The 60,948-nt window shown below is 38.0% G+C and overlaps 4 protein-coding genes across 5 annotated transcripts; 2 read left to right on the plus strand and 2 right to left on the minus strand.

Moving 5' to 3' along the window:
- Window positions 1–21,798: 21,798 nt before the first annotated feature.
- LOC112194878 (protein LITTLE ZIPPER 4) lies at window positions 21,799–23,594 on the plus strand. Of its 2 annotated transcripts, none has more exons than XM_024335129.2 (2): window positions 21,799–22,139; window positions 23,010–23,594. In XM_024335129.2, the coding sequence occupies exon 2, from the start codon at window positions 23,038–23,040 to the stop codon at window positions 23,281–23,283; it is 246 nt and encodes an 81-aa protein (XP_024190897.1). In that variant the 5' UTR covers window positions 21,799–22,139; window positions 23,010–23,037; the 3' UTR covers window positions 23,284–23,594. The 2 variants fall into 2 exon arrangements, with proteins under 2 accessions (XP_024190897.1, XP_024190898.1); XM_024335130.2 differs by lacking the exon at window positions 21,799–22,139 and adding an exon at window positions 22,323–22,828.
- Window positions 23,595–27,187: 3,593 nt separating this feature from the next.
- LOC112193269 (CAAX prenyl protease 2) lies at window positions 27,188–30,795 on the minus strand. The gene is made up of 8 exons (XM_024333344.2): window positions 30,484–30,795; window positions 30,156–30,215; window positions 29,774–29,986; window positions 29,463–29,574; window positions 28,805–28,876; window positions 28,612–28,674; window positions 28,346–28,423; window positions 27,188–27,540 (listed from the first exon to the last, which is right to left on the minus strand). Exons 1-8 carry the CDS (start codon window positions 30,685–30,687, stop codon window positions 27,407–27,409), a joined length of 936 nt encoding a protein of 311 aa, XP_024189112.1. The 5' UTR covers window positions 30,688–30,795; the 3' UTR covers window positions 27,188–27,406.
- A 787-nt stretch (window positions 30,796–31,582) lies between these two features.
- Window positions 31,583–32,658, plus strand: LOC112195077 (protein YIPF5 homolog). Its single transcript, XM_024335427.2, has one exon. It carries the CDS (start codon window positions 31,663–31,665, stop codon window positions 32,425–32,427), a length of 765 nt encoding a protein of 254 aa, XP_024191195.1. The 5' UTR covers window positions 31,583–31,662; the 3' UTR covers window positions 32,428–32,658.
- Window positions 32,659–47,526: 14,868 nt separating this feature from the next.
- LOC112191698 (CEN-like protein 2) lies at window positions 47,527–57,530 on the minus strand. The gene is made up of 4 exons (XM_024331101.2): window positions 57,333–57,530; window positions 57,162–57,223; window positions 47,855–47,895; window positions 47,527–47,744 (listed from the first exon to the last, which is right to left on the minus strand). Exons 1-4 carry the CDS (start codon window positions 57,528–57,530, stop codon window positions 47,527–47,529), a joined length of 519 nt encoding a protein of 172 aa, XP_024186869.1.
- Window positions 57,531–60,948: the final 3,418 nt, after the last annotated feature.

A 60,948-nucleotide genomic window follows, 5' to 3' on the forward strand; every position in this document is an offset into this window, starting at 1 on the left:
TGTAAGTACACAGGATCTTTGTCAGAAAGCGCAATAAGAAGAATGATGTCTGAGGTACAAGGCTCGCCTTATGGCGCAAGGTTTCTCACAATGCCCTAGAATTGACTACGAGGAGACATACTCTCCCGTAATAGATGTTATAACGTTTCGCTACTTAGTTAACTTAGTAGTTTCCGCAGGACTGGAAATGCAGCTCATGGATGTGGTTATTGCATATCTCTATAGGGATCTTGATTCAGAGATATATATGAAAGTGTCTGATGGCCTTACATTACCCAAATCAAGTGACTCTAAACCACGAAGTGCATTTACAATTAGGTTGAAACGCTCACTTTACGGATTGAAACAATCCGAGCGGATGTGGTATACCCGTCTAAGTGACTACTTGATTGGGAAATGATATAAGAACGATGAATTATGCCCCTGCGTATTCATTAAGAAAACAAGTTCCAGATTTGCAATTGTAGCCATATATGTCGATGATATGAACATAATAGGTACTCTTGACGAAATAAGAGAAACTGCGAGCTAGTTGAAATCTGAATTTGAGATGAAGGATCTTGAGAAAAGTCGATTCTGTCTAGGCCTTGAACTAGAACACTGAGTTTGTGGAATACTAATCCACCAGTCTGGGTATGTCCAAAAGATGCTCAGGCGATTTAACATGGACATAGCTCATCCTGCAACCACTCCCATGATCAGTCGAAGTTTGGATGCAAAGAAAGATCCATTTCGTCCAAAGAAAGATGACAAAGAGGTGTTGGGAGCTGAAATTCTCTATCTAAGTGCAATAGGTGCATTATTGTACTTAGCCCAATGCACTCGACCAAACATTGCATTCTCAGTGAACTTGTTAGCTAGATTTAGCTCAGCCCCAACGTAACGTCACTGGAATGGTATCAAGAACATTTTCCGATACCTAAAAGAAATCATTGACTTGGGACTGTTCTTTCCCTATAGAGGGACCGCAAATGGAACTGCAATCCCTAAAGGAAATGTTGATAGCGAAAGCGCCACTCACTACAAACCCCAAATGATGTTTTGGTTGGTTTTGTTGATGCTGGGTACCTCTCTAACCCACATAAATGTCGTTCTCAAACTGGTTATGTATTTACCATTGGGAACACAGCAATATCTTAGAGATCAACCAAGCAAATCCTTGTGGCTATCTCCTCGAACCACTCAGAGATCATTGCTCTACATGAGGTGGTTCGTGAGTGTATATAGTTAAGAGCTATCATTACACATATTCGAGGGACTAGTGGTTTGAGTTCTACCACTGAAGGGCATACTTGCATTTGTGAAGATAATGCAGTTTGCATCGAACATATGAAGCTAGGTTATATAAAGGGTGATAATATGAAACACATATCGCCAAAGTTTTTCTACAATCAGCAATAACAGACTCTCCTCAAGATTCAAGTTAATCAAGTAAAGTCTGAGGAGAATGTGGCAGATTTGTTCACCAAATCATTGCCTAAGGCCATATTTGAGAAACATATGTAAAACATAGGAATGCAAAGACTTTCCAAGCTCCTTTGATTAATGTAAGGATTAGGGGGGAGATGTAGACATCAGGGGGAGTCTAACACACAGATGTCATCCTGAAATGTAATAGGTGCGTTGTGCTCTTTTCCTTCAACCAAGATGTATTTTTTTGTCCCACGGAGTTTTTATTATTACTTAGCAAGGTTTTTAGTGAGGCAACAATTCATGCACCATTTTGTCTTTGACTTGGCATAAAGGGAAGTGTTAAAGGAAAAATACATTATGTGTCTTCGTCAAAGTAATTGATGAAAAAGAAATTGAGGAATTAGTGATTACAATTCAATCAGCATTTATCGTCATTATTGTAATCAATATTTCCGTTGTAATTCTATCACTATATAAAAAGATTAAAAAATGAAATGAGTAGACCAATTCTCATTTATTTTTACATCTCTCTCTCTCAAGGTAGGTTATGAAAAATGTTGTCAGAAAACTTTCAATTTGGACGTTACGTTCGGGCCAATTTTGGACGAGATTTCTTTGGACGGGCAAGTCAAGTTTTGGGCTTTGAGGACAGTTTGACACCTATCAAAGTTAGCCCAATAACTCCAAAATGAAGGTTGTTTTGATCCCACCAAAATTTGATCAAGGTAGCCCAATAACTCCAAAATGAAGGTTGTTTTAATCCCACCAAAATTTGATCAAGGGCGACCTTCCAACTGGGGCCAACTGGTTACGTACTCCAATTATCATCCAGCAAAATTTCAACTAAGAAGTAAGAACATTCACCCATCCACAGCCGAAATGATGCTACTCCCTTTAGAAAGATTGTTTACAACTCGTTCTGTATGTTGTCCTATCAGTCGCTCGTTCGCAATAATACTGGTGTGGGTAATCGAGGACTACCATATTTCCATGCCTCCTAAAATTTGAGCACCATCCCTTTATATTCATAACGATGTTTTTAAAAAGTCAAATCTGGTTATAATTTTTTGATGTTCAATAATGAAACTGTAGTCCTGATGTGAACTTATACTTTCCTCCACCATACTGAATAATAGTTTGTGTTAATATTGTTCCATAAAACATCATTTCTGCAACACAATTACACTTAGCATGGACCCTATTGGATTATTGATAAAGAGGTCAATTATATGGTAAAGTGAAACACTTGCGTGTGCTTGATGGGATGTACAATGTACTGATTGCTCTAATTAAGCCTCTAAACAAAATATGACCCTTTATGACACGGACAGTCTAGTCTACTCGTATATATCATATATGATCAACTTACTTTGGCATTTTTGCTCTAATCGATTACCATTTACCCCTAAGATTTAGTCTAAGTACTATAAATAATAGTACGTATTACTACTATTCTTTCTTTGGTTAATTCTGTTTGGTTAGGTGTTTCTTCATAAATAGTCTTGTACTAGTCTACCTCATCAATGAGTTACTTTGGGTCCATTTGAAAAATGGGGGAGGATTCAGTGCACCGACATAAATGAATGGTTAGATTATATTAAATACACTCTTAGGTTATTAATAAAAATATTAATTATAAATATCAAAGGTTGAGATCATCTTATAAGTGTTTGATCATTTACACCGTCGATACATAGAATAATTTCCATTGAAAAATACTATCAAAGGGGCTTTGTATTTGTCACAAAATGACATAAAATTGGTAAAGTCTAGCGCCTAAGTGGATTTAATGTTACAAATTCTATTTGAATTTCATTCTATAAATGAGTTAAGAGAAAGAAAAAAAAAAGATATCATGTGGAATATATCAAGCCTTGTATCATTTATCAAGCCTTGTATCATTTACATATGTGAGGGGAATTTGATTTTTTTTTTTTTTTTGAGAAAAGAAAAAAACCACTTAATCAACAAAGCTTACATTGGGAGGGGACATGAACCAAAACCCCAAGAAACCGCGGTTACAGATACCATCAGGCCAAATGGCCCAAACTCTAACCACCAAACGCCTAATTCCAAGGCTACTTTGAACATATAAACCCGAAAATTCCAGTAAAACCTTGTAATCAACTGCGAAGAAGATAGCGTCCTCTTCAACACCGTGTCCGAAGGTGCTAGACCACGTGTAAAGGATCGCTTATCAGCAAATTGATAACAAAAGTAAACCAGAGTTGAACAACATCGTCCTCGTCCTCGGGAATGATACCATTTACATGGCATAACACCTAAACCAATTCCTAGCCCAAAAGAGTAGGAAACCAACCCTAGCTCCGAAGGGTAGGGACTTATTAAACTTGAACTAACCAAACGAAAAATCCTAATTAAAACCAAACAAAAAACCCTAATTAAACCCAAACGACAACAAGGCCCAAAGACAGGGGCCCGGCCCATACACCACTTCCCCCACCAACAATCAAGCACTGCAGACACCCATTCCCGACGCCGGCAAACACCATCGTCATCCCCCCACTGCCTCGCCGCTTCCTGACACCGCCGCACCACCTTGCCAAGTTGCAAACAGGATCTACATCCTGCTGACAACCACAACCAGATCCCAACGCACGACAGAAACAGATCCCTACGGGGATCCCCTCTGCCACGATCTACCCGCCTCCGCCACAATCCATCCCGCATATTCGATGACGCCATGTCCCACCGCCGGAAAGAAACAAGCCACCGCAATACCTTTGCCGTGGTTGCCCCTAAACCCAAAAGGACAGATCGAGAACGATCTGCCCAACCCGATGTCAAGAGCCCACCCTCCTCCCCTGGACCGCATCTCTGCACTGAGGGCCTGCCACTAATCAGCAACAACATCCCCTCCCGGGCCGGAACGCGGTGGCGGAAGTGCCGGCATCATTCGGTCAGGAGAGAACAAACCTTCGGGCTTTTTCCTTTTTCTCCGCGCATGGGGTGCGTTCCAAACCTCTTAGAATATTAGATGATTAGAATGCAGGGGAATTTGATTGTGGAAGCAAATTTTGTGAATTGATCATTAGATGTTATTCATGTATGCAAATTGGTTAAAACAACTATCCATATCAAAAAAATGCATTATTCACATTCTTGACACTAAAATTTAAAATCTGCCAAATTTAAGAGATAAATCCAAATGATTGATTTGAGTTATATTTATATCCGTAATATATGTATCATTCTTATTAAGTTCGAACACCAATTACCAAGCTTATTTTTGGAGCAAACTATCGGATGAAAATGGTAATTTAGCCTTATGAAGATACCTATAATGGTACATTACCATGCTCCTTTTCGAGCACAAAAGCTTTGCTTTTTAAGAAAAGGATCATCCCATCCAATTAGAACTAAGAATGAGATGGGTACAAAATCTATATTTTCCAATTTGCTATTCACCCCGAAGCCGACCTAGTAGAACGCTATAACCGTGTGAACTCATTGGGGGATTCAATTAGTGATCTTTAGATTCAGACCAGAAGCCAGAAGAAAAGGGTTCTTGATGATATCTTTTCTTACACGTGTGGTCCCCGAAAGAAAATTACCACCCTAAAAGTTAAAATTATTATGAAACCCTAAGGCTCACGTGTAGCGTTCAATGCACTTACTAACCGTAATAATGTAAAAATTCATCATTAGCCATGCAGCAGTTGGAATTATGCGAAATCATTAAAAACGACCTCAGAAAATTAAAGCAGTCTTCGAAGCCCTTCAATGGCGATGAGGTCATTCGTGCCCTAAAGGAAACGAATAGCCCGTGGCCTCTTTAATTACCTGCGGGTCACTGTAGGAACAGAAACCTTCCCATCATTAACGTTAAATCGTGGAAATCTTAAGCCATCACGTGTTGCCATCCAATCAAATTGCAGGGAGTCAACTCTCTCTGTTACCCAGAGGGTGATGCAATCATCTTCTTCACTTTCCCTCCAATTTATTTTTTTTGGGTAAATAAGAGATGAGAGGTCATAATTGTAATTATAGGCAATGGTACATGATGATGGGTGTTCATGAATGCCTCTGGTAATCTGTGACCATGCAAAGATCTCCAGCTCACTGGCATAAGGCATTTATGAAATCAAACAACCCTAAGCTGTAAAACCCAGCCCCCTTTGGAATCATGAAACCCCGTTCTTTCTGTTTTCTTTTATACTTTTTGGCACTGATCTTTAATAAAAGGGTGCCGGCTCAAATTTGCTGCAGAAAGCAAAATGGGGTTATTTAAGATGGTGGTGTTCGAAGGAAGGAACGGATTATTACTTAGGGGAAGAGAAACTATTATTATGGGGGCTTCGCCATCATTGGTTGGTTCAGAGAACAGGTTTATAATTGCTGCTTTAGATTTCATCTACACAGAGTACATAATGGTCTATTAATTTAGTCCTCTCTATCTCTAGCTCCTGCAGATGCGTAAAGAGCTAAGCACCCTTTTGTCCCCATGGTTTGGTTGACTGGGATCATCGTTTGAATGACGGATGGATTGACCTAGCACATGTAGAACCACTATGAATACAATCTCGGTCAATGAAAATTTTTCTATGCACTGATGGTATAAATAATTCGGCATTTATTAAGTGATTTTTTTTATTTAAATTAAAAAAGAAAATGATATAGATATTCAGTGTTTAAATTAGAGTCATGTCGCAGCTTTATTAAGAATTAAGATTTTGGGGCTTTGATGTGAATCGTGTGATGCGATATGATATGATGTGATCATTTTTTTTTTGGAGGATATGATATGATGTGAATTGATATTATATGTTAAAAAACATCCATACACATCCATCTGATCACTAAAGTAAAATCCTTATAAATGAATAATATTAGGACTACAAAAATTTTTACTTGAAGTTATTATATAATAATCGATAAATAAATAATTTATTCATTTATTGAAAACTGAATATTTAATAGTTTTGAGAGAGATGATTAAGATCCAGATGACAGTTGCACTCTACCAGATGTTTCTTCAAAAGAGACATTTCACGCAGTGGTAATGTTTTTTTTTTTAGGGAAGCGGAATCAAGTTCTATTAAATATATCAACGACCTCACTCGGTCAAGTTAGAGGATTCGAAAATCCCACATAATACAACTCAACGCCCAAAGTAGACTACACAAATTAAGCAGAAATGCCAAAAAAAAAAAAAAAAAACTAACTAAACAAAACTTAAAAATCTCCTACCTCCATCCTACCCGAAATCATTGCCACTGAATTGACAAGCTTCAATGCATAAAGACCTCATTGGTGTACATCTCTACCCATTAACCGGCGTATAGCTACAACTCAAGGCAATAGAAGTTAGGAGTAAAGCGAAGCTCAATTATTCAAATAGAAATAAAAAAAACAACTAAAAAATACTAATACCTGCACCACCCTGAATAAAGCAGCTAACATGGAGGCATTGATGCCAACGACCCATTGGTGTACATCTCTGCAACCACCCTAGCATGCACTTTAACACAAGGAAGTGTAGGGCCTCAACACCTAATCCTCCTGGAAGGGGACCTATGATCCATCCCCTTCACTGCTAGTCTTCCATCATCTGTTGCTGCAAGCTTAGGTTTGTTCAGCAGACCACATGGTCTTCCCTTCTTCTTCGAGACTTTCTCAATAAAGGCAACCGGTACATCCACTAACGCTTCCGGCTGCACCTCCACAGGGACAATTGCTTTCAGATGCTTCCCATCCAGAACATGATCATCCTCCCGCTGCTTTCAAAGGCCCAACACACTAGCATGCTCCCTAAAAGAAGTAGACCCAATTAATCTCCTCGGCCCAGTTAAAGCCTCAAGGTCCAGCAGCTCCTTTGGCCCACTGCCACAAGTCACAGCAGGAGACCCTAATTCAAAATTATGGTTTCCCGCCTAGAAAATCACAACAGCCCCATACCCAGGTCGTGCCTCCTCCGTTTCCCGACCTGCAGCAAACAACGACACCAGTCAGCCATCTCCGACGAACCTCCAACCTTCCCAGCCACCGTCGAAGACCCTCCTGTCAAACTTGGATCAAGTGTTGTCACATACGGCGAAACTAGCTCCAGACCCAAGCCAGTCCCGATCTCAGATTCCATCAACAACCCCAGCGCCATCATAGCCTCTGTCAGCCCTATGTCACAGCCTCCCTCAGCATGACCAAAGTAGCCACAACCCGTGCAAATGTCGTGACATTTCTTATACCTGAGATCGAGGTCCACCGATACCTTCTGTGAGAAATAGAAGGTGCGCTTAGCCTAAATTCGACGACCAATGTCGTGGAGCATTCTAATCCTCTAAATGGCTTCTTTCTTTTGCAGAGCAGCATGATCATAGCGAACAAACCTCCCCAAAGCATTCCCGATTAGGGTTAGGGCTTTAGCATTGTGTATGGCTACACGCAAGCCTTTGACCTCCACACACACCTCGAGACGATGCAGCGGCGTGTCTTCAAGGCCTCCGATACCATCATAGTCCGCTAACAGCAGCATGGAATTGCAAAAGTACCAAGGTCCATTATTAAGCACTCGATCCTTCTCCTCCTAATCCTTGAATTGGAAGACAAGAATTCCTGCCTCCTCTTGTCAAATCAAAACTCTCTCCTTCAATCCCCAGATACTGGAGAGTCGCCGCCGAAAGCGACGGGATCACCACCAATTTCTTGGCTAAGAACCGGCCACACAGATAGAAGAATGGGTCTCAGATTGCATCACCACCCCCAACTAGGCTCATAATGGCCTCTTCCGATATTGTAAGAGTAGCCGTCGCTGCCTCCGCCATCGCTTCAAATGACTCGATCAGTTTGTCGACTAGAAAAGACCCTAGTAGAGCAAAAGTCGACTTTTTTTCTATTGTCACTGTTAATTTCACGCAATGGTAACTTTGAATAACTACTTGTTAAAAAATGAAGAAGAAAATTACCAAATTTAGTGCATACATTGCATAAAATTAAGGATGAAATTAGATTCGGTTTAGGTACACGTAAAAAGCAAAGAAGATTTAATTTTTCTGCTTTTATCTATTAATGCCTATTTACTATGTTACGTCATGGCTAGAATAGGCTTACTTTAATAAGTAAGCATGATTTGTCGTATAAATGGTCCCAGCCTATGTATCACCGTGGTGTTTCTGCATCACAACTTCTTACCTATCTGTAGATGGTAACGAAATGATATATAATGATCATTCTTGCCTTACCTTTATTATTAATGAAAAATCCTTATGATGCTTTATTTCATAAAAAAACAAAGGACTATATAAGAATATTTTGAGAGATAGTTAAACTGAGAAAGTAGAAATTGTTAAAAGTTTCTTTATATGTATTATGAATTTTTATAAACTATGTCTTTTATGTATTTCATCAATATTAATATTTTTGTGATATTTTTTTATGTATCTTTTCTTTGAAAGAAATATAGATTTTTTTAATGCATGCCAAGATGACCATTACACATATTTTTGCTGCCTTCAACTAGACAGATCAAGAAGTTGTAGTAAGAGAACTACTATGATACATAGAAACAGACCATCTATATTCGAACTAACCGCTCACTTATTTAAAAGCGAGCCTATAAACTATGGAGAATAGTATGACATAGTAAATAGGCCCCTACAACACCTATCTATATTTTTTTCCTTGCCCTTCAAATTAGGGTTGGGGCTTACTTGAGTACAGAATCGTTAAGACCTTATCAACAGAGACTTTCTTTGACTTAAGAGTTTTGTTTTTGGAGCCTAAAGGCTTGCCTCTTTTCTTCTTTGCACTTGGCAGCTCCATTAATGGCTTTGGCATCATGACTACAGCGGGCACCAACATGCCTCCTGGAGTTTCAACAAGGCCTAAAGACTTGGCACTGAATTTAGAAGGGAATTCAGGTATCTTTACCTTTTTTGCGGGGGCAACCGGGCTTGTCTTCCCTTCAAGCAAAAATTAGATATTATGAACTTCAATTTTTTCTAGGGAGGGAAATGATCTCTCCTGCCTAGCTTGACTGTCAACCTCGACCGGTACAAGAGCAAGGGAGTCATCATCATTGACCGTCCTCACTTCTGCACTTCTAATGACCCACCGACCATTGTGGTTTGCTTGATTCAGCTCCACTGAATAGTGTACTACCCACTGGTGGCAGAATGGGAGTGGTGATGCCATGGAACCTAAATGTTCCCTCCTTGAATTGATGCCAATTCAATTCCAAATTCTGGCTCATAAGGTCTAGTTTGCGAGCCACAAGTTTATATGTGCCCTTCACAGCAAATGGTGCAGTAGCTAAGGTGCAGGCACCATTTTCATGGAAAACTCAATCACACGTACTACATTTGCCCACCAAGTTTTCGAATAGGAAATGGACTTCCTGCTCAACACCCTTAGCAAAAATTTATTTATTTCCCAGAAAAAGTGGTTTCGAGATTGAATGAGAAACTCGAACCCTAATCTCCCCTGTAGCATCAAACAACTTCCGATCGATATCCAAGTATTTTTCGGCCACCGAAACGACATCAACAACAATTTTTTTTCCTGTTCATACATAGGTGGCATGTTGGTTATCCAGACCCAGAAGAACAGATCTTGCATTGGTACTAACTGCAGAGGTGCGATCCCGTCATAAAGTTGCAACACCATTAGAGCCCAGTTAAAAATCCAAGGCCTGCCTATCAAAACCTTTCTGCAGTCACTCTGGGCATCAAAGGAGAACATAAAGCGGTCAGGAGTCTGCTGCTAGACATTGAAGCTTTGATTCAAAACCCAAACTCAACGGAAGTGGCACCTCAAATCCATTGCCGTGCCGTAGTCAACTTCGTGATTAGTGGTCATGTAAGGAGGTATGATTGGGGATTTCTCTGTGCACCTCCCTCAAACATACGAGAGATGTCGACAACCTCATTACTAGCAATTGCAAGTGAGTTAGCAAAGCTTTTGGTGATAGAATCGATGTTAGACATGGTTGACGAAGGAACAGGGTGTAGTCTTAGCAATCTGGTAGCAGAAATGATTGACACGGAGGCTGGATTTGGATTCTAGGGTTTTCTAGGTTTGGTGCTGCCAGAGAGCCTTTAGAAATAATTCCAATAAGTTAGTAATTTTTTTTTTATGTATCTTATCAATTATTACTATATATATTCGCTGGATCTTAAAGGATGTCTAGAAAAATTATTTTCTTATGCACTAGAGAGGATATTACTAGAGTACACTAGTTCTGAGTTGACACAAGATAAATTTCTTATTTAATCGAGGTTATTAATTTATCGAACATTCATTTATCGATACTTTATTGTAGATGATCAAGGAAAATCCAATACTAGGTTTGAATATAATTTATAATTTATAATTTTAAGAAAACATTTAACACACAGTTATAACAAACTGAGAGCTCCAAAAATATCGGAGGGGAAAAACCTAGACGGCGTTGAGAGCGATGCTCCGTCCGACGGCGCGCCCTAGCGGCGTCGTCATCGGACGGGCCCAAGGGGACCTAGTGTCTGGTGGTGAGTTGCCTACTCGGAGTGAAGGCTGTTGGGGGTTGGCGGCATTGTCTCGACCGGCTGGAGGTTCTGATGGTGGAGGATTGCGGTGGTTTGATGCAGGATCGATGTTGTCGAGAGTGAAGCGCAAACGTTTGACGCCGGCCTAATCTGAGTTGGTGTTGCGAGATTGTCGATCACCGGGAGGTGACGATTGGGAGGCAGCAGCGCTGGGATCGGCGTTGAGATCGGATCAATCGGATCCGATTTGGTTTCAACAGTTTGTGATCGATCTTGGGTGCATCGTTTCCTCTAGCCGGCGTAATGGGGGACTGAGACGGGTTGCGATCTCTCGACGACAAGCTGGTAGCGGTGGCGATGCTGTCGGTGGTCGGAAGGTGAGGTTGCCGGCGAGATTCTGGCGTTTTGCATCCTACAGCTTTGGGCTTTGGCATGGGCATGATGGTAATTAGGCCTGGGCTTCTGCTCTAGGCCCATATTATTATGTTTCTTTTTCTATTTGTTGTTTTTTACAATTAGTAAGACGCGGCTTTATGCCAGCAATAAGACCCTATCATTTTTCGGTAGGGCGACGTGGGCTTTGTCCAGGTATGCACACTCAATGTGCCTTATCTGGCCTAGTGAGGCTGCGAGCTATTTGTTTGATCAAATGGACGCAACCTCCTAGTGGCAGGATGAAATTAAGTGTCGCCGGATTTGTTTCCGTGCGGCAACATAGTGAGAAAGCTTTGTTATTTGCAAGATGCTTATTCGTTATAGAGTTATCTTTTCGGTATGTCACTGCTATCTCAAAGCAAATAGAGTAGCCATTCGTGCACTCTTTGCTAATTGGTGCTTGTCAGAGTACATAGATTTTGTGGAGAGTCTTGGTATTATTTCAGGATGTTCTCTTTATGCTTATTGTAATCTGGGGTTCAGGCTCTACGTCCCCCCCCCCCCCTTGTATTCTGCAATTTCATTAATCAAGACTTGAGGGCAACCGCACTAGCCCCATTTCAAAACTATATATCAAGCATAAATAAGGTACACATTAGCACCAGATTATTCACCTGGGATCACACCCAAGTGTTCCAGGGCAAAACCTCAGACCATGGCTACCATATTTAAGATGATACCTCACCCGGGAATCATCCAAGGGGCAGCCCTACTTTTAATGCTACTCCTACCTAATACAACACACTCGGGACGAGGCATCCACTCCCACATCGAAGTTCAAACATCAGTCAGCTCTCATTCACCCTATTTAAGGGATCATTAATCACCATTAATGATAACCGTTAACTCTTCACATACCATTACTCTATCAATATTAATACAAGGTACCTAACTTAGGCATAATAGGAAGTGCAGTCAGCATGTCCGGTCTACATCCTGATGCCATGTGTAATACTCTTAACAAATAGTAGAACTTTACAAGCAACACTGCCCCAGGACTCATCCGTGCTTCTATTACCCTGTGCTGGACTGTTATGGAAACACATAAGAGTTTGTATCCAATTAGTACAATATATTCAACTATTTTCCTTTTATTGATAAAAATAATAATAAAAAAAATCTTCTTTTTATGAATGCATTGAAGTTTGAGGAGACTACACAATTTATTTATTTTTGGGGAAATGATCATTTACCCAATTTTAACTTAAAATTTGCCCACTTGCTCCACTAACTGTTTTTTAACCCCATTTACCCAAAACATTCTAAGAGATTATTTCCCCTTTACCCAATTAATTCTTTTTTTATTCTTTTTATTTATTTTTGGGACTTTTTTGCCCTCTCCTTCTTTCTCACTTAGAGGGAGAAGTCATCCTCCACCTTGCCGGACTTCGGTGACCAGTGGGCTGCCGCCAACTCCGGTGACCGGAATCCGGCGACCGGAATCATGAATCCGGCTACCGAATTGGTGACCAGATTCCGGAGTCTGAATTTATTGCCTCCTAATAATACCCAGTAACCATATTATTGCCCCCCAGTAATCATATTATTGTCCCCCAGTAATCATATTATTGTTGCCCAGTGATCATATTATTGTTGCCCAGTGAATTGTATAAACTCCCAAAACCAAAATGAATGCACTACAGGCACAATTGATCAATTTATAATCATATTATTGCCCCCCAGTAATATGATTATTGCCCGCCAATACAAAGTCCAATGTCTCTACTGCCTCCCAATGCACCATTTTGTAGGATTCACAAATAATTTGACTTTAATAAACAGAAAACAACAGGTAACTTATCAAAACACCACACTATAGTGATCCTTGTCCCTCATATCAAAGTCTATTGGGGGCCAATAATGTGTCTACTGCCCCCAAGAGACCATCAATCTAACCCCACAGTTACTAGCTTGCCAACAGACGAGTGGTCCTTTTTTTTTTTTTTTTTTTTGACAAATGAGACGAGTGGTCTTGAATTACAAGAATGCAATTGCATCCCAGGAAAAAGTCCAAAAGTGCGGTTCATTTCTTTGGTTCTGGCGTTCACATACTAGCGCACAGCTTTGTTTCAGATTTGGGTTGACCAACTCAAACAAACTCACAGAATGTTAGAGAGCCCTCCGCTTGAGCCAATGCGAAGGTCAATTTGCGCTTCAGCCCCGATCGTTCACCGGCGGGATGCTCTATATGCAGAACGACCTCGACATGGCCGCCACGTCCCTCACCAACAGCTCCGCGACCTCGATCTTCTGCTCAGATCTGGCGTGCTCCGTCGTCTCACCCCTCGCCGCTCCAAACATTGAGTCGCGCAAGGCGGTGTTCGAAGCCGGGGCTACCAAATTGAAAGAGAAGGCGGCAATCACCGTCGACGCACTCACCGCCGACCCTGAAAACATCTGGGCTGTTTCGGCATACGGCGGCTCTCAGTCTTCATGTGCGACTCCTCCGGCGATGCAGATCCACTCGGTCGGCGCCTCCTCCATTTGCCGCCTCTTCTGAAAATATGATGCCGTGCCGGAGATTCTTGCTCACTGTCATTGTTTTAGTTGTGGGTGAGAGAGAGAGAGAGAGAGAGAGAGAGAGAGAGAGAGAGAGAGATATCGGTGAGGAGGGGGAGGAGAGAGAAAATCAGTTTCAATTTAATAATAGGGGCAAAATTGTCAATGGGTGTTAGATTGGGTAAATGGGGTTAAAAAACTCTTAGTGGAGTAAGTGGGCAATTTTTAGCCTAAAATCGGGTAAGTGGTCACGGCCCCTTTATTTTTTTTGAATTAAAGGAAGATATCATTCATTCAAGACCAAATGGCACTTACAATGATTTTCTATGCTTGTATCCTAAATCATTTAGTCACGCAAATTAGAAAAGACCAAGTATTATCCAATGATATAAAGAACACTCACTTATTAAGCAAGCCTCCCACTATAATGTTTAACATTCTAACACAAAATCAAATTTTAATTTGATTCGCTTCGCCGATGCTTTCAATTGTGGTGTTCAAGGAACCTCTTCATTTATATGTAAAAATACAACATAACAAGTAAGTACAAAACCAAAGAAACCTATTTTACAAGTTTATCCTTACCCTTAGAGCTAGTACGAGAAACTGTAGTAGGATAAGTATCAATCGAAAGGGAACCTATGTCATTTCTGTTTAGTCTTGGATGGTGCTTAATTTTTTGCTCCAAGAGGACGACCTCGTTTCTTCTTTATCGCAATAGCTTCCGGCTTCATCTGCATCATTTCTCTCTGGTGCTTCAACAAGTCCTAGAGACTTGGGTGTATATTTCAAAGTAAATTCCGGTTGCTTGAGCTTCTTCATGGCATTCACAGATTAAAAATAAAAATTTAGCTTCACCGGATACTTCAATTTTTTAGGAGACACATTGAGGTTTGAAACCTTAGACCTTTTACGTAGAAGGGGTTCCTCCACAAGTACCAAAGTCAAGGCAATCATCTAGACGATGTTCTAGATGTCATACCACCTCAGAATGTTTGTCCTTTTTGGGATGGAAAATCTATTGCAGATTAGAAAACATGGAACTTGAAAAACTTCTAGTTACCTGAGATGAAAACTTAAAGGTAACCTGAACCACTAGAAACCGATTTGAACCTAAATCAAAACTAAGAACATAAAGGTTTGGTGATGCTGTTACTTGTGCTGCAACAGTTGTTATCACACTTCTTAGAAGTGTGAAAAATCAGACCGCCTTCCTTGCATCTTCTTATGAGATTCTCATACACAAACTCAATTTTTTTCCTCAACTTCAAGAACCAAACTCTTTACCTGTTTGAGTATGACTAGTTTGTTCTATCATGCCTAACCCTAACCCTTGTCTCGTCTTTTTAAACAACTTGTCATCCAGTTCAAGGAGGAACCTTGTCGTAGAAGCAATGTTTTGTGGTTCTTCAAACGCATGAGAAATATTGAGAACGTTCACATTAGGCCTCATCATTTGGCCCTAAACCCGCCCTAAGCTTGCCCGACCCCTGACCCGACCCTTGCATTAGGGCGGGCCGACCTTACCCTTTCTAAAATAGGGTAGGGTATGGGTCATGCAAATGAAACTCAGCCCTACCCTACGGCCCGGCCATAAATTTAATATTTTATTTTTACTTTTTGCTATTATATAAAAGTGAAAATATAAAATCTGCATTTGTTATATTAGAAAATGGGTATGTCTTTGATAAACCCAATTGATGTCTTGAAAATCAATATATATAATCTCATAATTATACATGCGTGATGATTCAGCCATCAATACAAAATACCTGAAATTTTTTTCCCTTTTAAACCAAGTACATACTAATGCCCTGAACTCACTATGTCAATACAGACTCGCACCGCAGAGTTAAATATTACACAAGTTACTAATTAAATTGCCACAACAATATAATAAGTAAATGGTCCTCAGAGCTTACTATAAGCGGAAGTCTTAATCACGGTAAAGTCACAAAATTGGCTTCCTACCGTAAATCTGCTAGCACGCTACCTCAGTTTCAGCCACGATTACCCTGACCTGCAGGATTAACCCCTACACCATTGAATAGTGCACCGGGTTGCCACACAACAAACCCGGTAAGCTTATGAAAGCTCGTATGAGTAAACTCAAAAACAACAACCCAAACAATTCACACAAATCATGAGAAAAACCCACACGTTCCAATTAAGGAAACAACTCACACAAATCACTTGAAAAACCCACACGTTTCAATTAAGGAAACAATTCCCATTCATCATGGACAATAAAAGAAAGAATATACTCAAAACTAACTTTTAAAAACTCGTACTCATGAGTCACAAGTAACCTCGTTGTTACCCATATGAGATACCACGGTTGACAGACTAGAGTTCTAACTGATCATAACTATACCCTGGCTAAGGGCACGGTCCCGATAACCCACCCTCAATCACATTTCTTGATCGACGATCCTCAACTCTCAAGTCTTTGGATCCACGGTATAAATACCAAAACATTTAAAGGAGTCGCACTGGACCCAAAATGTTACCCAATCCTGACCACAATCTGTGACCTCTCGATACAAAGACCAAAACATTAAGCAAGTCGCAATGGATCCAAAATGTTACCCGAATCTAGAATAAAAGATTCCCCGTAATTGATCTATATCAATTACTCCCGGTACAAGACCCACATTTAATAAGTCACCTGTGACCTAAAAATGTTTCACGATACACAACACTTTTCAAAACAATAGAAATCAACCATTTCCACAATATATTGTTTTCCAACAAGTAAACCCGAAAACAATAAAATGAAACCTATCACATATATTGTTTTCAACACAACAAAACCACCTACACATGTATATTTCACGTAAATACACACACACACACACATAGTCATTCACTCAGGAATGCTACTAATACCAGCTATAGTTTGCAGTTAACTAAATAACTCCCAAAACGATAAGGTAAACTTGTTCGTAAATGAACATTGTGAGATTACTCACCTCAGAATCCTACTGCATCTTCTATACAGAACAGAGTAATCACAACCTCAAAATATCTGTCTAAGAATACTTCGTCAAGTACCTAATCACATACGGTCTCAACTTAGTACACAATCACAAGTGATTAAAGTTCGAAACCCCTATTTTGAACTAAAATCCAGATACGTAACGCCAATCGAGGTGAAACCACAACCTAGACCACCTAAAGTCTCCGGAATACTTCTACGATCGATATGTCAAAACCACAAGTCGATCGAACGCTCGAATCCTCACTGATCAAAAAATCGAACGGTTCGAAACCGTAAAAATCATAACATATTCATACGATCTCCAAAAATTACGTATTATATATCAAAATGCTCGTATCGACGAGTAAATGATAAATAACAAAAGAAACTGCTCCTTACATGGCCGGAACGCCACCAAAGTGCCACCATAGGTGGTGGCACAACCACCACCGGCCAAAACTTAAAACCATACTAATCCAACCGTCCAAAATATCAAGAATACCAAGTAGAGCAACTTTAATACTTAGGGTTCAAGCTAACTCGGTCTAGATCGCCGCCTATCGCTGTCCAAAGCTAGAACTTACTATTCACTGTGAGTTGAACCAATTCCAACATAAATCGCTCCAAACAACCACCAAGGATCGACAGAGGAGGCTGCTGCGAGCTTCACAGGCTTGGTTTGAAGCCCCGCCGTCGTAGGAGATTGAAGAACCGATCGAGTCCAACTGCACTCAAAGTCACGGCCTTGCAGCACCGCGAATGGTGCAAATCATTGCTAGAGGATGCTACAGGGAAGACCGGAACAAGGAGGCGAAGAAGTCTGTGCAGGTTTCAAGGCGGGAGGTCGCCGGAGATCAGAGAAAAAGTCGAGTCGGACGGAAAATTTCGGATCCCAGGGTTTCGAAGAGAGAGAACGTAGAGAAAAGGACTATCCAAAAACAGAAAGTTTTCGAAAATATCAAATAATGATTTTCATTTTCGGAAACTTCTATTTATAGTAATTTCTAAAAATGGCAGAAACTTCCGCTTACCATAACTTTCTCATACGAACTCCGATTTCGGCATTCCACATGTCCACGAACTCATATCGATGCGCTCTACAACTTTTGTGAGGGAAGCTTTGGGAGAAACCCAACGAATAAAAAGTCAACCTTCGCGCCCCCTTAAAATGATGCATCTTGAATAATTATTCGCCGGAAACACTTCCGCTCCATCCATGAGCTACAAAACCGTCCAATAACCACTAAGTAATTCCTAAATATCCTTAGAAAATAATAACAAATTTTCGGAGTACTACAACAGTATTTTGGAGGAGGGAGACTTCTCACCTAAGGTTTGCTGTGGTTGGGCTTTTTGGGCATGGACTTGGGTGTCATGGGTCCATATGAACTCTAGGGCTTTATCTTTTATTTTTATTTTGGTTTTTCTTTCTTTTTTACTAAAGGACGATGGGTCTAGGATATTTTTTTTTTTTTTGTGTGAGCTGATCATAAAGAAATTAGACACTTCATTCATTCATTTTATTCCTCTTTTGAGGTCTATTTTTCTTTGTTTCGGCGTATTCCTAGAAGGTGGGTGTGCTAGGGGTGTACTTTGTGGTTGTATTGGAGTGTGCTTGGTAGTGTACTCTGAGTAATCACTCTTTCTCACAGTCCCTCAAGGGCGGGTCATTATTGTACTGCTTGCTGAATTGTATAATAAATGACATTTCAACCAAAAAAAAAAATTTGAAGAGCGTCTTGCATGCTTTGAAGTTGCTTGTTTTCAAATTCATTAAAAATTAAAATAACAGGGATTTATATGGGAGATATGTGGAAATGTATCAACTCTATACTCATAATTGGTGACTACGACATGAGTGGTATGCTTACAAACATGCCCTTACATTTCATTGGGGTTTAGGTCTAAATATGTGGGATTACAAAATTAGTCTGATGAACATTAATTGTTAAAACATGTGAGGATATTTAGATAAGAACTCTTTTAATTGAACCTTAAAAAAAAAAAAAAAACTTCCATAAACTTAACAATTTATGCGTAGGGATCTCTAAGTTTTCTCTCTGAAATCCTAGTGCAACTCGCAAAACCTGAATGCACTGGATGCTTCTTATCCTTTACTCTGATGGCCTCCATCTACAACATGAAGGCTAGCTTTACTGCTTCCCTTGCGCTGGCTTCTGGCAGCGGGATAGTGGATGCTGGGATGATGGAAAGAGAAACTGCCAAGCGAAATTCTTAGGCTTATTTGTTGGGTAAGGTACTCACATGCAAACCTATTGATGTGAGATATCTAGGGCTACTACATTGTCAGCACCACAATTGAGTGCATTGGCGAGTAGAGCAACATGCCTTTTGGGACGAGGATAACCTACATCAATTGTAGCTGCATTGTTTTTGCCAAATACACTATTATGACAACATATGCTTTGTTCTGCCTTAATATTTCATATTAACCAACCAAGGTTAATATTAGCTCCCGCTAGTGAGCAATTATTCTATGACGTTGGACTACTACGTTACATTGTAATGTGGTTATTTGAGCCAGTAATATCACTAGAATTTGATAGGGACCATTGTAGGAGGTGAAAGAAAATTAAATTAAGGGAACCAATCAGCAACAAATACATGTTACGTTGTATGGATTAATAACATTAACCCGGACCACCACGTGTATTATGGTCTGGGACTGCAGAATAAGTTTTCCCCATTGATGATTAAGATTTCTATTTCAACAATTGCAACCATCATCTTTGATTTAATATAAATTACGTTCTTCTGTCAAAAACTAGAAGGTTATTATCATAACATATCTATTTCTTCGATATGGGTAAATAATTAACCAGATTTGGTATGCTTTGTTTTCAAGAGTGATACTGACTGCAAATATCAATTTCAGTAATGAAGCAAAACTACACATATGACTCACCATTTTAACTAGCGACAGAAATAGACATTACCTAAGTAATTTTTTAGGTTTTAAAATTTAGAATAATATATTAGAAAGTGTAGCTAGGAAATTGGAAACAAAAAAAGAAAAAGAAAAAAAGCAACTCAACTTAATCCATATCCACTCTATTGATTTATGAGTTTACAGTTCCGGATTACAATCAAATTGAAATAGTATACGATATCATTAATATCATGAGATTGGATCAAAATCTAATTTATTATCTAGTTAAGTGTATACCCAATAAGTGGCGATCCAAACTGAAAATATAATGTGAGAAATCTCCTTGAGTTGAGCGCATTTGAACTAAAACTTAACACTACAATGTACTTTTGGCATAGAGAAATATTAACTAGTCAAACATAAGTATCATTATTTGGTCTCAGGATTGGGACTCATTATCAAGACAATCCCATCTATCGCCACAAAACTGGACTTGTCCTAGTTCTACTCCATAGGGAAACAAGTTGAGTCTAGAACCTACTAGGAACACGCATCTTCCATTACATTTTTTTTATTTTTTTTTATTTTTACAATAGAAGTTGAATCTCCAAAGAGAAATTGAGAAATTCTCCTTTTTCAGAATAAAAATACACGCATGGTTGAAATTTCTTCCGCTTAAGGGTACGATGACTTGAAAAGTGGTTCAAAGTACAATGCAAGCATCAGACCAAAAAAAAAAGGTACAATGCGAGCAAGACATGCAAGTTGTTGGTTGGTATTTATTTCATTACCAATATTAAAATAAAAATGGCACCCTATGTCAATCTCTTTCCCATGTTAAGCAAAACTGAAATTAGAAGGGTGTTTTTTTTTTTTTTTTTTGGCTTTACAATAAAACTACCAAATATTAAACTTGAAAAAGAAGGTTTTGAAATCGTTTCAAAAAAAAATAGAAGAAGGTTTTCAAATAGAAACTGCAGGTGCAACCTCATGCACCACATGAACCCTTCGAGTTCTCTTAAAATTGCAATGGAAACAAACCGTAGGGGGCAATAAAGTAATCACACGCATTGCCAACCCGTTGATAGAACCCATAATTAGGTTGATGTAAGCAACTCCCAAATGGAATAGTAGAAATGAACGAGCTCCACGAGGGACAGCAAAACCAGTGTGACGATTTTACCCATAGATGATAGAACCCATCCAAAACAGCACCTCTCAAACCATGATGGTTCACGTTAAGCCACTCATAACCCATGAGGATTTTTAAGCTGTCTTTGGCCCCCAATTTCCTTCACACATTATTTCAAGCTCACCCTCTATATTTGGCACAAAAAAATAAAATAAAAACTTGCTTTACACTTATGATACTAGCTTGGCTTATAATTATGAGTATAATAACGTAAAACAAAACACCATCATCCATAAGGGGATGCAAATCGTGCAAGATATAACCATATCTAGAGGGCTAAAATGGTCATCTGGGTTTTTAGGTATACCCTACAACAAGTTAACCCCTCTTCCCTAAACCCCCTTTTTCCTTTTTCTTTTAGGGATTCACATTTTGGGTTAATGGGTTGCCTCAAAACAGTGAAACACTGCTCTAGGCAAATGAAACTGTTCAAGTATCATTGTTATTCACCAAAATGGCCATCTGGGTTGTGTCCCTATTTTGGATGTATAATCCTTGATATGACCCAAAAGATCACAATATTGCAGAAGATAGATTTCTTGCCCAAATTGAATTAATAATGGCTGAACTAAATAAGGGAAGAGGAAAGAAGAAGAGGGTTTTTGGTTTTAGGAATAGAAGGAGCATAAATAAAACAAAAGAGCTATTGATGATGGAGGAGAGGAAGAGGTGGTGATGATGGTTTAGAACCCAATCCAAACCATCATTGCGAATCTTGGGACGGCCTAGCCCACCATCATTTTACATTTTAGCCATAGAAGCTAGAGAGATAGAAAGAGGAAAGAGGTAGTCATTAAGTTCCATAATTTTGAAGATTCTGCGGACGAAAATGCCCCTGCTCTGCAAAACCCCAAGCAAAACCCATCATCATTCACATGACGCCATATCCATCATCATTCATAGAAACCCAAAACACTAAAAATCTGTATTTTTCTTTTTTCTTTAAGGCTCTTAACCGGCCGCCTTCCATGCTTACACATGCATGATTGTTGTGTCAGAGAGAGAGGGGCATGTCCCCCCCAACCCTCATGAAACTCTCCCTCCCTCCCTCTCTCTCTCTCTCTCTCTGAAGATCCATGAAGAAGAAGCTTTCTTTGATTTTGGCCTATAAATTAAGACCCTCTTTGTTCCTTTTGTCCCTCACTTCTTCACCACACACAAGAAAGCTGTAGCTCTCTCTCTGCCTTTTACACTGCTCTACTTCTTGTTACGATACCAGATTGCCTCTGCTCTCTCCGAAACCAAAAGGTCATTTCTTTATTCATTTCTTCTTTTTCAAAACATATATACTTCCCTCCCTCTATATCTCTCTCTTCCTTTGCTTGCTTAGTTTTCATAAGGGTGTTTTTGTTGAATGAATTGCCTTGGTGGTGAGGTTCACATTGTGTTTCTGTTAATTTCTTTTGTGTGTTCCAGAATCACCTCATTTTCAGGAAAGAATGTCTGCAGATGCCTTTAGAATGTTTTTCACATCTTGGATACTCCAACATTTGTTTTTTTTTTTAATGGGATTTATTCGTATTTTTCTTTTTTCAAAATTTGAACCTTTTGATCATACCTTCTTCTTCAATACACAAAAGGGTATGCAAGAATTGCATTTGCCAATTCTGTTACAATGGAAACAGAGACCTAAACTAACTTGATAAGTCTGTGCTGTTTGTTTTGATTTTATCCCTTTCTTTTCGATTTGGGAAGCCGAAAGACACCATTTTTTTTCCCTTTCATTGAGTGCAGGTTTAGACTACTTATGATTCCATCCCTCTTTTGCTTACTGGCAAACAACCCACTTAGTAGTCTATAAATAGTGGTCCAAGATTAGTTTTAGTTGCTCTGTTCTGCTCTGTTTTCCTCTGTTTCTCATCTCCTTTTCATAAAACAGTCATAAGTATATCTATTAAAGCAGTAGCAGAAAGCAAGCAACTAATTATTTCACATTGGTAATCTGTTTTCCAACTTCAAACAGCTAGTGGGTAACATTTTGTTTTCTTCAATATAGGCACTATATATTCCTTTTTATTTTTTGTGTTGGGTTAGAATATAGTATAATGTTAGTGTCTTATGTATGGCAATAAAGAAATAATACTATGAGATTCTGAGATGCTCCTTTTGTTTTCACAGGAAAAACCCAAGGCTTTGTTTCACAGCAATGGAAAGGCTAAACTCGAAGCTGTACTTGCAGAATGTGTACATAATGAAAGAGAATGAGAGGCTGAGGAAGAAGGCACAGCTTCTGAACCAAGAGAATCAGGCCCTTCTTTCTGAGCTGAAGCAGAAGCTTTCAAAGCCAAACAAAGCCAATGGTGCTTCAAACACTGTGCCTGATCTGAATCTTAACCTGAGCTCCACCAACAACAACAACTCAAACAATCATCCTTCCAGTTCCAGCAACTGAAAGCTTAGATTTGTGGACCAAATCTCTTTATGACCCCACTAGGACTTACCCCTTTTTTTGTGTAATATTTTAAGCTAGTCAGAGCCTCAGAGGTGGTAGTTTCAGCTTTAGGTACATAGGACAAGTAGCAGTGGTGTATGTATCTTTGTGATTTACAAGGATCTTTAACTCTGCTGCTTCTGTTTCCATATTTTATTATGTGTTTTCTTCTTTTGGGGGGGCCTTAGGATATAAATTTCTGCATGGTCTACAAGGATATATATGTATCAAGCTCTTGTGCTAGAAAGAAATATAATATCACTGTAGCTTTGGCTCTCTCTCTCTCTGTTATTAACTGTTTCCTCTCAATATCTTAGTAGGAATTAGTGCACTCCTCAGAAAATACAATCAGTATATTTCTGAAAAATCCAAACCTCATCAATGGTTTAGTACTTCAATGCTTCAGAGATGGTTGAAAACCCAGATAATATTAATAGAAATAGATAAAAATATTTCTTTTCTTTTCCATCCACTGTAAAAACATGGCATCATCTTCTAGTTTGTGGCAAGAGAATACCCTCTGTATATTTTCACTTTTAACCTGGACCTTTGTTTTCTGAAGACTTTTAAGCTTCACCCTCTTAGAAAAAAACACACTAAATATAAATGAATAAATCCCATAAATCTACTGTGTAACGTACTCCAAGTTTAAATTAGGTAAAAGATAATGACAAAGTATAACTCCTTCCTAATCAAGCAATGTAATCCAGTTCCATTTTCTGATTTCTAACGGTAAAACTTGGCAGCATCTTCTACCTTGTGACACATGTCAAAAGACATCTCTCTACATCTCATAATTCTCAATTTCAAATTTACCCGTTAGAAAAACATACAGATGAGCAAATTGGAAATTTCAGACTATCTGGTGCTTGAAAGTTGTCAAGTCACATGGTTTTGACCGCTGTAAAACTTGGTAACATCTGTTATGCTTGTCAAACAGTCAAAATCTTTCACAATTCTCATATCATTCACAAACCCTCACAAATCGTTCTGGCTGATTGATCTTAATCGAAAACTCGTTTATCACCTTCTTGTCTTCTTGGTCTTTGCTTATTTATTTATTGGGTTCTTATCACAAATGGTACCTGAACTATACCTCAATCTTATCGATGGTACCTGAACTTCAATTTTGATCACAACCAGTACCCGAACTTTTCGATTTCATTTTAAATGGTACCTAGAGCCACCTTCGGTCACTATTCCGACTAAAAACGACATGGGAGGTGATCATAGTGATGATTTTTGATGATTTCGAGAGTTGCGATCATATATAGTGATGATTTTTTGGTAATAAACTTGCCTTGAACTTGTTTTTTTTATCTTTTGTTTTCTTAGATTTGGCTTTTTTGGCCGGAATAGTAACCGAAGGTGGCCTTAGGTACCATTTAAAATGAAATCGAAAAGTTCAAGTACTGGTTGTGATCAAAATTGAAGTTCAGGTACCATCGATAAAATAAATGATAAGTTCAGGTACCATTTGTGATAATAACCCTTATTTATTTTATTTTATGAAACTGTTCATGACCAAAATAGTTAAGATAGTTATTTAATTATTTAAAAAAGAAAATCTACCTCTAATTCCCTTCATATTTGAACTTTATCCCTTAACATGTAAAATCACATAACCGAAAAATTTAAGAAAACAAAAAGGAAGTAATTCTCACATTACTCATACTTTGTTAAGAAATCAAATTTGTAGTGCCCATTTTTGTAATATCCATTCACTTATTTTGCAACTTAATAATATCTCCTATGTGCTATACACTTACAAAGCACACCACTTCATTTCACCATTTTCACTCGTATACTTCCTTCAAGAGGACACAGAGACACAAGAAATCATAAATAAGAAAATGGGTTAGTTTTCACATATCTATTTACACTTACAAAACACGCCACTTCATTTCACTATTTCACTCATATACTTCATTCAAGAGGATACGGAGACATAGAAAATCATAAATAAGAAAACTTGTTAATTTCACATATCTATTTAGAGAAATTTTTAAGTGAGACAACCGTGTCACGCGACACATTTACCTCACTAATTAGTAATTACATTTTAATATAAATAACTATATCCAAAACACCCTTATCTTGTTCATGTAAATATGAATATACCATCACTTCTTACATGGTTACGTACCCCTCTATTTTGCATTGGATAATTGGACGGTCAGACAAACAATTGGTTTGACCACCTTATGGAAGAGACTCTCATTCATCTAATGTTAATGTGTCCAAAGGCAAAACTAGTAATTAAAAGATTAAAGAAATATTTATACATGTACACTGTAAATTTTATATTTTGAAAAGGGTCATTTCATTCCGATTCTATCTGAGTGGAGAGTTGATGGGAGGATCTAATCCAAGGGATAAACGTCATCGAACATCAAAAGGATTCAAAACACAGAAGTCAATGAGGGTTCATTGAGTTTGAAAAAACCCACAAAATCAAACTCATGGTCATGGACGTGACAATATGTGACATGGTCCTTAGTTGACCATCATACAACATAAGAAAATGTCTAATCAAAACTCAATGTGCCTAACAAACCTTCCTAGCTAGGTCCTCAAATGCCCTACATGGTACCTTATTAAAGACCCTCTGAGAGGACACCATACCCACATCATCACAAGCTCAGCAAAATCAATTTGAGGGTTGAAAATAGGATCAAAGGGCTATGATGACTGAAATCTCATTCAAAGACCAAGATAAAGGTTCCTGCTAAAACACATAAATACAGGCCCAGATTTTATTGAAAATTGAAAAACACAAATGAATCCACACAGGGTTTAGATGGGTTTATGCCATATTTGTTTGGTAATTATTATTATTCCCATCAGCATTCATTGATCTTGGTTCACATTGTCATCCCTGAGATTCTGGTCATCATAGCAATATCTTATAAGACGTTTGAAGTGTAGAAGGAGGTCTATCAAGCAATGCAGGTCTCTGATGTTGGCCCTAAAGACTAGACCCCTACTACAATTACTTCATCAGATTGACTGCATCAAATTGTGAAATCTTACTGAAATTGAAATATTGGTTCAACCATTTTAATGGATCATTCAATGAAAACCTATTTTCTCTCTTGAAGAAGGACAAGTTGGATAGGTTTCCAAAATCTTGTAGCTAATAACCATTAGAGTTCCGTGGTGCATATATTTGCTCATTAAGGACATTAACTATTTGCTTACAAGGTTGTCTCAAAGACGTTTAGTTGATTGTGATGACATTTTCTAAACTGCAGATTTTGTAAGTGGTCGGTATTTTTTTCTTTTGCTTTTCTATCGATGGTTAAGAGACTCCTCCAAATTCTTTATCTTTTTATGTATTGAAAAACAATGGAGTTCTTAAATTGAAATGGAGAAAGTTAAAGTGTCATTTGGTAATTCATAAAATAATTTTTCATTTTACAAGTATATAATACGTGTAACATGTTTTATTGGTCAATTTACAATAACTCTAAAAAATGGATAATGTAACATACTCCATTTCGTAAAACAAGTTATATGAGTTCTGCAATACCAGAGCTAGAAAAATTAACTGGAAACTCCTGGATCACACGGCATCACACCACAACACTGCCAAATCTCGATCATTTCCCCCCTTTGCACTATGTTAGTTATGTTAATTCTAGAAACATTTCTACTGATTATTGATGTAATTTGTTGACCGACGAATCTACTGGTCTTTGATACCATTATTGATCAGCAAGTTCTATACCGAAACCTATAGCGGTATACCCTGATTGATGTTCTCTAGTAGAACTGAATTGGGAGGTGGCCTCGCCCTTGAATGCAAGTCAGATGGCCTCTTTAAATTTTTCATTCAAGACAGAGAAAAAAAAAGAGATCGAGATAAGAGAAGAGAAAATATCAATTCCACAGACGCATTTACGAATTGTCATAAGCTTTACAATCTTCCGCACTAATTTGTTGGCTGATAAATCCGTAACAATCCTAAGTCAACCGGTGGCTCTCTTTTGAGGAATAATGTTAGTATGGCACAAGCTGCTGATGACTATGAGAAGCGTCCTCGGCAGATATATTCAGTTATCATTCTAAACATTTCACAGGCCTAGTTCCCAGAACAATATCCCTGCCAACATCTACAATTATCTGTTCTGTCATTGTACAAACCCGAGTTTGTAATAGGAAAAAGCAACCAAAGGAACCCCAGCACTCCAGCTATAAATGCCACACTTATTATCCCTGAGACAATAATGTAAATAAAATGAGCTTTCACTTGCCAAGAATTGAACATAATAGAGTTATAAAACACAGCTGCAGGGAGACCACAAGCATTAGAGGCCTTTAAGTGAAGCATTCTAGCTTTCATAATGAGAATGTTTAGGGTGAGAACCCATGGGAAGGAAAAGATTTCGCTTGAATCTGCTTAAGCAGCTCCTGGATCGATGCTCATGTTTCTGCTTGTCATTTAAACTGATCAATTCTTGATTCCCATAATTATTTTAATTATTTATTCCCCCTCTTGTAGTTTTCGTTTGTATCATGGATTACTTTAAGAGGGCGGGGAATAAATATTATGCATGTAATTTTTTTTTTTTTTTGTTAATTGATACATGTAATATTTCATAATGAGAATGTGTATTATTTATTCCCCCTCTTGCATAATATTTATTACCTAGGTAGCATGGATTACTTATATATGTGTATAAATAGATGTGTGTGTGTGTCTCAACCTTGTTAGGAGAAAGAAAAAAAATTAGAATAAGTTATTCGTGACTGAATTCATGTATACAATTGGCTTTCCATGTTGGTAACCAAAAGATTAACAATCTTCCCCAGTTCCGGGAAATATTTCCATGATGATAGAAACAGATAGTATGACTTTGGATCTAGAATTGTTAATAACTATCAGGCTCCAGCAACATCTATGAAGAAGAAAAATCACACTAGGTTAGTATCTATCTGTGCATGCTATGGTTTTTCAGGTATGCATTGTTTCCTGGAAATGTAGTTATGCATTTAGTTACCAAGCACGTTATTCTCATACCTTTCCCTGGTGAAACTAACACTGGCAATCCCATAATATTGCAAAACATGTGAGCAACTACGGGAGCAATAAAATGTCCTGCAAGGAATAAATATTACATGTATCAATTACCAAAAAAAAAAAATGCACAGGAAAAGGAGAAAATGATAATGCTTGTGTTATGTATACCTCATAATGTACTATTTTATAGTCCACGTAATAAAAAAGGCAATATTATGGACAACAGACATGATAACAATAACAGAGAAGTGGAAACAATCCCCTACCTGTTTGAATGAAGAGAAAAGATGCATATGAGCCAAAGACCACAGTATATCCAAGCTGGAGACCTGACCAAGGCACGTTTCGTCCATTGAGTTAATGTTTATTATAAGAACAAAAAAAGGAAACTGCCTAGTAACCATTTCTCCAGGTTGAAATCTCTGTTTCCATCCAATGCGAATGAAAAGTTGAGCATACCTATAATCATGCAGGCTTTGGTCCAGTTATTCTGTTGTTTGATATAGACATCCATTAGATGGTTCAAATGAGCTGCACAGAGTAATTATGCACAATAATACTAATTTCTCTCCAAGTTCAGCTGACTAATGCGACATAAAAATAAACTTAAATCAATTCAAATGGAACTGTCATAATGAGTACTTGAGCACTACAAAGGGGAAAATTGAAGCCACTATGCTGCACTAACAAAACTTTGGAATTTCAGAGACAGCAAAGGCAACCAGAAGACATACTAGCAGTTAATAGTATAATCTAACTACATACTATTAATTTAACATGTATTGGTTCTGATTGAACCCAATTCTAACAGACGAGCATGAATTTCACAAACACAACAGTAAGCTTAGGACGCATGGGAGATAGCACTTCAACAACATCCAAAACTAAAAAGGGATGAGCCACTAATGCCATCTACAATTAATACAAAATCAAAGAACAAGTTTCTAGAAGATCCCTAGATATTAGAGAAGGAACCTTTCTAGTTGCTTAATTCTCTATTTCTATTTGAGAGCATGCACTCATAGTTACTTTTAAGACATCTACTCAATAACCAACCTTGAACATGAATTCATGATGAACATCTAATATCTGCAAGAAATGAAATATGTTTACTTACCCAAACTGAAGAATATAGGGCATAAAAATATGACTGTGTTTTTTTGGAATCCTGCGCAGAGAAGCAATGGTATCATGCATGCTCTAAACACCAACTCTTCCGTAACTGGAGCCTGTTCAAAGTAATACAGGAATTTAATTCCCAGAAATACATTTAGGCTTTATCACACATCTACAGAATCCGAAGTGTTGACATGACACTATCTCCATGACATGATATAATTCCACTTACTAAGAAGAAAAAGTATAGTTATATCGTTTACATAAAAGAAGCAAACAAAATTCAGTACGAAAGCATACAAGGCAACTCACCACAACATAATTACGCCAATGCATAACACTGGAAGAAATTGAACGCAAAGAGGCAGCAGCCTCCAGTGAGATACTTTTGATATAGTCAAACGAAAGCCCTCCACTACAATTCACGTCTTCCCTCAACGAATGAATCAATAATAGAGACATGAATGTCAAGGATCCGGCATACATAAGCGCTGTCAATGATAGAGGAAAGACCAGGGCTTGCCACTGTTTCACACATAAAATTGCAATTCAGCACGCAAATTTTAGCAAGCATTCACCGTTCCCCAATCTGCATACCAAACAGCTATGAACGACCCTTGCTTCGAACACACATTTACACAAAATTGACCAAACAAATCCCACCAGGATTCAACTTTAGCATGAGAATACTCACAATATGATCAGTCCGTATGCCATATACACCTAACAAATCCGATGCTTCTCCGCTTTTAATCTGTCATTACTCAACAATGTGAACAAAGTAAGCTAATCTGATCAATACCAATTATAAAATTTCAAACAATCAATCAATCAATAATAGTACTCAGTAGCAGAAAATAAGTAGCAAACGAGCAAGAAACAACAATTTCATTCAGTTCATATCAGAAACCCAATCAATAAAACCAATATTAAAGAAGTTAAATCCTGTGCAGCGTAGTTATAGAGCTATCATTGTTCAAAGTCCACTTGAAGATCCGTAGTACAGTCAGAAAATGACTTACGGGGAGGAGCAGAGCAGAAACGACGACGGAGACCAGGGAGGAAACTCCGGCGCATATGAACCGTCGGATCAAAAAGTTATTGTGGGAAGAAGGAGGAGGAAGACGAAGAAGTAAAGTGGGGGCGTAGAGAATCCCGACGTAGAATGAAGCCATGGCGGCGCAAGCCAGCACCGCCGCGGGTTTTGAAAGAGCTCCGTCCTCCATTAACTGCGCCTTAGAGAAGAGACTTCACTGAGTTTGATTTTTCAGTTGACTTACAGAACAGTTCACTGAGTTCGAAGAGAGATTTGTGATTTACCCCTTTACTTCTTGGGCACATTTTTTTTTTCTTTTTCCAAATAAAAAACTGGTGCGGCCGCACTTGATTAATGAAACTGTCGAATACAAAAAGAGATATAATTCTTTTACGATTGAAGTATGACAGGGTGAATGAGTTCATTCATTTTCAATTGTGTTTAATGTTTTTTTTTTTTTGAAACAGGATTTAGAACCGAGCCTAACTGAGAGGCTCAGCTCCACGCTCGGACATATTATTCATAATTGTGTTTAATATTTTTTCACCTTATATTTTGGTAAGGCAGATGATATTCACATCCTTTTGTACAAATGACACACCTGTGTTTTTAACACCAAGCACAAGTATACAGTTTACAACTTTACATATTGTTTTATTTTATTTTATTGAGATCAGACTGTTCCTCTAATGTTTTTTAAGTTTTTAGGCTTATAGAATAATCCGTGTCGAGAAATTTTTACAATAGTTGAAATTCACTTTTATTTAACAAATTCTTAAAACTATTATTTAGTGACTAAATTGTCAAATTAATCACAATAGTAGTAATTATTGTAAAAATTGTCTGTTTGATTCAAATCATTCAATCAGATGATTAAACAATATTTCTAAAATTTGAAAGATTAAATTATAAAAATAATAAAATGAAAATGTATTAATCACAAATGAAGAATTTCTAAAGTCCTTTTTTGTAATTTCGATACTTTCTACACGTCATCTGGCGTCCTGCAAGGAAGAACTCACTGTTAACTGAAGGAACAACATTTTCCGAAAGGTCGAACATACCCTTACTTATATGGCTCTTAGACTTCCACTTCATTATTCCTTGCTCTTTCACCGGGGTCACCCCAAAAATCCCCAAATCTCCGTTCGATATTCCGATCCAGATGACGAAGGAGTTCGCCGTACCACCGGTGGTGTTTCCCTCCGGCGGAAACCCCAGCGCCGGATCCAACAACATCCAGCAACGCCGAGTCGCGACGGCGCCGTTTCAACCTCCCCGATCCTCCACCTCCAGCATCCCCTTCATGTCCTTCGACATTGGCTCCGCCGCCGCCTCCTCCTCCTCCGGCCCCCTATTCGGCGGCCCCATTGGCTCCGGCGGTTCGGTTCCCGGTGGCACAAGCTTCGAGGACGAGGAGCCACTCCTCGACGAGCTCGGCATCCATCCAGATCAAATATGGAGAAAGACCAAGTCGATCCTCAATCCCTTCCGGGCCAACCCGGCCGTCCACAAGGACTCGGACCTTTCCGGCCCGATCCTCCTCTACATGTCCCTCTGCCTCTTTCAATTGCTCGCCGGGAAGATCCAATTCGGCGTGATTCTCGGCTGGATCGTCGTCTCCTCCATCTTCCTCTACGTCGTCTTCAACATGTTGGCCGGCCGGAATGGGAACCTCGACCTGCACAGGTGTACGAGCGTCGTCGGCTACTGTTTGTTACCGGTGGTGATTTTATCGGCTGCCTCGCTGTTCGTGCCGCAAGGCGGGACTTTCAGGTTCGCGGTGGCCGGGGTCTTTGTTTTGTGGGCCACTAGGGTTTGTACGGCCCTTATGGTTGCTCTTGCTGATGGAGGTGACGAGCATCGGGGGCTGATAGCGTATGCGTGCTTCTTGATTTACACTCTGTTTTCGCTTCTCGTTATATTTTAGTACTGAATTTTGGTGCTTTGTTCATAGTGAACGTGTTGTAGCTACGAAAGTTTAGATGAATATGATGCTGGATTTGTTTTTGTTGCTAATGTAGGTAATGGTGATGCTACCATTTGGCCCATGAACTCATTCATCATGTTTAGAGTAATTTTTTTTCCCCATCATCCTTGTTGGAAATGATGGAATTGGATTTGAAGGTCGCCTATGCGTTTCGATTATGCTGTTTTTCATTATCCATTTCTTTTTCTTTTTGGATTTGTTGTGCTATTGGCTCCTCCTTAGATGAATCTGATGTTGGATTGGATTTTATGACTTTACGCTGCAATTGTAGAAAATGGTGATGTTACCATTTGTCCAGTGAACTTATGCATCATGTTTAGAGTAAATTTATTCCTTCATCCTTATTGGAAATGATGAAATTGGAATTTAAGGTCACTATGCTTTTAGATTTTGCCGATTTCTTTATCCTTTGCTTTTGTTTTTTGGATTTGTTGTGCTATCGTCTTCCTAAAGGAGGATGTTGAAATTTCCTCTGTTAGAACTAGAATATGACTTGTAGTGCAGTGGGTGAAAGCTGTGCACTATATCTTCATGGTCTTAGAGAAAATGTTAGGTTCCTTTCCATCTTTAGTTGAAAGCTTGTCTTCAAGAATTAGTTGAGTCATTTCGCTCCCTGGTTTAGTTTAGCTACAACATGTAGGTGTCTTATTCATCTTGCGTCTTTGTATCATAGCATGTGCCTGAAACCTCTGTAGGTCTATATTTTGTAATGGGATTTTAAGGTGGTTATATATCTGAGTTCGCTTCAAATATTTCTTGTTATAGTTAACAGTTTCCCTAAGGCCTTAACCACAAAGCACACATATAACATGCAAACAGTTGTTTGATTTCAGAGTGTGATACTTGGAGCCCAGAACTGGTATTCCTGTCTCAAACAGAAATGATGTTTCTTATACTAAAGGAAAAGTAATGATCTTTCCTGATCAGGAAAAAAAATCGTGAAGGTTGTGCGTAATTCTTCCGTATGATGGTAAAATGTGTTAAAGATGTGATATTTTGTCTAGGTTAAGTCATGCAATGCATACTCACATGTCTTATTTACTTTTGTTTTGTTTTGTTTTTTTCAGAAAGTTTGACTCATTTTAACTATTTACAATTCTCCTAGTCTCTGTTAATTATTCTGAAAGTAGTTGGTAAATCTTGATGCCTAAGTGGTTTTTCCCCGACATTGCACTGGAAAAAAATTTGAAATTTACACTTGTTGTTGCCTCTATATACATCTATCTGAATGACCCCATCTGTTCTTGAAAGGGCCCAAAGGCACCAATGCTTAGGCCAAGTCTCATCTGTAGTTCTGTAACTGAAGCGTAGGAAATCCATAACTTACACATAAATTTGCCAGATGCATAAAGAGAAAGATTACTGAAGATGGTGAACTTACTCTGCTTCTGTAAAATGTTCATGAATCATAAATCTCTTTTCTGCATTTCTAGTTTAAGGCATGAAGCAAATGAATGACATACTTCATGATGGAGAAGTAACGTGGATCTGGTCGTTTTGATCTTTAGAGTTGAGTCCACCGATAAGATATCTTCAAAATTATAAAAAGTCGAGATTATTAGTTTGTAGGTGTCCGAACTCACTGTTAGTATCGTCAACATGGTTAAATTTCAAGATTATTGGTTATTGCTTGTGTTTGTACCTGGTCTTCAAAAGAGGACAATTTGATACTTGAACTTATTTTTTTTCAATTAAATATAAGGGTAAAATTGACATTTAGAATATATGTACAAAAATAAAATAAAAAACATGAGTTTTGTGGGTTGATGGCCATTCTTCATCATTTTATAGGTATGAATTACTATGCTTATGGGTTATGTTGAAGCTGAAATAATTGAATTTTATGTTTAAGAAATATAGTAATCGTGATTTGAACATCCACAAGACTACTCCACCGAACTATGTCTAATCTAGTGAAAGTAGTCTCTTGAGTATTCAAATCAAGACGACTAATTTTTTAAACATAAAATTTAATTATGTCATCTTTAAAGTAACCCAAAAGCATTAATTCATGCTTATTTTCTCCCAAATGACTCAAAAAAATGATGAAGACCTAGGACTTTTTTTTATTTTTTAAATATATATTCTAAATGTCAATTTTATCCTTACATTTAACTAAAAAAAAATTAACAGAAGTATCAAACTGTCAAACGAAAGCTAAGTTCAGATATCAAATTGTCCTATTTTGAAGACTAGATACCAAAGTGTCAAATTAGTCATACCTCAGGTACCATAAAAGAAATTTAACCTTAATTTAAATGACCCATCTCTCTAAACATGAGTTCATTATAATCCTCATATTCGCACAATGGAGTGCAATAAGCTAACAAAATGTCAAATTGTGCTTCTTCCATACTAAAAATATATATATATATATATATATATATATATGTATATATAAAGTCAATAGTGCAGGCCGGTTTTTGTATTGTTCTGGAATTATCTTTACTTAAGGCTCTGACTGACGTTGCTTCTATTATCTATTAGAGGAATGTGTGGGATATCTTCTGTTCTGTTGAGGTAGTTAGGTCTACCGCACAAGACTTTTTAGTGGTTTTGGTGGTCTATTTGTAGATTTTGAATAGATTTCATTGTTCTGTTATTAACTGGTCATCCAACTAGGTAGTCGTTTTCTTTTTCTTGTTTCCTGGGGATGAGTTACAATCTAAAAATGACGTGAATATTGGATACAACAGATATTTGTCAGCCATACGTGGGGGATTGGACTAATAAAATGCAGCTTTCAAAGACCAACCTCCACATTCTTTATTTATCTTTGTTGATTTGTTGGAGGGCGTTCTACTTACCACCTGAACTCCACCCTACCCACCCAACACCCAAAATCTGAACGTGTACATAATAGGAATAGGAAACCATATCTTTGGATCACCATGGCTTCTCTCCTTGGAGGTTCTTCTTCTGCAGAACATGCAGGGCTAAGCAGATGTCATATTTTATCAGACATGGAAGACGAAGATGATCTTTTTGAGATTGATCTCGAGGCGGTTGAGAGCATTCCTCCTCCACAGTACAACTGGGACAGATATTTCACTGCAGCCGGAGATGTTCTTCTTGCAAATTGCCTGCTGCCTATAACTGATATCTCTCGTGCGATTCCAACAGTTTCAGAAGCATTGTCTACAAGACTGGTGCTAATGTTGTAATGATACCGGAACCGGTGCCCTTGGGACAGCTCCTCAGGCTGCCATTCTTTGAGGCTTTTGGTCTTCACCAAAAGAGAGTGAAACCTCATTGGGATTTCGTTGAGAAAAATGAAACCCGACATTTAGACGCTGGGTCTGAGCCATTCAGAGGAAGTAGAAGTTCCTTCAATTTTGATTCTGTAAGTGAAGATATTGCAATCTATGGTGGCTAACCGTTAGTATCCCAAAACTAGGGGAACGCTATATGCAAGTGCCGTCCTCTCATTTTCATACTAGTCTCGTATAGGCTGATACAGATGTTTGGTGGTCCAATACAACGTCCTGAAAGTAATCATCCTCATTTTCTTTTGGTAGTCTCATATGATAACTTTATTTGTAGATTTCAAAAAAAAAAAAAAAATTTATGGCACATTCGATATTTCGGTCATTAATTTTTAAAAGTATCACTTTACTCACTCAAATTCAACTGTGCAATTCACTTAAGTCATTGTTGTAATCTGTCATTAGACACCATTAAAATTAAACTTTAGGATTTGACCAATCACCCAAAAAATTAAATTCATTAATTTACTTCTACCTTCTTTTATTTAATTCTATTTTTGATCAAGCATGGTCGAGTTTGATCAAGATTGTGGCCTTTGTAATTCACTTCTCATATCCTAATTTTTAGGACAGGCATTTTGGGTCGAATGAGCTGAACTAGCTGGTTTTCAAATCGACCCATATCTCATTGGGCCAAATTATTAGTCTACCGAAGTTTCGGCTCGGCTGAGCCGTACCCAGACAAGTCTTCGGTTCAATTACAGTACAAGATCTCGTATACCAACGATATTACCATATCGTATACCAACTAAGAAAAAAGAATAATTCAAAGTAAATTGAAATATTCTCCCTAAGGGACGTCTGCGAGAGTCGAACATTGTACCATCTAAACCAAAGCTTGCGCCTTAACCACGAGGCCACAAACTTTGCTCGTACATTTCATGCATAGTTTTATATTTAATATTGTTTTAGGGAATCATAAATTGGGAGAGAATGAGTTGTACTTTCATTGATAATAGGAGACTCTTTATATAGAGGATTACAAGCAAAGGAATCTGCGTCTTACAAGGTAACTGAATCATACAATAATTGAAATATCTCCGTAGATATTGGTAAGACTAACCCTATTACAACTCATATAAGTAATTAGAGTTTGAGACAGACACACAAACTAGGTGCCTTAAACACTCCCTCTTGTGTCGCCCAAACATGGTGCTCTTCTCGTCACCTAGTCAAAAACCTTGCCAAGTAACAAAAACCTAGTGGGACAAAAATAAACTTGGTCAAAGGAGAAAAAGAGTACAACACACCCTTCATATTTCGAGACCATACATGTAGACACCCCCCCTGATGTCTGCATCTCCCCTGATGACTACGATCATGAGAGTTCAGATAACTTTCGTAAACCGATGCTACCAACATGTTTCTCGAAAGTGGATTTAGGCAGTGACTTAGTAAACAAGTCTGCCACATTGTTCTCAGATCGAACCTAGTTCACTTTGATCTTGAGGAGAGTCTGTTGTTGCTGATTATGCTTGGTGTTGTCACCTTTAATGTAGCCTTGCTTCATTTGTTCAATGCAAGCAGGATTATCCTCATAAATGCTTGTAGGCTCATCTGTGGTAGACTTCAAACTCCAATTACTTCGGACATGCGTAATTATAGATCCAATCCATATACGTTCACGAACTACTTGGTGAAGAGAAATAATCTCTGCATGGTTCGAAGATGTAGCGACAAGAGTTTGTTTTGTAGATCTCTAAGATATCACGGTCTTACCCATGGTGAACACATAACTAGATTAGGAACGACCTTTGTGTGGGTCAGTGAGGTACCCAGCATCAGCAAAGCCTTCCAAAACACTAATGTCGTTTTGGGATGGGGATGCCCTAGAGCCTTCTATTTATACAAGCTCAGTTGTTCCTTGCGACTAAAGGATTATTAAATGTATTCCTAGTTGAATTCTTGTTCTAGTTGCATAGGACTCGTTTTACTCACCAACTTAGGCTTATGCGTAGCCCAACCAATAATAATTACAAAACTATTTTGGGTTGCAGGTTGGTCCAGTGAACTGAATATTCTCAAGTCTCTAGCCAAAATTACTTTTGGACTCAAACAAAAAAATTATGCTTTCTTTGCTTTCTCTTTGAAGAACACTCAAGTGTTCTTGTTCTTCTAGGCAGAGAGAGAAATGCTTCCTAACTTGCTTTCTCCTCTCTCTAAGCGTCACCAATCATTTACCTTGATCATCTACATCATCTCTTTCAAAGCAAATGCAATGACAACAAGCCTTTGTTTTCTTGAGAGAGAAAACATATCTGTTAAAGGAGAAAGGAAAGAAGATATCGGCTTTATGCAAATTTTTAATCTTTGTTGTTGTAGTGTCGTTTATAGTCAAAATCATAGTTCTCAATGTCGAACTTCTAAACCCTTTATCAATAGTTTATGCAGTTTATTCTTTCTTTTCTTTTCTTTTTTTGTTGAAAAAAAAGGCTGGTGTGGCTGCCTCAAGTCTTGATTAATAAAACTATCGAATACAAGGGGAGACATTGAGCCTAAACCCCTGATTATAATAAGCATCTAGAGTATGTCCCAAAATGATATCAGGAATCTCAATAAAGTACATGTATTCTAACAAGCACCAACTAGCAAAGAGTGCATTACTGGCTACTCCATTTGCTTTGATATAGCGGTGACCTAATGGAAAGATAACTCGATATGTAACCCCATTACAACGTATCATAATTACCAGTTGCACAGCTTGCCTACTATATTACCGCCATAGGGTAAATCTGACGATACTTAGTTTCACCTTGCCACTAGGAGGCTGCGACCATTTGACTAAGCAAAGAACTCACAGCCTACCTAGAGCAGACACGTTACTGCAACTAGAAGCTTGCGACCAGTTACCAATGTAAGGAACTCGCCACCTATCTAGAGCACACAAGGTGCATAAACCGTCACAAAGCCCACCATGTCCTACCAAAACATAGCAGAGACTTATTGTCACAAAACAACAATTGTAAACAAAAACCTAAAAACTAAACAACTAGAAATAAAAGACCACCAGCAAGGCCCTAAAGCAAAGGCCTGGCCCAACCACCACTTCCCCGGAGCACCCAAAACTACAGCCCACCAAACTTGCTGCCAACGCCTTCCGTGGTCACCATGCCACCTCCTTGCACCACTACGTAGCCGCGCCGCACCATCGTGCCACATTGCATACCACCCCAAAACTAGGCTGACGTCTGAAACCATATCCCAAAAAGAGCCAGACCCTCTCTGGGCTCGTCTCTGCCATGGTATCGAAGTCCCAGCCACTACACAGATCCCCATTATAGCAGTGACGCCAGAATTCACAGGCGACAAGCCGCACCTCAACACTGCTTCTCGTCTACTCTTGCCCACGATCCGGGAAGAACAGATAGAAATCAATCTACAGTTTATTCTTCTTACTTTGTGAAAATTGTTATTGTTTCATTTTTCATTTTGTACTCACTTTTTTATGATAATTTTTTTTTCTTCAATAAATTTCTATTTATATGTCTTGTGGCCTGTTAGCTAAAGGTCTCCTTCAAAGTATAAGGGGTACAAGTAATATTATAGGGATTCAAGAAAGGTTGTCAAACCCACGAGGATTGGATTCATTTCACTAACTAGGGTGTGAACCCTAAGGAGATCTAAAATATGCAAATGTACAATCACAAACCTAGAATCACAAGGAAATCTAGGCTCATGGGGAGTATGTGCAAGATAGAGCAGTGATTTGATTTTGGTTTATGGATATAGTTTTGAATTGAAAACAACTAAATGCTCAAATGTAAACTAAACTAGTGATCAAATGGATAAAAGTTAGGATTTAGATTGTCTACTACTAAGCTCCCTTACGAGTATTGATGCATTTCAATATGAATGTTGCTAAATTAATTAACCAATTTCTCTGATTGCATCCCTCTTGGGTATGACAAGGCACATGCTCCTTTTGTGATATCAAGCAACCCTTCTCGGGTGTAGTACTTAATACTTAAGTCTTGCATTTCAATCCGGTTAGGTATCTAGTGCATTACCTTAAGTGCATAAAGTTTGGAGATGAAGAAATCATGCAAACCAACCAAGCTTATCTCTAAGTGATTGTAATTCACAACCCCTACATGCACATCTAGTATGCTTTCATACTTTAACATTCAAAGGTTACCAAGCTCTAAACTATATACCATGACATGGCAAATACACATACTCAAAGTGGTAAAGTTTAAGCATATGTATTCATTTCTTGAACTAGCATGTAGGCATGTTAAAGAAAATTGCATTACATCATATTATCGCATCAATTTAGGGGTCATCATTTGGCCCGCGGGCCCAAAAGCATGGACGGACTCCCGGCCCAATGGGCAAAAGCCCCGCCAGGCCCGTAGCAAAGCCTATCTCAGCCTTGCCCATCGGGCACGAGGCAGGGCTAGGGCGGAGGGTTTAAAGCCCAGGCCCAACCCATTATATGCCCATTAAAGCCCGCCTGGCCCGGCCTTATAAGCCCAGCCTGAAAGCCCATTCAATTCTAGTATTAATATTTTTTTATGTAGTTATATTGAACTAATTATTGCATTAGGCCATATTTTCCTTTAATTTTGTATTATATTTTGTTCAATCATTAATATATATATATATATATCATAATATTTTCATAACTTTTTGTATTTTTTTTTAACAAAAGAACATTACATATTAATATAATTGGCTTGGCCCTACCCACCCAAAAAGTAAGGCCCTAGGCCTTGATTTTTAAGAGAAGCCCGGCCCTGCCCGGCCTAAAAAATTAAAAAAAATATGTTATGGCCTGGCCCGAGCCCATTAATTTTGGGCAGGGCCTACCCATTGACGACCCCTACATCAATCTTACAAGATTGGCTGGGCTTTCAACCCTAGCGCCAACAAAGTAATTACTCATTTATAATCATAAAAATTAGCTTCAAATCTATAATATACATCAAGGTAAATTAAAGAGTGCTGATACCCAAAAAATCACAAGACATGTCGCTCGCACATTTCAACTTAAAAAAGGAAACACACATACGAACCACATTCGGAAAGATAAAGAGTTGCATATTGAACCAACATGCCACGCATGTGGACCCAAGCCACAATTACACTCTTGGGGCTTACAGAAGTGGGTATGGTGTGGAGGTAACGGAAACATATAATGCCCATTTTCGATTTAAAGTTGTTGGTGATTTTGGTCTTGGGCCCAAAATCCAAGCCCAATAGTTTTAAACCGAAAATGGAAGTGAACAAGAGAATTGGACAATTTTAGGAAAAGCCCAAAACCACTACCAATACTAGTTCGATCTTTTTCTTCCTTTTCTCACCCTTGTTCCAATAACCAGTCTCTTTCTCTTTATCATAATAGCAGAAGCAAAGCATGATCCCTGAATTTAGGGATTCTACTTTCCGTTTTGGTTAAGAAGGAAACTTGACTACCATAAAGAAGCATGTCTTCCTCTACCTAAACTCATCCCCCAAATCCCTATTCAATCTTCTGATTTGTTTGTGTGTCTTGCACTATCGCAGCCTTAATCCACTGCAGCAAGCAACGTTCAACACCAAAGCCTCGGTACCAACAATTGTGATTATTATCAACTAAGCTGTTCCTTTCTTGAATTTAGGAAGGAACCCCTTTGCACCCAAAAAAAGGTAATTTCCTTTTACCCAAAAACTAACATCTTCCAATGGAACGTACAAAAAGAGGAACTCTCACAATAAACAGGGGGGAGCACAAATCGAGCAAAAGCCCAGAAAGTTGAGAAGCACCTATAGCAGTCATGCCTTCAAGCTTTCAAGCATAAACCCAGTCCTCAGCTACCCTCCCAAAAACCTCATTCAAACCCATCTCCCAGAAATCCCAAATCCAAAAACTATCCAATTCTCTCACCGCAGTGTGTTTCTAGCTCCTACACCACGCTTCACTCTGCAAGCTCTGTTCATTATCTGAATCACACACAAAAATCCCCCCATAATCAATTATTGGGTTGATTTTGGCCTAGTCAATGCTTAATCCAAAAAGAACCCTCACAAAGAGTTAAAGGAAATAATAAACTAGTTGAAGCTTGATAAATTGATGGCTAACTCCTTCTTGTCCTCCTTGATTGCCCTTAGACCCTCCTTGATGGTGGAATTAATGGATTATGAACTTATTGATGGCGATGATGAATGGAATGATGATGAAGGTATGATGCTTCTTTGGCTAATTTTGAGTGGTAGTGATTGAGTTTATGGTGGTGGAAGATGGTAGCTGTGGTGGTGATGATAGAGTAGATGGAGTAGTAAGGGGAGTATGGGTATTATGGGTTTGATTTTGGGAGATGAAGATGTAGGTTTTGTGGTGGAGATGGAGATAGAAATTAAGGAGACGTAATGGGGTGGTATGGGTAATTGACTTGCTTGTAGGGGATGTGATGCTTAAATAGATGGAGACAGAGGTGTGAAATCATCACTAGAAGCAAAATGGAGCAGTTACAGCCTTGTAAGAAGCATGGAGAAAGAGTGTTCCAAAATCAAGGAATTAAGGTAAGAAGGGAGTGTTGTAGATTAGGGCAGGTAATGATAAAGAAAAGATGGTGATTACACCCTAAAACATGGAAGATTTTTGGGTGATGATGATGGTGGACTTTTGGGTAATATGGAGAGTTGAGATGGTGTGGAAAAAAGGGTAAATTGATGGAGTTGATTTTGAACCAAAAGGTTTGGGATTTGGTTGTGGTAGAATGATGATGAATGGATGTAATGGAATATTTATAATGCTACTCCTCCCTGAACATAGCTAAAAAATACATGGCACCACACCATGAGTGGTGGTGGGCTGCCATTTGTGGTGGTTCGCGGGAATTTGAAATTTAACATTTTGCTCCACATTTGACCGTCATTCTTCCTAGCTCCAATTCTTCACTCCCAAAAATGAATGTTTCCTTCACTCTTGCAATATTCCTAGATAAATAAGAAAATGATTTAGTAAAAGTTAAAATAGACTAAAAAAAAGTTAAATTCAATATTTAGGGGAATGCATATTATGGTCTAACACGACCTATAACATTTTCTTAATTTTTATTATTTTTGTTATTTATTGATAAAATTTCATCTAAAATACCAAAACTAATTACAAAAGGGAGGTAAATGTGAAAGGAAAAATTTTAAGAATAGTACATGAAGTATAGGCCATTCTGAAGTTCGGTGTATTTGGTTTCAAAGAATTAACTTTGGTACATGACGTTATAATCCCGACCCAAAATTAGTGTATGCCGTTAAGGCTCCCGTTAGTCAATCTGATTTTAGTCAAATTTGTAAGGGCAAATTCGTCTCTTCATGAATTAACAAAAAAAAATTGCAGAAGAAGGAGAGAAGAAGGAGGAGGAGGAGAAGGGAGGAGGAGGAGAAGGGAGAAGGAGGAAGAAGAAGAAGAAGAAGAAGAAGAAGAAGAAGAAGAAGAAGAAGAAGAAGAAGAAGAAGAAGAAGAAGAAGGAGAAGGAAGAAGAAGAAGAAGGAAAATTGCAGAAGAAGAAAAAGGAGAAGGAAGAAGAAAAATTGCAGAAGCAAAATTGCAGAAGGAAGAAGAAGAAGAGGAAGAAGAAGAAAAAGAAGAGGGAAAAAGGAGGAGAAGAAGAAAATCATATTTGGGTACCCAGATTTTGGGTGTCCAAATCAAATCGGGGAGGGAGGGAGGAAGAGGAAGAAGAAGGAAGAAGGAAGAAGAAGGAGAAGGAGAAGAAAATTAGATTTGGTGTCCAAATAAAACTTGATATCGGAGAGGGAGGGAGGAAGGAAGGAAGGAAGAAGGAGGAGGAGGAGAAGGAACAAGGAAGAAGAATAAGGAGGAAAAAACCAAATAATCTGGGTACCCAAATCAAATCGGGGGGAAGAGGAAGAAGGAATAAGAAGGAGAAAAAGGAGGAAGAAGAAGAAGGAAGGAGAAAGATACCCAAAAATGGGTGTCCGAGAGAGGGAGGGAGAGAGGAAGAAGAAGGAATAAGAAGAAGAAGGAGGAGAAAAAGGAGGAAGAAGAAGAAATATGCCCAAAAATGGGTGTCCCAGAGAGAGAGAGAGAGAGAGGTGAAAACCTAAAATTACCCTTTGAAAATTGAATAATTTCATAGGTTTAACGGTGTTATTGACGTCATGTACTAAAAGTGGGTCGGGATTGGAACTTCATGTACTAAAGTCAATTCTTTGAAACCAAGTACACCGAACTTCGGAACGGCCTATACTTCATGTACTATTCTTAAAATTTTTCCAATGTGAAATTATCCTTTGAAATGGGACTTGTCCAATACACATGCTACTTTTTAATGGAAGGTGGATGAAAGTTTTGCATTAATTGGTACTATTTTGGATGAAATAAAAAAGTTTAGGTACTGGTTGTGATCAAAAGTAAAATTCAAGTACCATCGATAAAAGAGGTATGTGTGTGTCTATATATATATATATATATATATATATATATATATAAGTCTAAGTACTGTTTATGATAATAACCTAAAAGAAATGTTACTGAAATTGGAACTGAAAAGTTTTATGTTTATAATAATAACTGAAATTCTCCATGGAATCTAATACTCACCATTCAAGAATGCAATGACCACTTGCAATCTCATTGCTTTACAGTGACAAATTATAACAAACATAATAAGCTCATTTTTCTTAGAACCCATGCTAAATCAAATTTCTCCAATCTCAATAAACTTCTTAACTTGTACAACACATTCGTGTTTCAAAAACCCATTTGCAATGACTAATTTGTAAGAAACCTAGTTCTTTGCAGTTGCTTAAACCCAGTTCTTTAACCGAATTGCTTAAACCCAAGCAAATACAATCGGATCCAATACAACCACCAATTAGAACAACTATCTTAGAACACACCCATATTCATCATTCACATCCTAGCAGGAAAAAAGCAATCAATCTAAATAAGTATAAGAATTGTTCATCCTAGTGGGACTCTGTTGATGGTCATGCATATATGGATAGAAAGGGCAAGATAGAAGTTTAAACTAAGGAGCAGAAAAAGGAGACAAAGAAGAGAATCAGAAGGAGAAGAAGATAGAGGAAGATGACAGGATGACTAAAAGAAAAGGGAAGGAAGATGGAGGAAGAAAGTAGAAACAGAAGCAGATATGCCAATCTGGGGATGAGGATAGAGAAAGAGAACAAGAAGATAGAGAAGAAAGAGAAATAGATGTCTTGATCTTTTTAAAATAAAATACTCTAAATAAATAATAAAATAATATTCAAATTTGACCTATTCACTGGAGTAAAAATTTGTCAAGATGACATTTGACACATCTGCCTTCAAATTTGAATTTGACACAAGCATTTTGACATCAAGGCAACCTAAATCAGAGATATATAAATATAAAGCTTGAGCAGCAAAGAGAGGTAGAGCCTTGTTCTAGATTGCAGGTTGAGAGAGTTTGTGACCTATGTTGGCAATACATCAGCTAGAAAATTTGATTCTCACCAAACATGATTGAGGAATATATGTTCAAAAGCTTTACTAAGATTGCAGATGTCTTTGACCAGGAATCTAATTCTCCAGGGAGTAGTAATATGATTATTAATGCTGTCAATTAAAATCTTTCAATCACCTTCGATTTGGATATATTTGAAACCATGTATATAAGCCGCTAATAATCCTGCACGTAAAGCTTGAGCTTGTGCAACTATAACATTAGCTTGGAGAATTCTTTGGTACCTTGGTGTTTGTCATACCCTCATTTTGTTAAATATTTTGGACCATTGGATTAGAAATATATCCAATGGTTCAAAATATTTAACAAATTGGTAACTTGTTTAGCTCTTAGCCTTTAAATTTTTTTTTTTCCTTTAGGGTTAAGTTGGAGGGTGGTTCTAGTTGGACCTCCAAATTTGATATTTGGACCTCCAACTTTTTTAAGTTATTAATAGACTTTGTCAAGTCATATAAAAAGACAAATAAGGACAGAGTGAGAAAAATTAAAATAAAAATTACTTTTCTTACCTCCCCAAATATAACATTCAATTAAATTGGTTTTTTCTTTTTCTGGAATTTCCTTATATTACTATATATAATTTACCTAGAACAACTAAGTAAAAATAATAATTTCTATACATAGCCCATCATTTAATATAAAAGTAAATTCAAAACAATCTGATTTGAAATTTTCTAAAACTAAATTAATTGAATATTATGATATAGTTATTACTCAATCTTCCAACCCAAAACCTTTGAAATCCTTCTTTTAGCAAATTCAAAGGGATTCTAGCAACATATCAAGATCAAGAACCAAGCCTCTGATTAATTTTGGTGGAGGAGAGACATACTCATAAGAGAGCAATATCATGTGATTTTGATTCATTCTTATTCTCGTTGTTGAAGATAGAGATAAAAAGTAGATTAACAGATTATTATATCTTATGTTCAAGGGTGTTTCAGTAAAAATAAGGAGGTCTACTTAGTTTTTCAAGTATTCGAAAAAGTAAATTAGAGGTGTACTTATTCTCAAAAAAAAAAAAAAAAATAGAGGTGTACTAAGTATAGGAGGTCCAAATAGTAAATTTGGAGGTCCAACTAGAACCGAACAAGAAGAAGCAAATTTTTTTTTTCTCCGGCAATATTGCACATTTGCACACAACTAGATATCAAATTTCAAAAGAATCAATAGGGAGAATAAGATAAGAGAAAGAGGAGCAGATTTTGAGAAAGCTTGTTTTGATTTTGAGAAAACTTGGTTTGTCAAATTTCCAAAGGTTGAAGATTTCACTCACTTTGAGAGGTGTATCTCTTTGAGGCTCGACTCTCCTTTTCCAATATTTTTAGTTGAAGCTATCTCAGAAAATAAAACCAACAGCCGCTGAATGATTATCATAAAAAGCAGATCCATCGAAATTCAGTTTGATAATTTTGAGATGGAGGAATCTATCTAATTAATTTTTCAGATTTCTTTTTTCTAACAGTAGAAGGGTTATTGTTCTGATTGTAATGATGGAACATGGAAGCAGAAGAGGAAACAATTTTAGTAGGATAATCATTTAGTGTCTCGGGAAACTAATTATTTCTTGCAAATTAACCAAATGTTATAATTAAGAAAAAGAATGTGCTCCAAAATCTTATTTTTATTTTGTAATCTAGGATCTATTAAAGTATTTAACCAAGTAATGTAAGAGTCATTCCAGTCATTAGGTTGTTAAGTAGAAGAGAAAAAAATCCAAACTTGTTTAATAAAAAGGCAATGAATGTAAAGATGATCTATTGTTTCCAAGTTATTGAGACAGAATGGACAGTTTCTATCGATAAGATGATTAGAATAGATTATGCCCGCACGCAAAATGGGATTGGTGCCGATCCCTTCTTTTCTGAGTTCTGATTTTCCAGTTGAAATGAAATGGAAGCCCTAAACCCTAAACTTAAACTAGAAGAACAGAATTGAAAATTGATTTGAAATAGACAGATAATGGGTTTGTTCCACGTGTTCCTTTATAGTTTTCCAGTGATCAACGATGATTCAAAACCAAAAAGCAGGAGCCCATAGAAGAGATACTTTACAAGCACATCAAACTAAGAACAGAATTCATTACATTCCAGGACGGAGAGAGAGCAACAACTAAATGAGTCACACAAACATTCACGTACAGCTCTCTTTAGGAAAATTATTGTGGTAACATCCGAGTAATTTTAGCCTGATAACCTAGCCATAGGGAGGAATAATTCATTAATCACACTTTTCTTTTATTTAATTAGGTGTTGTGGTTATACCGTTATAGCATGGAATCTTTTGGGGTCGGACCTGCCTCCTGCTAGCTGCCTAGCTAGCTAGCGTCTTCTTGCTGCCGTTTCTCTCTGCGCATTGAAGTAAACGGCAGCAACAGGAAGACCGAGGTCGTTTTCGGCTGCGAAGCTTCGGGTGTTGAAGTGATCCCTTGAAGAAGGTGGGTTCACCGACTGCCTTCGTTTCTGCTTGAAAAGAACAAACACAAACCTGTGGATTCCTATGTTTGGCCTTGGCATCTCGTAGCTCACCATCTCTCTTCCTGTTAATGAAGTATATAATTCATTCAAGTTAAGACCAGAACGATGAACAATATTAGTGCTGATCATCACTAGCCGTATAACTGGTAGCTGAACTAGTGAATTAACCTACCAAATGTAACATCTGTGGTGCCTGGAATGTCTGTCACAATCCTGTATAGTCCAATTTCAAGGCAAAAATGTTAGCTCCTAGCTTGGTATGTATGTACTCCATAATTATTGTTTGCTAGCTTTTCTAATTCAGAGATTATGCCATAATATGTACTTCCTACTTGCTTTTAGAATTGGTAGTCTATGACAAAAAAGTTGATGTAGGATGTGCAAAAGGAATCGATAGGGTGGCAATATGAAAATACTAGATGGAACCAGTGTTGATAAAATACTTTTTCTCAAGAGTTTAATCAAAGAAAGTATGATACATGACACGAAGATTTGCTAACGCAGTGTAAACCTCTCCACTGAGGAAACTTCACTGCGTGGCTTTTAACGTAGCCAACACGAAAAATCAATCCAATATTAAACACTAGAGTTTACAGAATACAAGTAGTGTTGTTCACAACAAACACCTTTTCTTAGCAACAAATGCTAACTTGTTTTACAACCATTCTAACTCTAGATTCAACATTCCAGGCAATCAATCTTCAGCCTTCCTTTCACTCAATTGAATCACTGATCTTGAGAGTGAATGTAAAAGATTATGCAAAGTAATACATGAAACAATTAAAGAGGGTTTTTCGAAAACGATTTGAACAAAACAAGAAGTTCAAAGAGAAACCAGTTTCAGCCGTCAAAAACCCTACACAAAACTTTAGTTTTGAAACCTTTTTATAAGGGAGAAAAACTCCCCCTCAATCAAATCTTTTCTTGATAATTGATTAAGATAAATATAGAAAGATTTAAAACAGTTTTTGAATGTGCAATCGATACTTTCCTAACAAGGTCTCAAATTGATATGCATGTTAAAAACCATTTTAATGCATAAGGGATTATTGACTTAATACAACCGATATGCATATCAATTTAGATTTATACCAACCAATATGGAATGAATACACATTAAACTCAAGATCAGTGACTCGATTTGACTTGATCTTGTCTTCAAGAACCGATCTTGTGATCTTTCTCTTTGCTTCCTTGAAGCTCCGGTTTCCTCGTCGTAGTGGGAAATCATATGTTGAATGGTAATAGGCCAATGTACTTACAATCTCCCCCTTTGGGCATTCCCATTCAACGCATGATTTTTCATCTTTTGTCCTGCAAGTTAGGTTTCACAGATAAACACTAATCACTAAACAAAGGGTGCTACTTGGAGTAAGGAATCAGTTTCCATCCTTTTCCGGATCCAAGTAGCCAAAATACGATTACTTAAGAATAATAATAGCAAGCATCCTAAGAGTATCTGTGCTTATGCACTTACACACCAAAAAAAATTAAAAATGCAGAAACAGAAATAAAGTAAGAAAAATCAAGTTACTTCTCCCCCTTTGAATGGGAGGGCACGTCAAATTCCTCACAAAGCTTGGTGACGGTGTCCAGAAATTCCTCTTCATCCATGGAATCCGAGCTTTCCTCTGGTGCGACAGGCTCCTGCATGGCATGGGATGGACCGGGAGCGTCAAACCCGGGAGGGTGGCGCTGCATGTTCCGGATCTCCTGTGTGAGAGTGGTCAGGGCATGACGAGTTCGAACCAGAAGAGAATGCATGTCGTCCATGTCCGTCGTGAGGCAAGCAATTCGCCAGTCAGCCACTAGAATCTGATCACGGAGACTTTCCAGAGAGACAGGAGGAGGAGGACTCCGACTGCGTGTACGATGCATGCCGGGATGGAGAATCCCGGCTCTGGCAGCTGCCTGACGACCTTCTTCTGGAGGAGGCAGGCGGCGATGTCCTCCAAGGCGAGTTGTTTGCTGTGAGCGAACCATGGTGAGAGAGCAGTGGGTGAAAGAACCTGCACACAGAGACAACCAAGAGTAAAATCCGAGGGAGACAAGAGAGGCTATATGTAGTGAACAGTTAGGTTTTAGGAAGACCAAGGAACACACCGATTGGGAGAACGGCTCAAATGGGGAGAGAAGTTATGACAATTTATTTTCCCTAGATATATGCATGCAGATAACTTCTCCCCCTCAACTTAGGCATAATCATTATGGAAATTAATTGTAGGCAGATTACCATCAAGGAAGGAAACGAAGAGCCAAAATATATTCAGAGAATCTGCAAGTATATCAGAGGATCGTTTCCTTTGCAAGTATCAAGGCAATGAATGCATAGGTCATATCGAGGAGAGAAAATATAGCGAAGTTTAATCACAGAGAGCACAGATCACTTAGTGGAAGGCACATAGTTCAGAGTACGAAGCATGATGTATTCTCTCAACAATAAGAATTGGTACTCATAGTTAGACCTTAAGGAGTAAACTTGTGATAGAAGTGAATATAACCATGATGTGGGGCTTAGAAAAGATTTTAGTGTCATAGAGAAGGAGTGAAGTAAGAGAACTAAAGTAAAGCTCATGAAATCTCCTAAGAAGGAGCAGGAATCATTGTTCCCAAGCACATGTTTTAGTGGAGTCAAAGATCTCCTTTATTTAGTGACAAATATTACTCATGTAACAAGACTCTTCTCAGCAACTCCCAGAACAGATGTTCTTAGGGTACTAAGCATAACAAGGATGCTCCATGGAGAGAGTCTCGAGTAGTTGTCTGCATGATTTTATGTTATGTGCAAAGATCACTCACCAGCTCGTTTCTTGCAAACCTTAGAAAGTTCACCACAACTAAGGCCTGATTACTTTGAGAGATGGGATACAATTTTCCGTTCTCGTTTCTTACAAATCCTAGAAAGTTCACCACAACTAGGACCTGATTACTTTGAGAAGAGGGAATTAGTTATGTGAGCAAAAGAAGCAGTTCGTCTACTTCACTGAATCTCATTTGACAGAAAACAAAAGGAAACATGCCACCACATAGGCTATAGGTGAAGATGCATAGTAGGGTTACTTGATTCAGTGACTAAACATGAGTACACAATTTCATTTGTCCAGAATAAGGCATGATAACATAAGATACATGACTGAAAATATGTACATTTCACTAGTGACTGTGATCAAGGGATACTAGGATCACAATTTTCTCAATCAATAGTGGACAGTCATCATTTTGCCTTAATGCTTAGAACATATCCCTAGGGCATTCCTCAACATTTCAAACCTAGCAGTGTCAAGAGGCTTAGTGAACAGATCAGCAAGTTGATTTTCAGTGGGCACAAAGCTTAACTCAAGTATGTTTTGTTCAACCAAATCCCTAATAAAGTGATATCGGAGATCAATGTGCTTTGTTCGAGAGTGTTGAACAGGATTCTTAGTGATGTTAATAGCACTAGTGTTGTCACAGAAAATAGACAACTTACCTTGAGATATGCCATAATCATGAAGCATTTGCTTCATCCAAAGTATTTGTGTGCAGCAACTTCCAGCGGCAACATATTCAGCTTCTGCAGTAGACAAGGATATGCAGTTTTGTTTCTTACTATGCCAGGCAACCAGATTGTTGCCAATGAAAAAACATCCCCCTGAAGTGCTTTTCCGATCCTTTAAATTTCCTCCCCAGTCAGCATCAGAGTATCCTGCAATTTCTACATTAGTGTCGAAGGTATAGAAAAGGCCACAATTAACTGTACCTGCCACATAGCGGATTATTCTTTTGACAGCGTCCAGGTGAGATTCTTTGGGGTTTGCTTGAAATCGAGCACACACACCCACACTGTAAGAGATGTCAGGTCTGCTGGCAGTGAGATAGAGCAAACTCCCGATCATACTTCGATAGAGAGTCGGATCAACTGATTTTCCTTCATGATCTTCGCTTAACTTAGTAGTTGTACTCATGGGATTGGTCACTGTCTTCTTGGAAGCAAGACCGAATTTCTTGATCAGGTTCTCAGCGTATTTTGATTGAGAGAGAAACAAACCTGTGTCTATCTGCTTTACTTGCAGTCCAAGAAAATACGTTAGTTCACCACACATGCTCATTTCAAATTCACTTTCCATGACAGATTGAAATTCTTTGACAAGGTATTTAGAAGTGGAACCAAATACAATATCATCAACATACACTTGGGCAATGACAATGTCATTTTTGGTTCGTTTCACAAACAATGTTTTATCTATGGATCCTCTAGCATACCCTTTTCCCACAAGATGAGTGGATAGTCTCTCATACCAGGCTCGAGGAGCCTGCTTTAGCCCATACAGGGCTTTCTTGAGCCGGTAGACATGATCTAGGTTGTGTGGATCTTGGAAACCTGGAGGCTGCTCTACATAAACTTCCTCCTGAAGAAATCCATTCAGAAAGGCAGTTTTGACATCCATTTGAAACAATTTGAACCGGAGATGACAAGCAATGGATAGAAGTAATCTAACAGATTCCAACCTAGCTACAGGAGCAAAAGTCTCGTCAAAGTCAAGTCCTTCGACCTGTGAATATCCCTGAGCAACTAGTCTGGCTTTATTCCTAATCACGTTTCCTTTTTCATCGCTTTTATTTCTGAAAATCCACTTAGTTCCTATAACATTGCACTTACTAGGCCTTGGTACTAAGTACCATACATCATTCCTAGTAAACTGATTCAGTTCATCTTGCATGGCGCTAATCCAGTTATCATCCAACAAGGCTGCCTTAATATTTTTTGGTTCAATAATGGACACAAAACCAAAATGAGATATAATGTTCATGCTTACCAAATTTTCGGTAATGAAACACAGTAATACATTTTCTTCACTTACCTCAGAGGGACTTACCTGAACTGCAGCCTTTCTCCTTGTCATCGGACCATCTGTTAGATTGCCGATGATATCTTGAGTGGAGTGATCTTTTTGAACTTGCTTGAACCCTCTTCTTTGGGTGGGAGCTGGTTCAAAAATGTTGTCATGGATTTCCTCTTCCTCTTCCTCAGATGATGTTTCAGTATTCTGTGAAGGTGTGACCGAGAAGGGTGAGGTATCTGCAAATGTTACTTCCTGTTTCACACATTGATCATCAATAGAAACATTAATGGATTCCATAACAACACGAGTTCTTTTATTGTAAACCCTATATGCTCTGCTGTTCAGAGAATACCCCAAGAACACACCATCATCACTTCTAGCATCAAACTTACCAAGGTGTTCTCTATCTCGTAGAATGTAACAAGGACTGCCAAAAACATGAAAGTGTTTAACATTTGGCTTCTTACCTTTCCACAGCTCGTAAGCAGTTTGATCATTTCCTGGTCTAAGGAATACTCTATTTATTGTGTAGCAAGCAGTGCTGATCGCCTCAGCCCAAAAGTTTTTGCTTAAACCTGCAGCGTGTAGTAATACTCGAGCCATGTCTAGCAGTACCCTATTTTTCCTTTCCACTATCCCATTTTGTTGAGGGGTTATTGGAGCTGAGAACTCATGTGACACACCAAGCTCATGACAGTAGTTAGAAAAAGAGGCATTTTTAAATTCAGTTCCATTATCTGATCTTATTCTCACTAAACAGTTATTAGATGATTGTTTCTCAATGATTAATTTTTGACTCAAGTTCTTAAAGGACTCAAACGTTTCAGTTTTGTCTTTCAAGAAGTTTACCCAGGTGTATCTTGAGAAATCATCTACAACTACTAGTATGTAGCTCTTACCTCCAAGACTTTCAGATTGAGCTGGTCCCATGAGATCCATGTGTAATAGTTCCAATACTTGTGAGGTTGTCGCAGAATTTACCATTCTGTGAGGTGCCTTAGTTTGCTTTCCAACCTTGCAGTCTCCACACATCTTGTCAGTTTTACCTTTTAAATTTGGCAAGCCTCGGACACATTGTTTGGAAGATAATTTCAGCAAGTCCTGATAGTTGATATGTCCCATCTTTCTGTGCCAAAGTTCAAAGGTTTCCTCTGTGGATTTAACAGACAAACAAGACTGCAAACTAGAAGATTCATTTGCTTGAATATGATAACAGTTATCAACAGATCTCATACCTCCCATGATACCTTCACCTTTCTGATTTAGGACCAAACATCTCTGTTTGTTAAACCACACATCTTCATAGTCATCAGCCAAATGGCTGACGCTAATCAGATTTGCAGTTAATCCTTCAACAAATAACACATTTTTAAGGTTAGGTATACCTGGAGTGTTTACTGTACCTCGAGCTAGAATGTTAGCTTTCCTCCCATCTCCAAACGTGACTGATCCAGAGGTATTTTCATCCTCAAATGAAGTAAACCAGGTTTTGTCTCCAGTCATGTGTCTAGAACAACCACTGTCAACATACCAAAAATCTCGTCGTTTGTCAGCAAATGCAGTTAAAGCTACCAAACAAGTTGCCTCAATGTGAGAGCGTTGATGAATTTTGCTAGCACAAACAAAAAGACATGTATCATCAGTTTCACCAACAGGGGACCAATGATTTTTGCTTTTAATTTTTCTGGTCCAGACATCTTTTCTTCTTTCAGTTTGAGGATTCTTTTGAGAAACAATTTCAGTTAATTTGTTAATGAGTTCCTTTTGTTCTTTAAGCTCAACCTGTAAGGTTTCAACAGTACATTTTTCTTGAGAAAATTGTAAGTTTAAAAACCGTTCATTACATCTAGGTCTGATATGGCCAATCTTACCACAGTGATGACAAGTAGGAACAAAGGTTCTAGGGTTTGCGTACCTGTGTTGACCAGTGGGGGATTCTTGGTCAAGTTTTACCTGATGATGTTGGTTTGAATTACCTTCCCTTACACTTTTGACATGATCATCAAGGGAGACATCTATCTGCTCTACAGATGGTTTTGAGGCACGTACGAATTTGGTGCTTTTGGAATCTTCTCCAGTGTATCCTAGCCCACATGTATCATGAGGAGCTTTTCCTGATCCAAGTAACTTGGACATGGAAGTGGAGCTGATATCAAACTTCATGAATCTTTCTTGAGTTAATTTTAACTCATGTTGTAGAGACTCATTTTTCGCTAACAGTTCCAAGTTCAGGGCTCTTTGTCCTTTAACATCCAGTTCTAGAAGTTTGATCTTGTTGAGATACTCATTCTTTTCAGTCTTCCACGTCAGTATCTTTTGGTCACCTTGTAGATCTGCCGATTCACTCACGAGTTTGCTTTTCTCCAGTTTCCATGCAGATTGTGAGGATTCGAATAGTTTCTCCACCTTTTCTTTTTCAGTCCTCAGGAAATCTACTTCTTTTTCCAAGCTCAAGTTTCTAATCAGAGTGGCCTTTGAAGCTTTGTAGAGTTGTTTGCAGCGAACATTTGTTTCATCATCATCAGAGAAATACTCATCACTTTCAGAATCAGGCAACAATGATGAGACAAGAGCCACATTTTCAATTTCTTGAGATTCATCATCACTCCAAGTTGAAAGGAGTGACTTGTTGTTGCTGTTTCCAAGCTTCCTATTTCCACAGTCAGTAGAAATGTGACCGAAACCACCACATTCATAGCATTTTGGTTTCCCTGAGTGATTTCCTTTGAAGTTTCCTCTTCCATTCTTACTATTGTAGTCACTGTTGTTACCACTGCCAATATAGTTATTCCTTCTGGGAGCATTCGTGTTTTTAGAGGAGTTCTTGCTTTTGAGAAATTTTTTGAATTCCTTCGTCAGTAGAGCAAGATCTAGTGATCCTTCTTCCTCTTCAATTTCTTTCACTGCTTTGAAGGCTACGCCCTTGTTTTTCTTCTCAGGTTTTAACATCATCTCATAGGTTTTCAAATTTCCGATGAGCTCATCAAGTGGATAATCATCTATATCAAAAGAGTCCTCTATGCTCGTAACCTTTGAGTGAAATTTTTCCGGCAGAGCCCTGAGTATCTTTTTGACTATTTTATCTTCATCAAAAGGTGCTCCTAGACTGCGACACTGACCGGAGATTTTAAGAATTCTACCATGGAAGTCATCCACGGTTTCATCATCTGCCATAGTCATGGTTTCGAATTCAAAAATCAGTGCTTGCAGTTTCTGTGCACGTACCTTTTTATTTCCTTCGTATGTAATCTGTAGGAGATCCCATGCCTGCTTGGCAGTCTCACAATGACTTATCCTCAGTTTTTCCCGCTCCGATAGGGCTGTGAAGATGCTGTTCTTCGCTTTGAAATCTGCTTGCAAGTTACGAACTTCTTCCTCAGTCCAGTCCTTCCTTGGTTTGGGAGTGGTAGTGGAAGCGCCTTCTTCTTTTGCTTTTGTCATAGGTACACTCCAGCCATTTTCTACGATGTTCCACACGTGTTCATCTTGAGCATAGAGGTATGATTTCATGTAAATCTTCCATTGAGTGTATTTTTCACATCCACCTTCGAACCAGGGAGGACTATTTATAGATCCCCCAGTAGCCCTATCACGTGAATGTTCCATCTTTCCTGGGATCTCTAGAAGGTTCTAGAACCCGCTCTGATGCCAATTGAAAATACTAGATGGAACCAGTGTTGATAAAATACTTTTTCTCAAGAGTTTAATCAAAGAAAGTATGATACATGACACGAAGATTTGCTAACGCAGTGTAAACCTCTCCACTGAGGAAACTTCACTGCGTGGCTTTTAACGTAGCCAACACGAAAAATCAATCCAATATTAAACACTAGAGTTTACAGAATACAAGTAGTGTTGTTCACAACAAACACCTTTTCTTAGCAACAAATGCTAACTTGTTTTACAACCATTCTAACTCTAGATTCAACATTCCAGGCAATCAATCTTCAGCCTTCCTTTCACTCAATTGAATCACTGATCTTGAGAGTGAATGTAAAAGATTATGCAAAGTAATACATGAAACAATTAAAGAGGGTTTTTCGAAAACGATTTGAACAAAACAAGAAGTTCAAAGAGAAACCAGTTTCAGCCGTCAAAAACCCTACACAAAACTTTAGTTTTGAAACCTTTTTATAAGGGAGAAAAACTCCCCCTCAATCAAATCTTTTCTTGATAATTGATTAAGATAAATATAGAAAGATTTAAAACAGTTTTTGAATGTGCAATCGATACTTTCCTAACAAGGTCTCAAATTGATATGCATGTTAAAAACCATTTTAATGCATAAGGGATTATTGACTTAATACAACCGATATGCATATCAATTTAGATTTATACCAACCAATATGGAATGAATACACATTAAACTCAAGATCAGTGACTCGATTTGACTTGATCTTGTCTTCAAGAACCGATCTTGTGATCTTTCTCTTTGCTTCCTTGAAGCTCCGGTTTCCTCGTCGTAGTGGGAAATCATATGTTGAATGGTAATAGGCCAATGTACTTACACAATAGCCACACCCTATGCCATAATATGTACTCTTTACTTGCTTTTATTTCTCTGACAATAGTCTGAATTTAATTAACTGAATGTTTATTGTCTTTGTGTTTTCGTTTCTAGGTTTGATAGTAGAGAATATATACTGTAAGTTATACCAGTGCAGGTGCTCCTTCAAATAAGGATCACTAGGGCCAGGAACATCTGGGTCTGTCATCACCTGTGAATCAAAATCAATTAACTTAGCGATTTCGTAGATCTGATAAAACACAATCGGCGAACAATGGAGCCCAGAAAAAAAAAAAAAAAAAAAACGATGTGCACCGTACCAGAGTGAAGAATGATCTCATGTCGCCTCCTTGAATCTCAACTCTAGGTTTGGCGGTGACTGCAGATGGGAAGAGCTCATGTCCATTGAAGACGAGTTTGGTGCTGTAAGTGACAATCATTTTAGTAGTTGGGGTAAAGTAATCAAGAACATCTCCTATGACTCTTCCAACAACTAAAGGTTCCGACATTCTTGCCATTTTTAGTACTCAAAAGCGAGAGAGGAGGTCGTACAAATATCAAAGATAGATAAAAGGAAGGAAGGATTGTACTTCTAATATTTTCCTTGCTTGCAATTGGAATCCCTGTATCGCTCTGTATTTATAGTGATCTCAAGTACGCAACTAGTTGCTTTAGATCTCTTGAGAAGAAGAAGAAGAGTATATAAGAGGAGAATATCATGGACATTAGAAATTAACTCTATTAGTCCCCCACCTCCCATCGTCTCTTTCTCTGTGTACGTGTCACATCAATGCAAAGGGTTAATGCTTTCTTGAGGAAAATGTTCTCTTCTTCCGGACAGGATGTTATGAAATTATCATTTTTCAACCGTTGATCATGTTGACTCTTGCATGCATGAATGTGTAGTTATGACTAATAAGAAGTCTTGAGAGTGTAGTTAGTTTTCTCAAGCACTTACGTGTTACTACTACTAAACTTTAAAGTTTAAACCCTATTACAAATGTGAAGGTTCATTAAGACTTGGAACAAGTCGCTGGATTACAATGTGGTCCTCAATCGCTGCCGCAATGACTTCGGCGAAGGAAAGTTTTCAAGGAAAGATGGAGGTAAGTTTTGGCTGAAATGAGGCTCTAAGGTATGATAAGTATGCTTAATATGACTATTTTAAATTCCAATGCTTTTTGAGTAAAGTTTTTTAGAAAATGATGATGGATGGCAAAGAGATCACTAAATAGATTTTTTTTTTTTTTAGAATAAGAATCCTTTATTGAAAATAACCAAGATTACATAATACGGGAATGACCGGTGGTGGACAAGAACTCCCCACTCTCCTCCCTAAAAACCGAACTAGTTACGGGTCCGTCATCAAGAATGACATCCACGAGCCAAAAGACCCCAACCCCTAACCTATTTTGCCCAACCTCACAGGCTACAGATAACCCCGAGAAACTCGAAAACACCCCATAGACAACCTCCAGAGAAACTAGCGCCCTCTTCCACACTGCGTCCCAATGAAACCAGACCACGTGCAATGATCGCTTGTTAGCACATTGACCATAAGAAAAAACTGAAATTAAACCAACTCGTCCCCACTAAATAGTGAGTTTAGTAGATTTTAAACTTTTCAGTAGTGAGTTTTCAAGCATTGTTATAATATGTCAGTGAACCATAACATGTTACTAGTTAGAAGTTACGGGTTCAAATCTCACTATTATTAACGATTGATAGGATGAAAAAGAAAAAACAATTTTATATATATACAAGCATTGCAATAACATATTAGACCGTCTAAATCTATAAAACGCAACTGCCATAATTTTTTAAACCGTGCATCGTTTTAGTTATGTCATATATATACTCAGTTCTTTCAGAGGCTCTACATTATAGAAAGAAAAAAAAGAGTTAAATAGTTTCTGACCTTAATGCGCCTGACATACTAATATGGGTAATGGGTCCTTGGAATCGGTTCTTGATTGGCTGTAAACCTAATTATTGAAACCATTCATTCAAAAGAAAAGGGTGTTTTTCTTAAAAGCTTAATAAACTATCATCATGTGGGTCCTTCGGTGCCACCTCAATGCTAATTTAAAGCAAAACAGAAAAAATGTCTAGGATTCTGTTCATCCTGAAGATCCACCCCTTATAAAGGAAAATTTGCTGTGTTCCACTAAAGAGCCTTTCTGAATTACAGGAAAGAATTCATGGGAATTTACCATTTTGAGAGATTCTCAGTTATTTTTTGTATTTCTGAGACTTCTTTAAGCAATGAGAGAGGGAAGCCCAGGGCATAAAGGAACTCCACCCGTGAGTGGTGACAGTAGTGCAGATTGAGAGGTCATCTCATTAGCCGAGGGCCACTACCAAAGTGAAAAAAAAAAGTGTCGCGAAGAAGTTCCTAGAGTAGTAATGAAAATGTATACACTACCTGAAGGAAGTGGTGTTTCTATAAGAAGAAGAAGCCAAAAGTACTTTTTCTTCGCGTATGCCACGTTACTCCTCGTCTGAGCCAAAGTACTTTTCTCCGTATTTGCCACGTCAGTCCTCGTGTGGACTGAGGAGTACTATACCCTGCAACTCTCTGCATTCACCCCACCCAACTTTATTTCTGTTTGCTCTTTTATATTTTCATGGGGTTTTTGCCGAAAAAAAAATAAGAAAATATTGGTTTTCATGGAGAGTTCTACATACAACCTCACTAATGCGGTTGGATCGGCCACATTTGGAACACGTGTTATTAGAACTAGCTCACGAGAAAGAAACTTTACACGTTTTTTTTTTTTTTAGGTTGTCTATGATATTTAGATGTATATATCATACATTAATTTTACAGCTAATGAAATTAAAAATTATAATTTAATTGAACTAAATTTATAACATTGACAACTAAATTATCACATTCGTTCTACACTTTTACATATAATTAAATCAAATTACCACATCAACAATAATTGTACATAAACATGTAAAAATGTCGTAGGTAAAATAATTACCTCTAATAGAACTAAAATTACTAAAAAAATGACTTTTTTTACTACAATGACAACAAATTTATTGTCACAATAAATGTGGGTATCACCTACATGTACCTTAGAGCATCTTTAGTAATACTAGCTAAAGTATAGAGAGCGAGATGAGACTCTCCATTATAATTTTTAGCTATCTTGCTCCTAAATATAGAGAGCGAGATGAGGCTCTCTATAATTTAAAATATTTCTTTTATGATATTTTATGTAATTATAAATACATTTAAACTATTTAATCTCCATGTAAAAAAATATAAATTCAAAACTAGTTAAAATAGAGAGCACTGATGCAGATGTATTTCTAAAGTGGCTAGCCAAAATGACTTTTGAGCTATTTTGGCTAAAATTTGACTCAAACATGGCTACCATTGCTAAAGATGCTATAATAGAGATCCACTTAGGAGTCTGGTGCAGCTGCTAAAATAGATAAAAAGCTAAACATGCTGTATAAAATAGTTAAGGAGTCAAAATAGAGAGTCTGCTAAAGATGCTCTTAGAATTTTTCCTTTTTTTCTTCTCACTTTTGCCCTTGCGTATGTTTCCGTTTTTTCTTCGTTGTGTCTTCTATAAAACTGAACAAATTGTTCTTTCCTGTATGAATGTGGTATTTGAAGATTGGCAAATCTCGAAGCTATGATGGCATTTGGCGTTCTTGTCAGAACAAAATTATAAAAGAAAATATTACTTACATTCGATTCTAATTTATCACTCATTGCTTTCTGTTACTTGGGAAGTTGGGATTTTGATTCAGAGGTTGGAAGAATAACATTCATGGTGTATTTGATAATTGATATGGTCAGGGGAAGACAAGAGGGAGATGCTTTAGGGCACCCAAATGAATGAAAATATGACTTGTTTTGGAGGGTAAAAGAGGAAAAGAAATCTTTGGCTGAATAAAGTCCTTTCAATAATT

This window comes from Rosa chinensis, chromosome 3 (assembly GCF_002994745.2).
Source record: "Rosa chinensis cultivar Old Blush chromosome 3, RchiOBHm-V2, whole genome shotgun sequence".
In the NCBI taxonomy this organism is placed as follows: domain Eukaryota; kingdom Viridiplantae; phylum Streptophyta; class Magnoliopsida; order Rosales; family Rosaceae; genus Rosa; species Rosa chinensis.

What these genes read in the sequence shown, in the direction of transcription:
- LOC112194878 (XM_024335129.2), top strand. Translation starts at nt 23,038, where the DNA reads ATGGAAAGGCTAAACTCGAAGCTGTACTTGCAGAATGTGTACATAATG.
- LOC112193269 (XM_024333344.2), bottom strand. Translation starts at nt 30,687, where the DNA reads ATGGAGGACGGAGCTCTTTCAAAACCCGCGGCGGTGCTGGCTTGCGCC. An exon ending in CCCTATATTCTTCAGTTTGG is followed by an intron (nt 28,877 to 29,462) that starts GTAAGTAAACAT and finishes TACTCTGTGCAG; the next exon opens with CTCATTTGAACCATCTAATG. An exon ending in GTTAGTTTCACCAGGGAAAG is followed by an intron (nt 27,541 to 28,345) that starts GTATGAGAATAA and finishes TTATTGTCTCAG; the next exon opens with GGATAATAAGTGTGGCATTT.
- LOC112195077 (XM_024335427.2), top strand. Translation starts at nt 31,663, where the DNA reads ATGACGAAGGAGTTCGCCGTACCACCGGTGGTGTTTCCCTCCGGCGGA.
- LOC112191698 (XM_024331101.2), bottom strand. Translation starts at nt 57,530, where the DNA reads ATGGCAAGAATGTCGGAACCTTTAGTTGTTGGAAGAGTCATAGGAGAT. An exon ending in TGAGATCATTCTTCACTCTG is followed by an intron (nt 57,224 to 57,332) that starts GTACGGTGCACA and finishes TTTGATTCACAG; the next exon opens with GTGATGACAGACCCAGATGT. An exon ending in TTGAAGGAGCACCTGCACTG is followed by an intron (nt 47,896 to 57,161) that starts GTATAACTTACA and finishes TGGACTATACAG; the next exon opens with GATTGTGACAGACATTCCAG.